This window comes from Pseudorca crassidens, chromosome 5 (assembly GCF_039906515.1).
Source record: "Pseudorca crassidens isolate mPseCra1 chromosome 5, mPseCra1.hap1, whole genome shotgun sequence".
Lineage (NCBI taxonomy): Eukaryota > Metazoa > Chordata > Mammalia > Artiodactyla > Delphinidae > Pseudorca > Pseudorca crassidens.
The window spans coordinates 127,444,919-127,517,007 of record NC_090300.1 but is presented as its reverse complement, the minus strand read 5'-3'; positions in this window follow the sequence as shown (position 1 = coordinate 127,517,007).

Sequence of the window (72,089 nt, the reverse complement as noted above, 5' to 3'; positions counted from 1 at the left end):
TAACTTGTTTTGACCCAAGGAACGTTAATAAAAGTTGTAAGTATCCCTGACAGTTTGAGGAACTGGTATGAAACTACTTTGTCTTTCCTTCAATTACAATTCAGTAGCACTCCAGAAAATGCCTACTTTGTTACCTTGGGTCCTTAGTGAGGATAAGGCATAATAAAATTCTCAGACTACTCCTGATGAACATGTGACATGACAGAGAAACTAACTGTTGTCTAAGCCACTGAAATTCAGGGTTTGTGTATTACCACAAAATAACTTAGTAGTAAAGCTTCTATTTCTAAAACATTATTTCCACAATTTGTTTTAGACTTAAATTTTTCCTTAAAGGTAAGTTTTTAATTTACATTTTTTTTGTAAAAAATTGTTTATTTTATCTAGCTTTCAAAATTATTTCAAATACTTAAGAAAGTATTTCTCTTTTATTTCCTTATAGTTTATGGTGTTTACCTAAATTTTAACTTTGGTCTAAGTCATGATTTATTTTTATCACTGCTTGTCTGAATGATAGATTTTTGTATTTATTTATTACTGAATCTATACATTTCCTAGTATCTAATCCAGTAATTTCTGTTTCCCTCCTTTATTTATTTTTTTAATAAATTTATTTATTTATTTTTGACTGCATTGGGTCTTCATTGCTGCACGTGGGCTTTCTCTAGTTGCTGCGACTGAGGGCTACTCTTCATTGTAGTGCAGGGGCTTCTCATTGTAGTGTCTTCTCTTGTTGTGGAGCATTGGCTGTAGGCATGCGGGCTTCAGTAGTTGTCGCACACAGTCTCAGTAGTTGTGGCTCACGGGCTCTAGAGAGCAAGCTCAGTAGTTGTGGCACACAGGCTTAGTTGCTCTGCAGCATGTGGGATTTTCCTGTACCAGGGCTCACACCCATGTCCCCTGCATTGGCAGGCAGATTCTTAAGCACCGCACCACCAGGGAATTTCCTCCCTCCTTTATTTTTAAGGACTTATTCTGTTTTTCTTATTATACAATTTCTTCTTATTAAATTAATTATTTAATTTATTGAAATAAATCCCTTTTTAAAGTTTTATTTCTTTCTAGCTTGTAAATACAATAAATTAATACTATGGACTCTTTCTCAAGAAGAGCTTGTCATTTAATAAGATCTGCTATAGGATTATTTTTATAAATAATATAAAGTAGCCTATAATTTTTATTTGATATGATTACATCAATAAACTAGATTTATCAGACTACAAATTAGGGTAGGTTTCTAGTATATATTACATTAGTATAATACATCTGAATGTAAAAAGAGGTTAAATATTATATTGTGTTTCAGTGTTTTGATGAAGTAGAATTTTAAATTGGCCATCTTAGTTCAATAGTACATATGCAATAATTCTCTTGTTGTTTATGTGCTTAATTTCAATTTGAATTATGGATTTCAGAAAGAGGTAACAGGCACAAATTGTAGATTTTTGTAGGATTTTGAAGGGAGTTTGATTTTGCTCTCGGATTGAGTTAAGAAAGGACAGGGTGATCTTGAGCACAAGAGTGACAGGAAATCTGGATTTTCCTATGATTAACAGGACAAATGGCTATTCTGTTGGAAGTGACTGAAGGAGAGAGGAAATGTTTTCAATAAGGCAAAAACAATTGGAAGTTTAAAGTAATAATCCAGACAAGAGACGCTGGTGGCAGTAGAGATGGTTACAAATATATTTTAGAGCTAATGATGACAGGAATTGCAATCAATGCATTATTTTATTGATTATATCTTTTGCTCCATTGTTTCTGTTCTTAATTTTTAAACTCCTGTAGGTGTTGTGTTGAATATGGTTTTGGCCTATGTCTTTCATTTTTCTTCATGTGTACCCTAAATATTTTATGTGATTCTGATGTCTCTCTTCTTGAATTTTATGACCCTCTGTCATCCATTTTTACTTTAAAGAATTTTAAGCTGCTTTTTTTCCTCCTTTTTAATTGCATAAATAGGACAGTTTCCTGCTAGGTCTCTTAGTTGAGTGTAAATTCTCACTGAAAGATCCATGTGAAACAGGATGGTTCAGGGCTTATAATTTAATAGACCTTGCTAAAACCCTTCAAGTTGAGATGCTTAAGGAGGTGGCCTTGCATACAGGAATTAAATTTCAACAAAACAAATCAATCCTTTCCTCTGCCTTAGCAAATCACAATGAACACAGAGCTTCTTCGTATTTTCTTCAGGTTTCTGCTTCAACCTCCTCTACTGCCTCTTCTAGTTAACACTAAATTGTGTTCTTCTCACTTAACAGTAAATCTTTCCCAGCTGAAGAGAGGTCAGATAAATTAGTTTGCTTAATTTGCTTTCCTGTACATGAAATTGCCCTTCCCCCATCACCTAAATCTCTTTGTGTTAGGAAGATTTAATTCTCTCCAAGATGATCGGCCTGAAAAAAATTGAAGTAGGCCCTGTATAAATTAACTACATTAGTTGAAACATGTTTTGTAATTATTGTCTTTATATATGAACTTATAATATTATATATATATATATATATATATATATATATATATGTTCTGATCCAGTGAAATTAACAGTTTAGTAATTTGGAGCGATTAAATTGAGTTTGTATTGTTTCGATGGATATGACAATATGTTCTATAACTAATTAGTTCTAATAATTACTTATTTGTTATTTCATGTGTGTTCAGATGGTCCTAAAAAACAACAACAACAAAAAAACCTCAGTAGCTTCCAGAATATATACTGATTACTAACATTTTCACTGATCTGGGTGGGACCAACTAATTGAAGAATTCTTTATTCCCAGTGTATTACATAATAAACAAGCAAACAAAAATTCTATTCTTCAGCGTGGTATGACAAAGTTAAGACATGACATAGCCTTCCTTTTTACTATCCTCATTTCTAAAAATAGACTATTTCTTATGAGCAACACTCCTCCATGAGTGTGGAACTCTATGTGCAGATAGTGTGGATATTTTTAGGCATATTCTTCCTGACTGATTTCAGGTGCCTTGTCCCCGAGGCATGTCAGAGTTACTTTACTTGGGAGACGCATGGTAGAATAAAGATAGAACTGATCCTACAAAATTGTGGTAGTCAAAGGACACCTTGTTCCTGCCCAAATTGGCCCTGAGTATTATGGCTTCATGTTTTTAATTCTTTACACTGAAGTGGGAACCAGCCCCAAATTATTCCCTTTCATAGTTCATACTGTGGTAGGAATAGTAATTGCCAGTTTATTTGTTTTCAGTCATTGAATCTACATGAATCTCTTAATATTTTCCCCCAAGTTGTTTCAAATACATAAAAGCCTTTATCAGAATATGACATTTATAATTACATAATGTTCCTTAATAGTTCTCTAATTACTTCTTGTCTATGTGTTTCATTGTATTTACATGCAGATGTCAGAAATAGAGACCCAAAGCCAGATAAAATATAAACATAGTTCTTTTTCCTGTAAATTCCCTGAAGTAAACAGCCCAGGGTATATATGTCAATGCTGTTCTACATCATATTACCTACAGGGTGACACTTAAGCCAAACTGGCAGCTAGAGCTCCAGCCATCAGATATCAATTTTAGGCAGCAGGCTGGAAGAAATCTTGATGAATGAAAGGATGAAAGTTATGCACTTCTGAAGAAAATTTTCCAAACTTTCGCAAGATGCTTCTGCTTATATTGGCCATTACTTAATTATAGGGCCATTGCTATCTGTAAAGGAGACTGAAAAATATTACCTTTGTATTAAGTATTCATGTTGCTAGCTTCTAATCCTGTCTTTGATGGCTGTTCAGCTCATCTCTCAGTTATGCAATTGCCCAGTGAGAAGGAAGCATGAGCTTTCTTGAAGCATGAGCAGATTCAAAGGTAATAAGTTACTTAATTTGATACTCTGTTCATATACCTATACGTACTAAAACTAGTAGTTGTATATATCTAATCTAGTTGGATAAACACACACATACATATTCACACATATGTACACATATATATATTCAGTGTTTTTACCTATCACTTTATTTATTCATTGTTATTTATTTTTTCTATCTGTTATGTGGGAAATTTTAACTTCTGTGTTAAATGTTATCAGAAAGAATTTTCCCACAAATTCAGCAATTTCCTGTGGGTGTTCATATTTCACTGCTTATGTATCAATACCTATCTTTGCAGTAATATGGCTAAAGATAATATCAGTTTAAATTACTAGGAATTTATGTTGATATTATTCTCATTTTTACATACTTTACACATATATACAAATGATGATATGAAGATAGTGATGAATATATTCTTATATTTTCACATCTCTGTTTAGTTTTCAAAGTGTATCCACATATATTTCATTTCCTCTCACAGCTCCCTTGTGGGTCTGCTGCTATTCTTACCCCAGCTGTGCAATAAATACAGGTCAAAAGTAAATATTTTACAGGTTCATATTTAGGTAGTGGTAGAATTTAAGAATTTACCTAGATCTGTCTTCTAATTTTCTTTCTGTAATTTTCATCATACTGCCTCTTCATTAATGCACTTGTATATATTTGTGGTTATGTATACAAGTAATCTGTAATGATTTGGAGAGAAGGTGAGAAAAGAGATGAGGATTGTAATATGATGTACCTAACACTTATATGGTACAAAGTTAACATTCAACAAACCATAAGTTTCACACAGACACAGTTTGCTCTTTCTTGCACAACCAAACAATAGTAGCCACCCAGAAATACTCTACTTTAGTTTTCAAAGTAGTGCTTATTATCTATTTATTGCTTTTGAAATCTATATTTTTATTTTTATTTTTTAACCATCTTTTTAAATTGAAGTCTAGTTAATTTACAGTGTTGTGTTAGTTTCAGATATACAGCAAAGTGATTCAGTTATATGTATATATACATATAAATATATATACATTTATATACATATAAATATAATTATTTTTCAGATTCTTTTTCATTATAGGTTATTGCAATATATTGAATATAGTTCCCTATGTTATACAGTAGGTCCTTGTTGTTTCTCTATTTTATATATAGTAGTATGTGTATGTTAATCCCAAACTCCTAATTTATCTCTCTCCCCCACCACTCCTGCTATCCCCTTTGGTAACCATAAGTTTGTTTTCTATGTCTGTGAGCCTACTTCTGTTTTGTAAATATGTTCATTTATATCAATTTTTTTGGATTTTTAAATTTAGTATTCTCCCATCCTCTATTCCCACCCCCACCAGATAAGAACAGACACTTTTATCTCTTGTAGTGATAGAACACAGTTTGGTACAAGTAGATTTTTAATATATATTTAGTCTATATAAAAAATGTACATAGTCAAACCTAATAGCTTGCCATTCTAGATTTATGCCTTGCAGATCTCATTGATCTGAATTTGGCCTTGATCTTACTTCCTGGGGTATGCTTACATACTTCTTAGTCTATCAGTAACCTAGCTATAACTTCACTGCCTACCTCAAATTCTCTCTTTTGCATGGATTGTGATGATTCCCATGAAAGCTGCTTCTTTACTGAATTTTTCTATATAATTAATCTTCCCTGACTGTTATATTTGTACATCTGTTTAGTCCTTTTTATTTTTATAGTCATTTTTTTTTTTTTACTGACCTTACCTTGCTTTGATCCTGGTTTGCTGAAAAATTGGGGCCATACACATTTAAATCTGAATATCCACCCAGCTTATCATACTGCAAAGAAAGTTTAACTTAATTATAGATTTTCATTAAATATAATATTTCTATAAAACAAAAAATACATTTTCAATTAAGCACATCTTGTTTTAGCAGGAACCATTTTACTTTAGTGAGCAGCTCTAATAATCTTCACTTACATTATATTATTCAGGGTTCTCCAGAGAAACAGAACTAATAGAATGTATTTATATACAGTACATATTATACATATTATATATATATATATATATATATATATATATATATATATATATATATATATATATATATGGAATTGGGTCACATGACTGTGAAAGCTGAGAAGTTCCAGTCTGCCATCTGCAAGCTGAAGACCCAGGAAGACTGGTAGTGTAGTTCTACTCTGAGTCCAACACCTTGAGAACCAAAAGAACCAGTGGTGTAAGTTGTAGTTCACATTCAAAGACATGAGAACTATAGAGCTAATGGTGTAAATTCCAGGCTGAGTTTGACAGCCTCAGAACCAAGAACACCAATCATGTCTCAGTCCAAGGATAGGAGATCAGTGTCCCAGCTCATGCAAATCAGGCAGAGAGAAAGCAAATTCTCCTTTCTTCTGCCTTTTCTCTTCTATTCAGGCTATCAGTGGATTGGATGATGCTCACCCACACTGGGGAGGGCAATCTGCTTTACCCAGTCTACTGATTCAAATGCTATTCTTACCTAGGAACACCCTCACAAACACACCCAGAAAACACTGTTTAGCCAAATGTCTGGGTACCCTGTGATACAGTCAATTTGACACATAAAATTAACCATAACATGCATTTTCAAACATTCGCTTTAATACTCTGTAAGTTTCTCCTTCTCAAACTTCTCCTCCTTGCCCCCACCTTCAGCAGAATACCCCAAACTACTGTGTAATATGTTTTTTATTAACAATGTCATTTTTTGTTCAATTTTTCAACAACCCTTCCCCTACTACCTAATTTTAACAAGTTAATAATATCCAGTATGTTGTTCTTATTATAATATTATTATTAATTATTATATTATTGCTACTTACCTCTGAGAGAAACACTAAGACACAAAGATTTTTCTAAAATAGTTTCAATAAATTATTCATCAATTGTTAGTTTTAACTTTTTGAATCCCAAAGGCATGAATTTCAGGAAATAGAGAAGTAGGCATCATGATTTTATTTATATGATCAGAAATAATTATCCAATTTGAAGTTAACACATAAAGCCTGAGACACTGACATTGCTGATGTATTTGTCATGTGTCATGATACAATAAAAGTACTTATATTGCAATTTAAATGGCTCACAGTACCTATTCAGTTTCATATTCTAAAAGAAACATGATGAAGGGAAACTGGTGGAGGTAATTTCATCATTCTGAAATGTGTCTTCCCAATCTTTTCTGGAAAATTTATTTTTAGCCAAATTTTTCAGTTGTCTTTTATTATGTGATTCAAAATTTAATTAAGCCATGGATATATTCTTCTGTTAAAGTAGTCCTGGTTGTCAGTATACTTAATAAATTCTCAATTTGAAATTCTTCTATATTTCAAGTTTGGCATCACTATAAATTGCAGTCATTTAGGTTTTCTGATATTTTACTTCTAACAATTATTAAAAGAGGTAATGAGGAAAAAGATATACTCTTAAGAAGTTATCCTTTTAAAAAAAATCACAACATGAAGAATTCACATTTTTTAAGTTACTTCAGGCACTGTACAGTTTTAGTAGCCACATTTAAAACAAAAGCTGCTGTGAAATAGTCATACAAATAATAAAAAGGACTAATCTGATAAAAGAAACTCAAAAGGTCAAAAAAGTGATAAAGTCATCACAATTCTGAAACTATATTTATATTCATCCATTCATTTAACCCATATTTACTCAGTGCTTTCCATGTGCTAAGTTCTATGTCAGGAGAGAAACGATTTGGAATATTAAACAATTATGCAAATAAAAATCAGAAATAAATTTTGATAGCTGTTATGGGATGTACACGGGGATATAATCTAGACTTTAAGGACAGTGATGGATACCCTGAAGAAGGGATACTTAAACCAGGGCTAGAATAATGAAGAGAAAAGAGAAGGAAACAGGAAGAGTGAAGAATATGTGGAAGTTCAAGGAGAAGTGAAAAAGTGTGGTGTCACTGAACAGTTGAACCATGAGAAGAATGTTTGGACTGTATTTGATGAGGGAAAGAGTAGGTTGAGCTTCAGCCTGGCTGTCAGGGCTTTAACTTTATCCTAAAAGCAGTAGGCATTTTTAAGATAATTCTGGGTGCTCGACTGAGAATACTTTTTTAAAAGGTCAAGAACAAATATACAGATAAGTGTTTAAAAATATTGAAATATTTTCAGATGGTCTGAGCTAATTTGATAACAGAGATAATGAAAAGTGACATAAGGATTGACTTAGAATGTATAATAAAACGTTTTTGGAGTGGAAGTGGGAGGTGAGGATGAGAGAAGTAAGAGAAAGTGTTGGGGTAAATTTTCCAGCTTGCTGGGCAGACTTAACTAAGTAGATAGTTATGAGAAAGTGATTATTTTGGGAGGAGAAGTCCTGGGGTTGTGGAAAATCCAGAATTCTCTTGGTTGTATTTCTCCATCCACATTCAGTTTTAGAAGTATTTAGATCATTCACTTAGTGGTTTAAAATAGGAAGATGACTATATTTGTCTTGATCCTAGGAGAGAGATATAATTTGAACATACACATTTAGAACAATTATTAGTATACAGTAGCATTTGATTTCATGGGAATTAATCAAACCACCTAGGTAAAGAAAGTACAATGAGAACTGAAAGGCAAATTCAAAATCTTAATGATCTCCAACAAGTGAAATCAGATGCATGAAGAAGAATTGATATAATAGGAAAAAAGTGGTCAGGAATATACACTAAGGTATGTAGAAACAGTCTGTTCCCAAACCTGTTTAATAAAATACAGGTTCAATTGTTGTAGTATGTGGCTCTCCAGTTACCACAAAAATTGTACCAGATGCTTTGGACTTGTGCCTAATATGATTCCCTATGTCCATTCTCCAGTAACAGTTTTCTTCCTATCTTCTGCCTGGTCCTGAAACCAATGTCACTTGTGTTAGGTTGTAATGGTGGTAACAACCCCATTGCTCATACAATTTTCATACTTTTAAACTCTTACCAGGTTATGCTATAGTAAGAACCTGAAAATCTCAGTGGCTTACAACAAATCATTTATTTGTCATCCATGCTACATTTCACCTGAGGATTGGCTTTGGCTCTGTTCTTCCTTGCTCAGTTCTGTTCAATGTATTTTCTTTATTCAAGAATCCAAACTGAAAGAAGAGCCAAAAGTACTCCATGATATTACTCTAGCAGGCAATGGTAGAACCATAGAAAGGATTTTAAAGTGTCTTTCAGAGTAATACACATTCATTGTTCTTATATTTAATTGACCAAAGCAAGTCACAAGGTCAAACTTGAAGTCAAATAGGTAGGGGGATAAGTTCCTGCCATAGAATTCCATGCATGTCACATGAAATGGAGTGAAGAGATGTAACTGTCTTACAGGGAGGGAAGTCAGTAACTGGGAAAAATAACACAGTCAGCTACAGCTGGTGTTCATTTAATGTGTTATTGACAAAAATACTTTGAGTCTTATGTGAACTCTCAGTAAAATAATAAATACTGAATATTTTCATTTAGGAAGCCACACTTTCTGTCAAACAACAGAATAACACTGTTTATCCTTCCTTCCCTCACTCCCACCCACTCTTCCTCTCCCTATCCATTTTTTCCCTTCTTTCTGCTGTCTTTCCTTGTTAATTGTTTGTCAACACTTGAGACAAGTACATAGAAAAATGATTCAAAGAGAGAGGAATCCATAGTTTGGAGAGAAAGAAAGCCACATAACCATAGAATTTTATAGACTTTCCAGAGAAGATCATTGAGAAGAAGTCTGTTGAGAATCTTGTGTAGAGAAACTTTGTAGAAAATACCTCCCAAGACACACTACTGATATTTAATTGATAGACTTGAGAAATTGAATTCAAATTCAAGGAAATGCTCAAGTATTTTCAAAAAATACTATAACAACAAATACATCCCAGTGAGAACTCCATATGATCATTAAAATAAGGATGAAAAAACAAATTCACAACAAATGAATAATTCAGAACAGAGCAGAAAAACTCCTTGCTTTCAACTCAGGATTTTCACCAGTTTAATAATGTGTAAAAAAAAAAAAAAAAAAATCAGAAACTCACCGAGTAATCAAATGTCTTTTTCTATAGAAATATGTTAGATTAAGGGTCGGCCACCTGTAGCCCATAGGCCAACTCAAGCTAATCTGCCTTTTATTAGAAGACAACTATTCTCATTTGTTTATGTATTGTTTTTGGAAATTTTCATGCTAAAATGGAAAACAGATGCCACAGAGACTGTATGGACACAAAACCTAACATATTGAATTGGCCAAAAGTTTGTTCAGTTATTGAATATGTTGTCCAATAAAGGTCTTTGTGAAAATGAAAAATGTGTCTTTTATTTTTACTTAAGACCAAATGAACGTTTTGGTCAATCCGGTATTTATTACCTAATTTTTTTTTACAGAAAATATTTGCTATCCTCAGGTTTATATAATAATTTATTCACATATTCTAAAAATAAATGATCAACTTAGACTTTTTATATTGTTAATAAGTGTTTATATCCATGATGTCTGAGTATAAAAAATAATCAAAAATTTGATTATTCTTTTTTTAATTGAACTACTTTTGATTTACAATATTGTGTCAGTTTCCGGTGTATAGAATAGTGATTCAGTTATTTTTTTTCTGATTATATCCCATTATAGGTTATTATAAGATATTGCATATAATCCCTTATGCTATAAAGTAAATTCTTGTTGCTTATCTATTTTACATATAGTAGTTGTATCTGTTAATGCCATATTCTTAATTTGTCCATCCCCCTGACCCTCAGTAACCTAAGAAGTTTGTTTCTGTTTTATATATAGATTTATTTGTATTAATTTTTAGATTCAAAATATAAATGATATTATTGGTATTTAGCTTTGATTTACTTCACTAAGTATAATGTTCTCTAGGTCTATCCATGTTGCTGCAAATGGCAGTATTTCATTATTTTTTATGGCTGAGTAATATTACATTGTGTGTGTAAACACATACACAATGTGTATATATCACACCATCTTAAGTCAATCATCTGTTGATGGGCAGTTGGGTTGTTTCCATGACTTGGCTATTACAAATAGTGCTGCTATGAACATTGGGGTGCATGTACCTTTTCAAATCAGAGTTTTTGTTTTTTCTGGGTATATACCCAGAAGTGGGATTGCAGGATCATATGTTAGCTCTATTTATAGTTTTTTAAGGAACTTGCATACTGTTTCCCATAGTGTCTGCTCCAAATTACATTCCCACCAACAGTGTAGGAGGGGACCCTTTTCTCCACATCCTCTCCAGCATTCATTATTTATAGACTTTCTGATGATAGCCATTCTGACTGGTGTGAGGTGAACCAACCTCACTGTGGTTTTGATTTGCATTTCTCTAATAATTAGCAATATTGAGCATCTTTTCACGTGTCTGTTAGCCATCTGTATGTCATCTCTTTGGAAAAATGTCTGTTTAGGTCTTCTACCCATTTTTTGATTGGGTTGTTTGTTTTTTTGATATTGAGTTGTATGAGCTGTTTGTATAATTTGTATATTAATTCCTTGTCAGTCTCATTGGTTGCAAATATTTCCTCCCATTCTGTATGTTGTCTTTGTTTTTCTCTATGGTGTCCTTTGCTGTGCAAAATCTTTTAAGTTTAATTAGATCTCATTTGTTATATTTTATTTTTTTTTACTTTGCCTTAGGAGACTAATCCAGGAAAATATTGCTACATTTATGTCAAAAAGTGTTTTGCCTGTGTTTTCTTATAGAAGTTTTATGGTTTCATGTCCTACATTTAGATCTTTAAACCATTTTGAGCTTATTTTTGAATATGGTATGGAGGAGTGTTCTAATTTCATTTATTTACATGCATACGTCCAGCATTTCAAACATAACTTGTTGAAAGGCTGTTTTTTCTCCATTGTATATTCTTGCTTCCTTTGTCATAGTTTGATTGACTCTAGGTGTGTGGAATTATTTCTGGGATTTCTATTCTGTTCCATTGGTCTATATGTCTGTTTTCGTGTGACCACCATGCTGTTTTGATTAGTATCTTTATATTCCTTTTTGATCTCTATTTTAATATAATCGGAAATCTGGAAAGGTTATACCTCCAGCTTTGTTCTTTTTCTTTAGGATCACTTTGGCAATTTGGGGTCTTCTGTGAATGTGTATAAATTTTAGGGTTATTTGTTCGAGTTTTGTGAAAAGTGTCATGCATATTTTGATACAGATTGCATTCATTCTGTATTGCTTTGGGGAGTATGGCCATTTTAACAATATTAATTCTTCCAATCCAAGAACATGGGGTATCTTTCCATTTATTTGAAACACCTTAAATTTCCTTTAACAAGGTTTTACAGTTTTCAGTGTGTAGGTCTTTCACCTCCTTGGTTAAGTTTATCCCTAGGTATTTTATTTTATTTTATTATTTTACTGACATGATTTTAAATGGGATTGTCTTTTACTTTCTCTTTCTGATATTTCATTGTTAGTGTAAAGATATGCAACAGATTTCTGTATATTAACCTTGTATCCTGCTACTTTGCTGAATTTATTAGTTGTAATAGTTTTTTGTATGGAGACTTTAGGGTTCTCTACTTAGAGTATCATGTCATCTTCAAATAGTGGCAGTTTTACCATTTTCTTTTCAATTCAGACACCTTTTATTTCTTATTTTTTTCCTTCTATTTGAATTTTTTTATTTTAAAATTTTTATTGGAGTATAGTTGATTTATAATGTTGTTTTACTGTCTGCTGTACAGCAAAGTGAATCAGTTATACATATACATATATCCACTCTTTTTTAGATACTTTTCCCATATAGGTCATTACAGAGTATTGAGTAGAGCTCCCTGTGCTATACAGTACATCATTATTAGTTATCTATCTTCTATGTATAGTAGTATGTATATGTCAATCCCAATATCCCAATTTATCCCTCCCCCTTTTATATATAATTTAAAATATTTAATGTGGGACTCATAATTAAGAAGTATAGTTTCTAAAGATGGCTTTTCCACAGACTTTTATTGAATACCTAGTATGGAAAGGCACTGTGCCCAAAGCTAGGTGTATGAAGATGAATAACAGCTATACCTGCTCTCAGGACTTCATGGACAGGAGAAGGAGGTAGACATGTAAATAACTGCATTAACACATTATAATAGGTATTAATGAGAAATTCAGTGAAACATATAAATGCATTTTTTGTATCAAATATACCTGGATCATGACAACACCCATAGCTTTTTACTACTAAAATGAATTTTACAGATAGTTTTATATCAATGACTAGGAAGTGGAGGTCCAGGAAATTCTGCAAACATTTACTAGGAACATACTGTATACCAAGAAGGCTTTTTGTCCTTCCACCTAAGAAAGTTCTACAGATAAAACAGCAAGTAGCACCAACACCAAAAACCACTTAAGCCTCCAGTTAAGTATTGAACCAGGAATCCCACCACTGCAGAATGGCAACTCAGATGGGCACTGGCAGCAACAAAATCTGTTTGCTGTGTCAACCTGAGAAAGTTATAAAGAAACCAGTGGCAATTCACATGTAGAAATCAAAGCGAGTTTGGGAAAGTGAGAGGGTTTGGCAGAGGGAATGGCTGGGGTATTGGCTCATGGATGCATTAGTTACATGACAGCTACTTGGGCAGGCTCTGTTCTTAGTGTTTGTTTGTTTTTAACATCTTTATTGGAGTATAATTGTTTACAATGGTGTGCAGTTTCTGCTTTATAACAAACTGAATCAGCTATACATATACATATATCCCCATATACCTTATATTTATTTTTCTTGTCTGATTGCTGTAACTAGGACTTCCAATTCTATGTTGAATAGAAATGGTGAAAGTAGGCATCCTTGTCATGTTCTGGAATTTTGTAGGAAGGCTTTCAGCTTTTCACCATTGAGTACTATATTGGCTGTGGGCTTGTCATAAATGGCTTTTATTATGTTGAGACATGTCTTCTGTTTACCCACTTCGGTGAGAAGTTTTATCATGAATGGACGTTGAAGTTTTTCAAATGATTTTTCTGCATCTATTTAGATGATCATGTGGTTTCTGTCTTTCCTTTTGTTAATGTCACATGTCACATTGTTTGATTTGCATTTGTTGAACCATCGTTGTGACCCTAAGGTGAATCCAACTTGATCATGGTATGTGGTTCTTTTCAGGTATTGTTGGATTTAGTTTGCTAATATTTTGTTGAGGATTTTTGCATCTGTATTCATCAAAGGTATTGACCTGTAATTTTTTTTTTTTGTATAGTCTCTTTATCTGCTTTTGATATCAGGGTGATGGTGGCCTCATAGAATAAATTTGGAAGTGTTCTCTTCTTTTCAGTTGTTTGGAATAGTTTGAGAAGGATAGATATAAGTTCTTCTTTGTATATTTGGTAGACTTCCCCAATGAAGCTGACAGCAGGGAGTATTTTTATAACAGATTCTATTTCACTTCTAGTAATTGGTCTGTTCAAATTATCTGTTTCAATTGTGGTGATTGGTTTCTTCAAATTATCTGTTTCTTCTTGACTCAGTTTTGGTAGGCTGTATGTTTCTAGAAACTTGTCCATTTCTTCTAGGTTGTCCAGTTTGTTGGCATATAACCATTCATAGTATTCTTTTATGAGTTTTTTTTTTTTTTTTTTTTTTGTATTTCTGTGGTATTGGTATTTCTTGTCTCTTATTTCTTATTTTGTTTATTTGGGTCCTCTTTCTTTTATTCTTGATTAACCTGGATCAAGGTTTGTTGATTTTGTTTATCTTTTCCAAAAAACAGCTCTTGGCTTTATTGATCTTCTCTATTCCTTTTTGATCTCTATTTTATTTATTTCCTCTCTGATCTTTTAATTTCCTTTCTCTGCTGATTTTGAGATTTGTTTGTTCTTCTTTTTCTAATTCTTTTAGGTGGCACATTAGGTTGCTTGTTTGAGTCTTTTCTTTTTTCTTGAGGAAGACCTGTATCACTGTGCATTTCACTCTTAAAACATTTACTATATCCCATAGATATTTTAAGGTTCTGTTGTTATTGTCATTTGTCTCAAGGTATTTTCTGATTTACTCTTTGATTTCATCATTTCCCCATGGTTTTAGTAGCTGCTTGTTTAGTCACCATGTGTACATTCTTTTCCTTTTTTTTTTTTTTTTTTTTGCTATGATTGATTTCTATTTTCATACTATTGTGGTCAGAAAAGATGCTTGAAATAATTTCTATCCTCTTAAATTTGTAGAGGCTTGTTTTGTGACCTAGTATGTGGTCTATCCTAGAAAACATTCCATGTGTGCTTGAAAAGAATGTGTATTCTGTGCTTTTTTGGATGTGCTGCCCTGTAGATATCAATTAAGTCAAACTGGTCTATTATGTCATTTAGAACCTCTGTCAACTTACTGATTTTCTGGCTGGATGACCTGTCCATTGATGTCAATGAGGTGTTAAGGTCTCCTATTATTATTGATTCCTGTCAATTCCTCCCTTTATTTCTGTTAGTTTTATGTATTTAGGTGCTCCTAAATTGGGTGCATACATGTTACTGTGCCTATACTCTTCTTGTATTGATCCTTTATCATTGTATAATGCCCTTCTTTTTCTTTCTTTATGGATTTTTAAAAGTCTATTTTGTCTGATATGAGTATTGCTTCCACTGCTTTCTTATTATTTCCATTACCATGAAATATCTTTTTCCATCTGCTCATTTTCAGTCTGTTTGTGGCTTTGACACTGAAATGAGTCTCTTACAGGCATCATGTTGTAGTTTGTTTTTCTATGCAATCTGCCACTCTGTGTCTTTGATTGGAGCAGTCTACTGCCATTTAAAGTAATTATTAATAGGTATGTATTTATTACCATTTTAATTCTTGTTTTCCAGTTGTTTTTGTAGTTGTTCTTTATTTTTTTCCTTTTCTGGTTTGATGATTTTCTTTTGTAGTATTCTTTTTATTTTATTTTTTTAATATCTTTATTGGAATATAATTGCTCTACAATGGTGTATTCGTTTCTGCTTTATAACAAAGTAAACCACACATACCTATACATATTCCCCATATCTCCTCCCTCTTACGTTTCCCTCCCAGCCATGCTATGCCACCCACCTCGGTGGTCACAAAGCACCGAGATGATCTCCTTGCGTTATGTGGCTGCTTCCTTCTTGCTATCAATTTTACATTTAGTAGAGTATATTTGTCCATACCACTCTCTCACTTTGCCCCAGCTTACACTTCCCCCTCTCAGTATCCTCAAGTCCATTCTCTGCATCTGCGTCTTTATTCCTGTCCAGCCCCTAGGTTCTTCAGAACCTTTTTTTTTTTTTTTCAGATTCCATATATATGTGTTAGCATATGGTATTTGTTTTTGTCTGTCTGACATACTTAACTCTGTATGACAGACTCCAGGTCCATCCACCTCACTAAAAATAACTCAATTTCATTTCTTCTTATGGCTGAGTAATATCCCATTTATATATGTGCCACATCTTCTTTAAACATGCATCTGTCATTGGACACTTAGGTTGCTTCCATGTCCTGGCTATTGTATATAGAGCTGCAATGAATATTCTGGTACATGACTCCTTTTGAATTATGGTTTTCTCAGGGTATATGCACAGTAGGGATTGCTGGGTCATATGGTAGTTCTATTTTTAGTCTTTTAAGGAACCTTCATACTTTTCTCCATGGTGGCTGTATCAATTTACATTCCCACCAACAGTGCAAAGGGGTTTCCTTTTCTCCACACCCTCTCCAGTATTTATTATTAGTAGATTTTTTGATGATGGCCATTCTGACCGGTGTGAGATGATACCTCATTGTAGATTTGATTTGCATTTCTAATGATTATTGATGATTTCATGTGTTTGTTGGCAATCTGTATATCTTCTTTGGAGAAATGTCTATTTAGGAGTTCTTCCCATTCTTGGATTGGGTTGTCTGTTTTCTTGATATTGAGCTTCATGAGCTTCTTGTCAATTTTGGAGATTAATCCTTTGTCAGTTGCTTTGTTGCAAATATTTTCTCCCATTCTGAGGGTTGACTTTTTGTCTTGTTTATGGTTTCCCTTGCTGTGCAAAAGCTTTTAAGTTTCATTAGCTCCCATTTTTTTGTGTTTTTTTTTTTTTAATTTCCATTTCTCAAGGAGGTGGTTCAAAATTAAATTGCTGTGATTTACGTCATAGAGCATTCTGCCTATGTTTTTCCCCTAAGAGTTTTATAGTGTCTAGCCTTACATTTAGGTCTTTAATCCATTTTGAGTTTATTTTTGTACATGGTGTTAGGGAGTGTTGTAATTTCATTCTTTTACATGTAGCTGTCCAGTTTTCTCATAATCACTTATTGAAGAGGCTGTCTTTTCTCCATTATAAATTCTTGCCTCCTTTATCAAAAAAAAAAAAAGGTAACCATATAAGTGTGTGATTATTTCTGGGTTTTATATTCCTGTTCCATTGATCTATATTTCTGTTTTTGTGCCAGTACCATACTATCTTGATTACTATAGCTTTGTAGTATAGTCTGAAGTGTGGGAACCTGATTCCTCCAGCTCCATTTTTCTTTCTTAAGATTGTTTTTGCACTTTGGGGTCTTTTGTGTTTCCATATCGTGTGAATTTAGTTCTGTGAAAAATGCCATTAGTAGTTTGATAGGGATTGCTATGAATCTGTAGATTGTTTTGGGTAGTATATTTATAGTTATTTTCACAGTGTTGATTCTTCCAATCCCAGAACATGGAATAGCTCTCCATATGTTTGTTTCATCCTTAATTTCCTTCATCAGAATCTTATAGTTTTCTGGACACAGGTCTTTTGTCTCCTTAGGTAGGTTCATTCCCAGGTGTTTTATTCTTTTTGTTGCAATGGTAAATGGGAGTGTTTCCTTAATTTCTCTTTAAGATTTTTCACCTTTAATGTATAGGAATGCAACAGATTTCTGTGCATTAATTTTGTATCCTGCTACTTTACCAAATTCATTGATTAGCTCTAGTAGTTTTCTGGTAGCATCTTTAGGATTCTCTCTGTATAGTATCATGTCATCTGCAAACAGTGACAGCTTTACTTCATCTTTTCCATTTGGGTTCCTCTTATTTCTTTTTCTTCTCTGATTGCTGAGGCTAAAACTTCCAAAACTATGTTGAATAATAGTGGTGAAAATGGAGAGCCTTCTCTTCTTTCTCATCTTAGAGGAAATGTTTTCAGTTTTTCACTGTTGAGAATAAAGTTGGCTGTGGGCTTGTCATATACGGCCTTTATTATGTTGAGGTAACTTCGCTCTGTGTCTACTTTCTGGAGGGTTTCTATCATAAATGGGTGTTGACTTTTTTCGAAAGCTTTTTCTGCATCTATTGAGATATCATATGTTTTTTTCTCCTTCAATTGTTAATATGGTTTATCACATTGATTGATTTGCATATATTGAAGAATCCTTGCCTTCTTGGAATAAACCCCACCTTATCATGGTGTATGATCCTTTTAATTTGCTGTTGGATTCTGTTTCATAGAATGTTGTAGAGGATTTTTGCACCTATGTTCATCAATGATATTGGCCTGTAGTTTTCTTTCTTTGTGACATCTTTGTCTGGTTTTGGTATCAGGGTGGTTATCACCTTGTATAATGAGTTTGGGAGTATTCCTCTCTCTGGTATATTTTGGAAGAGTTTGAGAAGGATAGGTGTTAGCTCTTCTCTAAATGTTTGATAGAATTTGCCTGTGAAGCCATCTGGTCCTGAGCTTTTGCTTGTTGGAAGACTTTTAATCACAGTCACAATTTCAGTGCTTGTGATTGGCCTGTTTATATTTTCTCTTTCTTCCTGATTTAGTCTTGGAAGGTTGTGCTTTTCTAAGAATTTGTCCATTTCTTCCAGGTTGTCCATTTTATTGGCATATAATTGCTTGTAGTAATCTCTCAGGATCATTGTATTTCTGCAGTGTCAGGTGTTACTTCTGCTTTTAATTTCTAATTCTACTGATTTGAGTCTTCTCTTTATTTTTCTTGATGCGTCTGGCTAATGGTTTATCAATTTTGTGGATCTTCTCAAAGAACCAGCTTTTAGTTTTACTGATCTTTGTTATTGTTGCCTTCATTCCTTTCTCATTTATTTCTGATCTGTTTTTTTTTTTTATTTCTTTCCTTCTGTTAACTTTGGTTTTTTTTTGTTGTTGTTCTTTCTCTAATTGCTTTAGCTGTAAGATTAAGTTGTTTATTTTAGTTGTTGCTTGTTTCTTGAGATAGGATTTTATTGCTATAAACTTCCCTCTTAGAACTGCTTTTGCTGAAGCCCATAAGTTTTGGGTCATCGTGTTTTCATTGTCATTTGTTTCTTGGTATTTTTTGATTTCCTCTTTGATTTCTTCAGTGATCCCTTGGTTATTTAGTAGTACATTGTTTAGTCGCCATGTGTTTGTATTTTTTACAGGTTTTTTCCTGTAATTGATATCTAGTCTCATAGCATTGTGGTCGGAAAAGATACTTGATACAATTTCAATTTTCTTAAATTTACCAAGGCTTGATTTGTGATCCAAGATATGATCTGTTCCTGAGAATGTTCCATGAACACTTGAGAAGAAAGTGTATTCTCTTGTTTTTGGATGAAGTGTCCTATAAATATCAATTAAGTCTATCATGTTTAATATGTCATTTAAAGCTTGTTTTTCCTTATTTATTTTCATATTTGATGATCTGTCCATGGTGAAAGTGAGGTGTTAATGTCCTCAATTATTATTGTGTTACCATCGATTTCCTCTTTTATGGCTGTTAGAATTTGCCTTATGTATTTAGGTGCTGCTATGTTGGGTGCATAAATATTTACAATTGTTATATCTTCCTGTTGGATTGATCCCTTGATCATTATGTAGTGTCCTTCTTTGTCTCTTGTAATAATCTTTGTTTTAAAGTCTATTTTGTCTGATATGAGAATTGCTACTCCAACTTTTCTATTTTCATGGAATATGTTTTTCCATCCCCACACTTTCAGTCTGTATGTGCCCCTAGGTCTGAAGTGGGTCTTTTATAGACATCATTTATACGGGTCTTGTTTTTGTATCCATTCAACCAGTCTGTGTCTTTTTGTGGGAGCATTTAATCCATTTACATTTAAGGTAATTATCGATATGTATGTTCCTATTCTCATTTTCTTAATTGTTTTGGATTTGTTATTGTAGGTCTTTTTCTTCTCTTGTGTTTCCTGCCTAGGGAAGTTCCTTTAGTGTTTGTTGTAAAGCTGGTTTTGTGGTGCTGAATTCTCTTAGTTTTTGCTTGTCTGTAAAGTTTTTAATTTCTCCATTGAATCTGAATGAGATCCTTGCTAGGTATCCTGTCAGTCCCTTCTGGCTTGCAGATTTTCTGATGAAAGATCAGCAGTTAAACTTATGGGGCTTCCCTTGTATATTATTTGTTGTTTTTCCCTTGATGCTTTCAATATTTTTTCTTTGCATTTATTTTTTGATAGTTTGATTAATATATGTCTTGGCATGTTTCTCCTTCAGTTTATCCTGCTTGGGACTCTCTGCACTTCCTGGACTTGATTGACTATTTTCTTTCCCATATTAGGGAAGTTTTCAACTATAATCTCTTCAAATATTTTCTCAGTCCCTTTCTTTTTCTCTTCTTCTTCTGGGACCCCTATAATTCGAATGTTGGTGTGTTTAATATTGTGCCAGAGGTATCTGAGACTTTCCTCAATTATTTTCATTCTTTTTTCTTTATTGTGCTCTGTGGTAGTTATTTCAACTATTTTATCTTCCAGGTCACTTATCTGTTCTTCTGCCTCAGTTGTTTTGCTATTGATTCCTTCCAGAGAATTTCTAATTTCATTTATTGTGTTGTTCATCATTTTTTGTTTGCTCTTTAGTTCTTCTAGGTCCTTGTTTAATGTTTCTTGTATTTTCTCTATTCTGTTTCCAAGATTTTAGATCATCTTTACTATCATTACTCTGAATTCTTTTTCAGGTAGACTGCCTATTTCCTCTTCATTTGTTTGGTCTGGGGGGGGGGTTGCCTTTCTCCTTCATCTGCTGTGTGTTCCTCTGTGTTCTCATTTTGCTTAACTGACTGTGTTTGAGGTCTCCTTTTCTCAGGCTGCAGGTTCATACTTCCCATTTTTTTGTTGTCTGTCCCCAGTGGCTAAGGTTGGTTCAGTGGGTTATGTAGACTTCCTGGTGGAGGGTACTGGTGCCTGTCTTCTGGTGGATGAGGCTATATCTTGTCTTTCTGGTGGGTAGGACTGTGTCTGGTTTTGTGTTTTGGGGTGTCTTTTAACTTATTATGATTTTAGGCAGCCTCTCTGCTAATGTGTGGGGTTGTGTTTCTGTCTTACTAGTTGTTTGACAAAGGATTTCCAACACTGTAGCTTGCTAGTTGTTGAGTGGAGCTGGGTCTTAACATTGAGATGGAGATCTCTAAGTGAGCTTTCGCTCTTTGTTACTACATGGGGCTGGGAGGTCTCTGGACAAATGGTAAAAGCAAAGCTATACAGACAAACCAACACAGAGAAGCATACACATACATACTCACAAAAAGAGAAAAAGAAAAAATATATATATTTAAAAAAAGGAAGAGAACAAGTAAATCAATAAACAAATCTACCAATAATAGCAACCTCTAAATACTAAACTAAGATAAACATAAAACCAGAAACAAATTAGATACAGAAAGCAAACCCCAAGTCTACAGTTGCTCCCAAAGTACACCACCTCAATTATGGGATGATTTGTTGTCTATTCAGTTATTGTAGAGATGTAGGGTACATCAAGTTGATTGTGGAGATTTAATCTGCTGCTTCCAAGGTTGCTGGGTGAAATTTTCCTTTCTCTTCTTTGTTTGCACAGCTCCTGGGGTTCAGTTTTGGATTTGGACCTGTCTCTGCCTGTAGGTCACCTGAGAGTGGTGTCTGTTCTTTGCTCAGACAGGACGGGATTAAAGGAGCAGTGGATTAGGGGTCTCTGGCTCACTCAGGCTGAGGGGAGGGAGGGATACAGAATGCAGGGTGATCCTGTGGGTGCAGAGGCCAGTGTGACGTTGCAACAGCCTGAGGCACACCCTGTGTTCTCCTGGGTAAGTTGTTCCTGGATCATGGGACCCTGGCAGTGGTGGGCTGCACAGGCTTCTGGGAGGGGAGGTGTGGATAGTGACCTGTGCTTGCACACAGGCTTCTTGGTGGCTGCAGCAGCAGCCTTAGCATTTCATTCCCATCTCTGGTGTCTGCACTGATAGCCACAGCTTGTGCCCATCTCTGGAGCTCATTTAGGTGGTGCTCTGAATCCCCTCTCCTCACACACCCTGAAACAATTTTCTCTTGCCTCTTAGGCAGGTCCAGACTTTTCCCTGGACTCTCTCCTGGCTAGTTGTGGTGCACTAGCCCCCTTCAGGGTGTGTTCACGCAACCAGTCCCAGTCCTTTTCCTGGGATCTGACCTCTGAAGCCCGAGCCTCAACTCTCAGCCCCCACCTGCCCTGGCGGGTGAGCAGACAAGCCTCTCAGGCTGGTGAGTGCTGGTCAGCACTGGTCCTCTGTGTGAGAATCTCTCCACTTTGTCCTCTGTACCCCTGTTGTGGTGCTTCCTCCGTGTCTCCAAAGCTTCGCCCCCCCCCACCCCCTGTCTCCACCAGTGAAGGGGCTTCCTAGTGTGTGGAAACTTTTCCTCCTTCACAGCTCCCTCTCTAAGGTACAGGTCCTGTCTCTATTCTTTTGTCTCTGTTATTTTATTTTCCCCTACGCAGGTATGTGACGAGTTTCTTGCCTTCTGGGAAGTCTGAGGTCTTCTGCCAGCATTCAGTATGCATTCTGTAGGAGCTATTCCACCTGTAGATGTATTTCACATGTACTTGTGGGGAGGAAGATGATCTCCACGTGTTACTCCTCTGCCATTTTGAAAGGCTCTCCTCATTTGTAGCATTCTTGAGTTCCTTCCTGGTTTTTGTGAATCTATTATGTTTTTGGTTTGTGGTTACCATGGAATTAAGTATGTTGACCCATAACTCTATCAACTTGCTTTAGACTGAGTCATTTAAATTCAAACACATTATAAAAGATCTACATTTTTATACTCCCCTACCCCACATTTTGTGATTTTGATGACTTATTTTACATCTTCATGCTTTTCTGTTACTCTTTATTGTAGTTATAATCGGTTTTACATGTTTTTATTGTTTTTAAACTATGTACTGACTTATTTTTATTTAAGTGATCTTCAGGCTGACCCTTTACATGTTTGCCTTTTCTATTGTTATTGTCCCTCTCCTTTAAATTCTTGCTTCTTTTTCTATTTAGATAAGACCCTTCAATGTTTCTTTTAGTGTTGGCTTAGTATTGCTAAATTCTTTTAATCTTTGCTTGTCTGAGAAATTCTTTATCTCACTTTCTGTTCTAAATGATAATCCTGCTGGGTAGATATCTTAGGTTGCAGGGTTTTACCTTTCAGGACTTTGAATATGTCATACCACTCCTTTGTGGCCTGCAAAGTTTCTGCAGAGAAATTAGCTGATAGTCTAATGGAAGTTCCCTTGTAACTGACTGTTTTTCTCTTGCTGCATTTAGAATCCTCTCTTTAATTTTTCCATTTTAATTATGATATGTCTTGGTGTGCGTCTGTTTGAGTTCTTCTTGTTTGGGAACCTCTGTGCTTCCTGTACTTGGACATCTGTTTCCTTCTTTAGATTTGAGGTGTTTTCAGCTGTCATTTCTTCAAATACATTTTTGATCCCCCTCTTTCTTCTCCTTCTGGAAACCCTATTATGTGTAAGTTGGCATGTTTTAAATTATCCCATAGATCTTGTATGTTGTTTTCACTTTTTTATTTTTCATTTGCCATGTGTCTGCTCTTCTGATTGGGTGATTTCCATTATTCTACCTTCCTGATCACTTATTCATTCTTCTGTGTCATTTAGTCTGCTCTTCATTGCCTTTAGATTGTTTTTTTTCTCAGCAGTTGAATTTTCTATTTTTGATTGGGTCATCTTTATAGTTTCTAGTTCCTTGTTACAGTGATCTGCATTTTTACCCCAGTCCCTCCAGCCTGTCTCTGGGGAGCCAGATGCGTCCTTTCCCAGGGCCTCTCCACCCAAGACTCAGAGCTTAGCCACTCAACCTCTTGTGGCACTGATCTGTATGCATGCTGACAGTGGCCTCCAAGACTCTACCTGGATTAACCCCCAGATGCCCTGGTCTGTCTCTGCACAGCTAGACTGAGTCTCTGCCCAGAAGTCAGATCACAGTGTGGTGTAGAATGAGTGAGGCTAAGGTTTGCCCTTTCAGATTGGGAAGTGGAGTGAGGTGGCAGCCACTAGTGCAAGTCTGTCTCTGCCCTGATTATTGGCAAGCAAGCATGTATGCACTCTTTGCGAGTAGAATCCAGCTTCTCCAGCCCTTCTATCTGTCCCAGCAGATTTCCCAGGAGGCAGGGAGTCTTGCCTCTTCCAAGCAGGACTCTAGGACTGTGATGCCCAGACAGTGGCTCAATCTGCTTGCTCCCCAGGGCAAGGGTCCACCCATGTAGATCCCTTCCTTACATATCCCTCCCAGAGGTACATGTCATAACCCAATGCCTTTTTTTCAATCCTGCCCAGTTACTTGGAGATCTTTGTTGTGCCTTTGATTATGTAGTTCTTCTGCCAGTTTCCAGTTAGTTTTCCATGAGAACTGCTTCACATGTAGATGTATTTTTTTTTTTTTTTTTTTTTTTTGCTGTACGCGGGCCTCTCACTGCCATGGCCTCTCCCATTGCGGAGCACAGGCTCCGGACGTGCAGGCTTAGCGGCCATGGCTCACGGGCCCAGCCGCTCCACGGCATGTGGGATCTTCCCGGACCGGGGCACGAACCCGTGTCCCCTGCATCGGCAGGCAGACTCTCAACCACTGTTCCACCAGGGAAGCCCGTAGATGTATTTTTTTATGTATTTGTGGGGAGAGGTGAGCTCCATGTCCTCCTACTCAGCCAGATTGATCCCCACTCCCTCAAAATTCAATTATTCTTAAGGGTAAATTTTTAGGCCTAGTCTAAATATTGTTTTTAAGATCCTGATTTTCAATGTGGACAACCAAAGAAATCAAAGCTGCATGTGCAATGTCAGTTTATAGAGATCATCCCTAATCCTGCCACAAACTACTCTGCGGATAATCAATTAGTTTACATAAAATTCAACACCACAAGTGAAATTTTGAAGAAAAATAATATTGAATACAAAATAGCGTGGGAAATCTGAGTGTGATACAGATATGAATATCAGCACAAAGATAGTCAAAGATTAGAGCAATACACAAATAAGTAGTAAATATTTGTGTGTATATATATATATTAATGTATAGATTTAAGAAGGAAATAGAACTGATGGGATTAGTGACACTTTAAAAATATCAATAATGTAGATGTCATTTGGAATGAGTTCAGAAGTCTGGTTAGAGACTCAGTAGAGATACATGATTTTATTTTGAGAGGGAAGATGATAAAATAAGAAAATTATAGCATTTTTTTTCTTGTTTTTAATCTGCAAAGGTCAAGCCAATGTCATAAGTTTACAATCTGTTCTCATACTGATTGCTCAATGTTGCATCAACTAAATTATACTGAATTTCCACTGCTTTTTCAACAGGAGATTTTCTGATGAGAAATTAGCAGATGCTTAATTATTAAATATTTCAAGGTATTTTCAATCACAAACATTACTAAAATAATGGTAACATTTCATTTTTAAAAGAATATCTTTAAAGTTGTTTGCCTATAATATTTTAAATATGTATGTATATTACAGAAAAATAAATAGAAGTCTTCCACTTCCTTGTCACGGTAAATAAATCTTAATAGATATGTGCTGCCTTGAAGGGATACTGTGTTTTGTGAGATATCTAAGCTTACTAATTGGTCATAAACAAATCTACCCTGTGTATGGGTTTTCTTAAACTGTGAAAGATCATTTATACTGTGAAGATTTGATGGCATTTTAAAATGCCAACCTTAGCCAATGTAGTTAGTTAGGCATATTTAGACTTTCAGAGAGTAAAATGAGGTTAAAAAGGAAAAAAAAAATTGCTATCTCCTGAAGGCATTAAAACTTTAGTAACAGGACCAAAGAGAACAGAGTGTGACACCAAAATATGCATTTCTGACTTTAGATTCGGGTCAACATACTTCAAAAGAGACTTAATATTGTAACAATTTCTTGTATGAAAAATGCATGCATCCCAGTCTCTGGTTGGCAATATTTGTGAGAATTGAGGTGATAACCCAACAGAAAATGGAAGAAGCAAAGACAGAGGCCCTAAAACTGTTCATTCAGAATATTTCTTTCACTTTCATGTTTCTTTTCTATTTAAAAAGTCTATTTTGCTTCTTGTTTCTTAGTATAGTATGTGATTACCATAAATTATTTGGAACATACATATAAATTCTTTCTATTTTTCTATAATGCAGCAGTTCACATTTATTGCTTTTTTCTTTCTTTCAGTAGTCTGTTTTCTTCTGTTAAATATAATGGCAATGAATACAGAAAAACTTTTCACTTCTTTTTTAAGTAAATTACACTAAGATTCTTTTCTCTCCATCCCCTTCTCCCTGTACCCCTACCTCCCCAGAGTATAACTTTGAAATCTTTGTCATGGCTTGTTAATTTGTGAATTTCCTGTGAATGTCTGAGATCTCATAGGTATAAGATTCCAAAGTGAGTTGGGATACTGGCCAAAATGCAAATTTCCAAGGAAACAGCTGAGTATTTTATTTTACAACATTTAAAAAACCCTCATTTAGGTCAAGAATATAAAAAGGATCAAGAAGGTTTTTTTTTTTTTTTGTAAGTCTGTATTTCTGAAAATATTTCCTTGAAAAAAATATTTTCATGCTCTGAAAGTTCATCCAAACCCCAAATCAATTGTCATCCCCAAGAAATAAAGGATGAAAGTGACTTCTGAGCTTTAGCTTGCTGAGAGAGCCTTCAGGGAAATCACTCAGAGAATTAAAACTAGGTGCCCTGGAGTTACAGGCTTACACATGAATGACTTTTGGTGTTTGCCTGAGGAATCTAAAGATATCATAGTGTCTTTGGCAGTATGTTGGGTAGAGAAATGAAGAGAGAAAGAATGAAGGCATTGGGGGAGGGGGGCATGGTCATTATTGCTGACTTGGTAAATAAATGTACGTCCTTCTAACAACTGTAAATAATAACTAAAACATGAAACTCAGGGATTAATTATAAAACAAAATCTAACAATGTATGACCAGGGTCATTTAAAAGGGATCTTGCCTCAGCGCATCTGCTAGGCTAGGATTGCAGTACCATAAGGCAGGTCTATGTGAGGTAGACTGTAGGAGACTCAGTCATTGAGAGGGAGTTGCATGAGCTGGAGGAAGGACAGGCACCGCTTCAGAGTCAGGAGCCTCTGCAGTGCACATGGGAATACAAACTAGAAAGAGCAGAGGTGAAGTGAGAACTTGGCTATGTGCCTTTCTCCTCCTACCCATCACCACCATCTTTATTTATTTTATTTTATTTTTTTAGAGTATTATTATTATTTTTTTACATCTTTATTGGAGTATAATTGCTTTACAATGGTGTTAGTTTCTGCTTTATAACAAAGTGAATCAGTTATACATATACATATGTTCCCATACCTCTACCTTCTTGTGTCTCCCTCCCTCCCACCCTCCCTATCCCACCCCTCTAGGTGGTCACAAAGCAGCGAGCTGATCTCCCTGTGCTATGCGGCTGATTCCCACTAGCTATCTATCTGTTTTACGTTTGGTAGTGTAAATATGTCCATGACACTCTCTCACTTTGTCACAGCCTACCCTTCCCCTACCCCATTATTCTCAAGTCCATTCTCTAGTAGGTCTGTGTCTTTATTTCCTTCTTACCCATAGGTTCTTCATGACCTTTTTTTTTTTTCTTTTCTTAGATTCCATATATATGTGTTAGCATACGGTATTTGTCTTTCTCTGTCTGACTTACTTCACTCTGTATGACAGACTCTATGTCCATCCACCTCACTACAAATAACTCAATTTTGTTTCCTTTTATGGCTGAGTAATATTCCATAGTATATATGTGCCACATCTTCTTTATCCATTCATCCAATCATGGATAATTAGGTTGCTTCCATCTCCTGGCTATTGTAAATAGAACTGCAATGAACATTTTGGTACATGACTCTTTTTGAATTATGGTTTTCTCAGGGTATATGCCCAGTAGTGGGATTGATGGGTCATATGGTAATTCTATTTTTACTTTTTTAAGGAACCTCCATACTATTCTCCATAGTGGCTGTATCAATTCACATTCCCACCAATGGTGCAAGAGGGTTCCCTTTTCTCCACACCCTCTCCAACATTTATTGTTTCTTGATTTTTTGATGATGGCCATTCTGACTGGTGTGAGATGATATCTCATTGTAGTTTTGATTTGCATTTCTCTAATGCTTAATGATGTTGAACATCCTTTCACGTGTTTGTTGGCAATCTGTATATCTTCTTTGGAGAAATGTCTATTTAGGTCTTCTGCCCATTTTTGGATTGGGTTGTTTGTTTTTTTGTTATTGAGCTGCATGAGCTTCTTGTAAATTTTGGAGATTAATCCTTTGTCCGTTGCTTCATTTGTAAATATTTTCTCCCATTCTGAGGGTTGTCATTTGGTCTTGTTTATGGTTTCCTTTGCTGTGCAAAAGCTTTGAAGTTTCATTAGGTCCCATTTGTGTATTTTGGTTTTTATTTCCATTCCTCTAGGAAGTGGGTCAAAAATGATCTTGCTGTGATTTATGTCATAGAGTGTTCTGTCTAGGTTTTCCTCTAAGAGTTTGATAGTTTCTGGCCTTACATTTAGGTCTTTAATCCATTTGGAGCTTATTTTTGTGTATGGTGTTAGGGAGTGTTCTAATCTCATACTTTTACATGTAGCTGTCCAGTTTTCCCAGCACCACTTATTGAAGAGGTTGTCCTTTCTCCACTGTACATTCCTGCCTCCTTTATCAAAGATAAGGTAGCCATATGTGCATGGGTTTATCTCTGGGCTTTCTATCCTGTTTCATTGATCTATCTTTCTGTTTTTGTGCCAGTACCATACTGTCTTGATTACTGTAGCTTTGTAGAATAGTCTGAAGAAAGAGAGCCTGATTCCTCCAGCTCCGTTTTTCATTCTAAAGATTGCTTTGGCTATTCGGAGTCTTTTGTGTTTCCATACATATTGTGAAATTTTTTGTTCTAGTTCTGTGAAAAATTCCAGTGGTAGTTTGATAGGGATTGCATTGAATCTGTAGATTGTTTTGGGTAGTAGAGTCATTTTCACAGTGTTGATTCTTCCAATCCAAGAACATGGTATATCTCTCCATCTATTTGTATCATCTTTAATTTCTTTCATCAGAGTCTTATAATTTTCTGCATACAGGTCTTTTGTCTCCTTAGGTAGGTTTATTCCTAGATATTTTATTCTTTTTGTTGCAATGGTAAATGGGAGTGTTTTCTTAATTTCACTTTCAGATTTTTCATCATTAGTGTATAGGACTGTCAGAGATTTCCGTGCATTAATTTTGTATCCTGCTACTTTACCAAATTCATTGATTAGCTCTAGTAGTTTTCTGGTAGCATTGTTAAGATTCTCTGTGTATAGTATCATGTCATCTGCAAACAATGACATCTTTACTTCTTCTTTTCCGATTTGAATTCCTTTTATTTCCTTTTCTTCTCTGATTGCTGAGGCTAAAACTTCCAAAACTATGTTGTATAAGAGTGGTGAAAGTGGGCAACCTTGTCTTCTTCCTGATCTCAGTGGAAATGGTTTCAATGTTTCACCATTGAGGACGATGTTGGCTGTGGGTTTGTCATATATGGCCTTTATTATGTTGAGGAAAGTTCCCTCTGTGCCTACTTTCTGCAGGGTTTTTATCATAAATGAGTGTTGTCTTTTGTCAAAAGCTTTCTTTGCATCTGTTGAGATAATCATATTTTTTTCACCTTCAATTTATTAATATGGTGTATCGCTTTGATTGATTTGCATATATTGAGGAATCTTTGCATTCCTGGAATAAACCCCACTTGATCATGGTGTATGATCCTTTTAATGTGCTGTTAGATTTGTGTGCTAGTTTTTTGTTGAGGATTTTTGCATGTATGTTCATCAGTGATATTGGCGTGTAGTTTTCTTTCTTTGTGACATCCTTGTATGGCTTTGGTATCAGGGTGATGGTGGCCTTGTAGAAAGTGTTTGGGAGTGTTCCTCTCTCTGCTATATTTTGGAAGAGTTTGAGAAGGATAGGTGTTAGCTCTTCTCTAAATGTTTGATAGAATTTGCCTGTGAAGCCATCTGGTCCTCAGCTTTTGTTTGTTGGAAGTTTTTTAACCACAGTTTCAATTTCAGTGCTTGTGATTGGTCTGTTCATAGTTTCTTTTTCTTCCTGATTCAGACTTGGCAGTTTGTGCATTTTTAAGAATTTTTCTATTTCTTCTAGGTTGTCCATTTTATTGGCATAGAGTTGCTTGTAGTAATCTCTCATGATCTTTTGTATTTCTGCAGTGTCAGGTGTTACTTCTGCTTTTAATTTCTAATTCTACTGATTTGAGTCTTCTCTTTATTTTTCTTGATGCGTCTGGCTAATGGTTTATCAATTTTGTTTATCTTCTCAAAGAACCAGTTTTTAATTTTATTGATCTTTGCTAACGTTTCCTTCATTTCTTTTTCATTTATTTCTGAGCTGATCTTTATGATTTATTTCCTTCTGCTAACTTTGGGTTTTTTTTTTTGTTGTTCTTCTTTCTCTAATTGCTTTAGGGGTAAGGTTAGGTTTTTTATTCGAGATGTTTCCTTTTTCTTAAGGTAGGATTGTATTGCTATAAAATTCCCTCTTAGAACTGCTTTTGCTGCATCCCATAGGTTTTGGGTCATTGTGTCTCCATTGTCATTAGTTTTTGATTTCTTCAGTGATCCCTTGGTTATTAACTAGTGTATTGTTTAGCCTCCATGTGTTTGCATTTTTTACATATATTTTCCTGTAATTGATATCTAGTCTCATAGCGTTGTGGTCAGAAAAGATACTTGATATGATTTCAGTTTTCTTAAAATTACCAAGGCTTGATTTGTGACCCAAGATATGATCTATCCTGAAGAATATTCCATGAGCACTTGAGAAAAATAAGTATTCTGTTGTTTTTGGATGGAATGTCCTATAAATATCAATTAAGTCCATCTTGTTTAATGTATCATTTAAAGCTTGTGCTCCCTTATTTATTTTCATTTTGGATGATCTGTCCATTGGTGAAAGTGGGGTGTTAAAGTCCCCTACTATGAATGTGTTACTGTTGATTTCCCCTTTTATGGCTGTTAGTATTTGCCTTATGTATTGAGGTGCTCCTATGTTGGGTGTGTAAATATTTACAATTGTTATATCTTCTTCTTCAATTGATCCCTTGATCATTATTTAGTGTGTTCTTTGTCTCTTGTAATAGTCTTTATTTTAAAGTCTATTTTGTCTGATATGAGAATTGCTACTCCAGCTTTCTTTTGGTTTCCATTTGCATGGAATATCTTTTTCCATCCCCTCACTTTCAGTCTGTATGTGTCCCTTGGTCTGAAGTGGGTCGCTTATAGACAGCATATATATGGGTCTTGTTTTTGTCTCCATTCAGCCAGTCTGTTTCTTTTGGTGGGAGCATTTAGTCCATTTACATTTAAGGTAATTATCGATATGTATGTTCCTATTCCCATTTTCTTAATTGTTTTAGGTTTGTTATTGTAGGTCTTTTCCTTCTCTTGTGTTTCTTCCCTAGAGAAGTTCCTTTGGCATTTGTTGTAAAGCTGGTCTGGTCTTGCTGAATTCGCTCAACTTTTGCTTGTCTGTAAAGGTTTTAATTTCTCCATCAAATCTGAATGAGATCCTTGCTGTGTAGAGTACTCTTGCATGTAGGTTTTTCTCCTTCATCACTTTAAGTATGTCCTGCCACTCCCTTCTGGCTTGCAGAGTTTCTACTGAAAGATCAGCTGTTAACCTTATGGGGATTCCCTTGTGTGTTATTTGTTGTTTTTCCCTTGTTGCTTTTAATATATTTTCTTTGTATTTAATTTTTGACAGTTTGATTAATATGTGTCTTGGTTTCTCCTTGGATTTATCCTCTATGGAACTCATTGTGCTTCCTGGACTTGATTAACTACTTCCTTTCCCATAATAGGGAAGTTTTCAACTATAATCTCTTCAAATATTTTCTCAGTCCCTTTCTTTCTCTCTTCTTCTGAGACCCCTATAATTCAAATGTTGGTGTGTTTAATATTGTCCCAGAGGTCTTTGAGACTGTCCTCAGTTATTTTCATTATTTTTTCTTTATTCTGCTCTGCAGTATTTATTTTCACTATTTTATCTTCCAGATCACTTATCTGTTCTTCTGCCTCAGTTATTCTGCTATTGATCCCTTCTAGAGTATTTTTAATGTCATTTATTGTTTTTTTCATCATTGCTTGTTTCCTCTTTAGTTCTTCTAGTTCATAGTTAAGTGTTTCTTGCATTTTCTCTATTCTATTTCCAAGATTTTGGATCATCTTTACTTTTATTATTCGGAATTATTTTTTAGGTAAACTGCCTATTTCCTCTTCATGTGTTAGGTCTCATGGGTTTTATCTTGCTCCTTTATCTGCTGTGTTTTTCTGTCTTCTCATTTTGCTTATCTTACTGCATTTGGGGTCTCCTTTTTGCAGACTGCAGGTTTGTAGTTCCCGTTGTTTTCGGTGTCTGTCCCCAGTGGCTAAAGTTGGTTCAGTGGGTTGTGTAGTCTTCCTGGTGGAGGGACTAGTGCCTGTGTTCTGGTGGATGAGGCTGGATCTTGTCTTTCTGGTGGCAGATCCACATCTGGTGGTTTGTTTTGGGGTGTTTGTGGCCTTATTATGATCTTAGGCAGCCTCTCTGCTAATGGGTGGTGTTGTGTTCCTGTCTTGCTAGTTGTTTGGCATAGTCACCACCATCTTTAAACTCTGGCAGAATATGAAACAGCTTTAGTGAGTGGAGGAGGAAGTAGGCAAGAAATAAGGAAGAAGGCCCATATTCCCTACACTGAATGTATCTGGAAACCACAAGCTTCTGATGGTGAAATGAGTGAGAAATCTCATCTTTGATCAAGGGCTGAAGTAAAATGAATGTATTGGAGGAACATTCACATTTCTTGGAGACTCTTTTTGAAAACTTAAATTAACTGTAAATATATTCAAAATTCTGTAACAATATGTGATAAAATTTTGTTTTGATTAAGTACAAATTTAAGTATATAATATAAAATGGATTAAAATGTACAAAACACACTAAAATTAGCAAAATACTTGCATAAAACACAACAAAAAGTATGCTACCAACATAAAAGAATGTATTAAAAAATTAAAAATGAGTGAAGATTTTAAGCATTTGTTAAAAAGAAATTTGTATAGTTGATAAATTCATTGTAAGTTATTCAAATTCATTAGTAATCAAAAACATGCCTTACAAAATTAATACACAGTTTACATGTTAGAAACTGGTAAGTAATGCAAGTACTTAAGAGATCAAAGAAGCTAGGTTTGAAAAGAGAGTGCAGAAATATTCTATTCACTCTTGCTGGGAGTGCAAATGAATTCAAGTGTTTTCGTGGTCACTGCAGGTGAATAATCACCATAAGTATAAGTAGTTATTTTTGATGAAGCAACTGCTACAAACTTTTCATAATAATATATGCAATATACTATATGTATATGCAAAGTTTAATTATCACAATTATAGTTTATTCATATTATAGAAAATTTGAGAAAAATCTATGCATAGTAGATATCTGGTTAAATCATTCATGATGGATATAAGGACTTAATAAACACCTGCTAAATTATTATGATACCCTATATTTATGATTTGGAAAGATGCCCATTACATATTTTGAATGAAAGTACCTCATGCATAGAGTTTCTCATTTTGTAAATACACATACCCAGTGAGAATCATGTTACTACATTGTAATGTGATTTGGGATGTTATCTACTTTCTTACATTTCTCTGTATTGCTGGATTTTCTTTTTATATTATGATAGGTCACTTGTACAATCAAGAAGAATAATTACTTTCAGTAACAAAAAATGTTGAGAAATTCAAATTCCTGCATTTGCAATGGGGAAAAAAAAAAAAAAGCTTTTGGCATGCTGGAGTTTTCATCCAGTGGCACTGAAGAGTTGAGAAAGTTAATAGATGTTAATGACATTCTTTGGCCAACTCATATAGCCTAGCATATGTGTGTGATTCATATATATATAAATTTGGGGAATATACTTATCTTTTATAAATATTATATTTAACAAATTAGAAGTTTAACACAGATTGAAGCCCCACATTTGATGAGCAAATAATTTGCCTCACATGTTAGCTTTTTCTCCAGATAAGCAAACTGTTGCCCTGATAAGGTAACAGATGACTAAAAGAGAAAATGATTTACCCAGAAAAATTCGTTGGTAAAAGTTTTCTGAAGCAAATTAGAATTTTTTTTTTCCCTTTCAGTCTTTCTAGACAAGAATATCCTGGTGCAAACAGCAGAGTTATGCAGACTCAGGTGGTCTCTCTTCTTACTCCCTTCCTGTGTACATTCTCAGCCTGAGTTGGAGGATAAACATGGCCATCTGGGGTTGCGAGTTGAGGTGTAGTGACTACGTATCAATGTCCCATTTGTGAGATTCCATTCTCTGTGATTGTCTGGTTTTCTCATTCTTTTTGTTGCATAATCCTCTTGGACAGAGATTGCAAAATAGCATTTAAGACTCTGGAAATCACACACTTGAACACTCTGATTCACACTAATACTTAGAGAATAATTGTGATCAGAATATCTAGTTCAGAGTGCCCAAATCAAACCAAGAGAAGAGTACCCTTTCCTAATCCAAAAAGACCACAAAGACCCAAATGAGGACATTTGCCAAATTACTTAAATTTTTGTGATTTCCTTGTTTGTTTCATGGATGATTTTTATAGTATTAAAAACCACAGATATATCTTTGATGATGCAAGTATAGGAATTTTCCATCCTGGATGAAATATATTCAATCTAGAGAGGACAGTTTTATACCAAGGGCTTTTCTGTTTTTAACCCTGTCTGTCAACTCCCATGAACCTCTCTATCAAGGACTTTTATGGCTTTGGGGCTATTGATAACTACCCTGATATTCTCTGAACCATATCTTGCAGGATTTTTCCACCCTTCTGAGCCTCTTTTTCATTGTGAAATAAAGAGGCTTGAGGACAAAGGAAAGAAGTTAAGTTGAGAATCCCCCTTCAGTCGGGAAGCACTATACTTTAACTCAGGGCAGAGCTTTTTTGTTTTGTTTTCCTTTTTTTGAACTAATTTATCTTGTGATCACTTTTTCTAAGAAGAGGAATTAATGGACCGTATTAATTGTCCATTAACTGTATGCTATGAGGGGCTATACAGAATTTAGGCATCAGTTTATGAAGATAATAAATTAATTTCATTTTTCTGGTAGGGGACAATGGTTTGTTAAACTTTATTGAGGAATAATTGAGTTACGATAAATGGAATATATTTAAACTGAAAAAATTATCAGTTTTCATACATATGTCTACCCCTGAAAATATAACCACAATCAAGATAACAAATGTTTCCTTTACCACCAATGCTGTCCTCATGTGCCTTTTAATCTGAGTTTCCCTCTATCCCCATCCTCAGGCAGCACAGTCATTCAACAGCTTTCTTCTAAAATAGTTTGCATTCTTTATAACTTTACATAAATGAAATACAGTAAGTATGCATTTTTACCTGGATTTTTTTGACTCAGCATAATGCTGTTGACATCCACCCTTGTTATTCATATATCAAATTTTTCTTGTATTTTATTGCTTAGTAGTTATCCATTATACGAATATGCCACAACTTATGCCTGTAAGTGTTGATGAATATTTCATTTGATTCTGTTTGGGGGATATTATATATAAAGCCATTGTAAACTTTTGTGTATGAGGCTTTGTGTGGATATGTTTTTATTTTTGGGGGGGTTGGTATGGATTGGCAAGTCATATAGCAGGTGAATAATAATTTTAAAAACTGTCAAACTTTTTTCAGAAGAAAATGGACTATCTCATATTTCTACCCTGAGTGCAGGAGAATCTAAATTGCTCCACAAACTCATTAATACTTAGGATGATCAATTTGTTTTAATATTAGCCATTCTAATGGATATGTAGTGCTATCACCTTGTGGTTTTAATTTACATCTTTCCAAAGGTTAATGATGTCAAACATATTTTCATGGGATGATTCGCTATTCGTATATCTGATGAAATGCATGTACAAATCATTTGTTTGTTTAGCAATTGTGTTTTTTTTGTTTCTTGTTGTTGTTATCCTTCTATTATTGAGTCGTGTTTTTAAAATATTTTTCTGAATGCAAAACCTTTATTGGATGCACAGTTTTCCAACGTTTTCTCAGCCTGCATCTTGCCATTTTCTTTTCTTTAAGGTGTCTTTCAAAGAACAAAATGAATTCTCATGAAATCCATGTCTCATTTTGTTTTGTGGATCATGAATTTTGTGCTCTAAGAAACCTTTTTCTACCTCAAAATAGGAAAGATTTTTTCCTACTTTCTTCTAAAACTTGCATAGGTTTAGGTTTTTCATTTATGTCAATGATCCATTTTGTGTCAAGTTTTTTCTATTGTATGAGGTAAAATTTGACATTTGCATCCTTCCCTGTGGATATCTAGTAGATCCAGCATACTTTGTTGTCTTTATTTTCTCCATTAAATTGCCTTGAAATCTGTTTTAAGTGAATTGACCCTATATATAACAATTTTACATCCAGAGATCTGAAATTCTTGTTTTTTTCCATTGATGTACAAGTCTACTTGTTTTTGTCAATACTAAATCATCTTGATTAATATAGGTTTGTAGTAAGTCTGGAAAAAAGATAAAGTGATTAAGTCCTCTAATCTTTCCTTAAAAATTTCTTTGGTTGGGCTTCCCTGATGATAGAGTGGTTGAGAGTCCACCTGCCGATGCAGGTGGACTGCTCCCCGGTCCGGGAAGATCCCACATGCTGCGGAGCGGCTGGACCCATAAGCCATGGCCGCTGAGCCTGCGCGTCCAGAGCCTGTGCTCTGCAACGCGAGAGGCCACAACAGTGAGAGGCCCGTATACCGCAAAAAAACAAACACACAAACAAACAAACAAAAAACTGTCTTTGGTTGTTCATATACACTTCAATTAAACTATAATCAGAGTGCCAACACTCACCAAAAAGGCTGTTTGAATTTTGTTAGGTATAGGATTGAATCTATAGTTGAATTTGGGAAGATTTGCCATTAAACAAAAATAGAGCCTTCTAATTCATAAGCATTGCATATTTTTTCATTTATTCACATTATATTTCATTTATTTATTTATTTATTTTATTTTCAGATCACAGGTTTTAGACATCTTTTGGTTAAATTTATCTCCACATAGTTATGCAATCAGTCCTATTTAAATGAATTAATTTAAAAAAATTCTAATAGCTTGCAACCAGAGTATAAGGGCAATATTGATTTTTGAATGTTAATGTTAATCTTATGACGTTACTAAATTCATTTCTTAGTTCTGCTGGTTCTTATAGGTGTTTTAGATACAAAAATTTTTAATGTAAACCATTATATTATAAACAATTAAGGAAATATTTATTTATTTTCTCTCTTTGGGCCTTTTATTTTTATTACCTTTGTACAATAGTGGGAACTCCAGTAAAACACTGAATAGAAGGGATGAAAGCTGATATACTTGCCTCATCCTTAATCTTAAAAAGACAAAATTCAACTCTTTTACCATTAAGTATAGTGTTGAGTGTGTCATTCTTTGTCCTCAGGTGTAAGGTTTTTATAGATGCCATTTAACATTTTGAGGAAGTTCCCTATTGTTCCTAGTTTATTGAGCATTTTTGTTATGAATGAGTGTTGTATTTTTTTTCAAACTTTTTCCTATATATATTGAAAGGATCATATGTTTTTTTTTTCCCTGTTAATATTTAAATTACACTGCTTGTTTTCAAAATGTAAGACCTACTTTTCATTCCTGGAATAAACACTACTTGGTACTGAGGTACTATCCATTTTCCTTGTGTTGTTAAGGCCAATGATTCAATTTGTTGATTTTTTTTAAAGGATTGTCCCATCTATGAGATACAATGACCTTTAATCTCTCCTTTATCTCTCTGTCTCTCTCACTCTTCACCCTCTCTCTTCTCTTTTCTTATCCTCCTCCTTCTCATTTTGAATATATTTATCAGTTCTTGGTATTAGAGTAATATTAGCCTCCAAAGGGGGGAAAAAGTTGGGCTATAATCCCTCATCTTCAGTTTTCTGAAACAGCATATATAAGAAGAGATTTTGTTTTCTTTTGTTTTCTATAACACTTCAATACAATTTACCATTGAAATCATCTGGACTTGAAATTTTTTTGAAAAATTTTTGATAATGTAATCCATTTTCTCTTCTTAAGATGTAATGTCAATTATGATGAATAGTATATTTAAAGACACTTGTCCATTTAATCCAAATTGTTGAATTTGTTGGCATACATTTGTTCATAGTGTTTTCTTGCTAATCTTTTAATGTCTCTAGAATCTGTGATAACCTCTTTTTCATTCCCGAGAATGGCAATTTGTGTTACCTCTTTTTTTCTTTTTTTTTTCTTTTGCGGTACGCAGGCCTCTCACTGTTGTGTCCTCCTCTTTTGCGGAGCACAGGCTCCGGATGTGCAGGCTCAGTGGCCATGGCTCATGGACCTAGCCGCTCCGCAGCATGTGGGATCCTCCCGGACTGGGGCATGAACCCGTGTCCCCTGCATCAGCAGGTGGACTCTCAACCACTGTGCCACCAGGGAAGCCTTCCCTCTCTTTTTTTCTTCATCATTTCAGTTAGATGTTTGTCAAATATCAAAGCACCATTTTTAACTTTAATTTTCTCTGTTGTGTCTGTTTTTAATTTCATAGATTTATGCTTTTATCTTTTTATTTCTTGCCTTATACTTGTTTATACTTTGCTTCTTTTCTTCTGATTTGTTAATGTGGAAAGTGAGATCACAAAAGTTAACTCATTCTGTTCTTATATAAGCACATTTTATGATATGTTGTAATTTTTTTGTCATTTATCACTAAATATTTTCTTATGTCCTTTGTGATTTCATCTTTGACCCATAAATTTATTTTATCTGATATTAAATTTTGCACACTAAACTTCCTAAATGGATTGTTTACAGGACACATTATTTTACAACTATTTACTTTCTACTTATCTGTGTATTAACCAAATCATATTCAGAAACACTCTGGGCTGCAGTTGTATGAAATCCATTTGGAAGTCTTCTAAAGGACCATGATGCTTGCTTGGGTTCTTGTTCAAATTTTGTGTTGATAGTTTTACCAGCATTATGCTGGTGACATATGAGGAGTGTTCTAGAGACACCCTCACCAACTTGTAAGATTTTATCACGAGGGTTGATTGAGTACAGTGGTCAATTTAACCTTGCTCTGATGGATAAAGTCCTGTACAATTTTAAAGATTTTATTTCAGATGCTCTGGTTCCATCACATGGGCACATTGGTATTGTTAGAGATTATTCTTGTATAATTTGCATCCAGGTATTGTTCCATTTTTTTTTCACATTCTGGAACTGATTGATGGCTTTCCATGGCCTCTTTGAAATTCTCAAAATATGTAGTTTGGGCAGTAGTACAGGGGCCAGGATTTTAGTGAGAGTTGCTTCTTTGACATAATGATCAGCTAGGGTATTTTCCACATTTTCTGTTACCTCTCCCTCCGCCACCCTCACACACTGCATCATTGTTTTTTGTTTTTGTTTTCATAATAACCACCTCCTTTAGAGGTACTAATATGCCTAATAGATCTTTTATCTGTTTAATATTTTTTAATTGGAGTTCCTGCTGAAGTGAAGATACTACCTTGTTTTCAAAGCATTCCAAAATCTTTATTTATCCACAGAATATATATTTATCTCCAGATTTTGGGCAAACTCCTGTGAGTGAAATGAGTGAAATAAGTCTAATAAAGGATTTTCGGCAAACTCCTGTGAGTGAAACAAGTGAAATAAGTCTAATAAAGGATCTTATTCTAGGGATGAGTTGAGACATATTATGGTGTAACCAACCTAGAGTCTAAACAGTTATGACTTTCATAACAGTATTTAAAACACTAAAATAATGGATAGAAATGTGTCAAGGAGACTTATAATTTAATTTCATTGGAGATAATTTTACTTAGGAAGAATGCTGTGTCTTATGAGTGTGCACAATGAAAGGGACCATCAAATTTAAGGGACATATTAAACCCAAGTTGGCAGAGAATGACATTATTTAGCTGCAGCTGCTTTTGTTCTGAGACAAGGTTAATGAACTTTTGCCACAAGATCAAGAGAAAGAGTATAAAATTTTATTGATTTCTGATGACTTCCATGAAGGTAGAGTACCAAAAGCTTATCTGGGAAATTCATAAACAACAACAAATAAAGATTCATGATGATTATGCAGGCCCAGGATGAAAGATTATTTAGAGCTAATTTTAAATCACAAAACATCTCATTGATGCTCAGACAGCAAATAATCATCTCAGAGTCCAATTTAATGTCTTTAATTTTTTATAAAAATTTTAAAGGTCACACTCCATTTACAGTTATTACAAAATATTGGAATAGTCACTGTGTTGTACAATATATCCTTGTAACTTACCTTACACCAAATAGTTTGTACCTCTCACTCCCTCACCCCAATATTGTCCCTCTCCCATACTCTGACTGACAACCAATAGTTTGTTCTGTGAATCTGCTTTTTTTTTCTTATTTTCACTAGTTTTATGTATTTTTTAGATTCCATATATAAGTGATATTGTATACTATTTGTCTTTCTCTGTTTGACTTATTTAACTTAGCATAATGCCCTCCAAGTCCATCTATGTTGCTGCAAATGGTAAAATTTCATTTTTTTAAATGACTATTATTCCCTTTTGTATATATACCACATAGATGGTATATTTCTCCATTCAGCTGTTGATGGTCACTTAAGTTGCTTCCATATCTTGGCAATTGTTAATACTGCTAGGAACACTGGGGTGCATGTGTCTTTTCGAATTAATGTTTTTGTTTTTGGATATGTATGTATGTGTGTATATATATATATATATATATATATATATATATATATATATCCAGAAGTGATTCCTGGGTCATATAGTGGTTCTATTTTTAATATTTTGAGAAACTTCCATACTGATTTCCACAATGGCTGCAGCAATTTCCATTTCCACCAACAATGTACAAGGGTTCCCTTTTCTGCACATCCTCGCCAACATTTGTTATTTGTATGCACTTTCATGATAGCCATTCTAACAAGTGTGAAGTGATCTCTTATTGTGGTTTTGATTTGCATTTTGCTAATGATTAATGATGTTGAGCATTTTTTCATGTGCCCATTGGCCATCTGCATTTCCTCTTTGGAAAAATGTCTATTCAGTTCTTCTGCTCATTTTTTAATAGTTTTCTTTTAAATTTTTTAATGTTGAGCTTTATAAGCTGTTTATGTATGTTGAGTATTAACCCCTTATTGGTCATATTATTTTCAAATATTTTCTCCCCTTCAGTAGGTTCTCTATTCATTTTGTCAATTGCTCTCCTTTGTTATGGAAAAGCTTTTGGTTTAATTGGGTCTCATTTGTTTAATTTTATTTTATTTCCTTTACTGTAGGAGACAGATCAAAAAAAATATATAGCTGTGATTTATGTCAAAGAGTATTCTGCCTATGTTTTCCTCTAGGCATTTTACAGTATCTGGTCTTACATTTAGGTCTTTAATCAATCTTGAGTTTATTTTTGTGTTTGATGTTAGAGAGTGTTCTAATTTCATTCTTTTACATGTAGCTGTCGTTCTCCCAACACCACTTATTGAAGAGACTATCTTTTCTCCATTGTATATTCTTGCCTCTTTTGTCATAAATTAATTGACCATAAGTGTGTGGGTTTATTTCTGGGCTCTCTATTCGGTTCCATTAATCTATGTATGTGTGTTTGTACCACTATCATACTGTTTTGATGATTGTAGCTTTATAATATAGTCTGAAGCCAAGAAGCATGATTCCTCCATTTTTGTTCTTTCTCAAGAGTATTTTGGTTATTCAGGGTCTTTTGTGCTTTCATACAAATAAAAAAAAATGTTCTGGTTCTGTGAGAAATGACATTAGTATTTTGATAGGGATTGCATTGAATCTGAAGATTGCCTTGGGTAGTATGGTCATTTTAACAATATTGATTCTTTGAATCCAAGATCACAGTATATCTTTCCATTTGACTGTGTCATCTTCAATTTCTTTCATCACTGTCTTATGCTTCTTGGAGTACAGTAAGTCCCCTACATACGAACCTTCAAGCTGCAGACTTTCAAAGAAGTGAACATGCATTTGCATGTCCAGTCACGTAAGTTAGTTCACGTGTCTCACATACATTGTCACAAGTGTGCATCCTCTACAAGTGGTTGTGCTTTTGTGTACTCTACTGTATAGTACTGTATAGAGTACAGTAGTACAGTATCTTTATTTCAAGCCCAGGAGGTCCAGAAGCAAGTGTAAAAGCAGTGTTGATGTAACTGGTACTTCTAAGAAGTGCCAAGTGATAACAATGGAACTTGCTGTGCAACACAAGCAGCTTATTAATGAAGACCAGATGAAATTGGAAACCCAGAGAAAGGATGAAGAGAGACAAGAGGAAGAAGTAACTGAAGAACCAAAGAGATTCACAAGGCGGGATATCGCAAAGGGATTTTCTTTATGTGAGGAAGTATTGTCAGTTTTTGAGGCACAGGACCCAAACGTAGAACGGTACATGAAGGTTGCAGCAACCATTCAGAATTCAATCCAATGCTACCATGACATCTATGACAAGGAAAAAAGAGCTACTACCCAGACATCACTGGATCATTTTTTCAAGAGGGTAGATAGAATTTACTCTAGCAAGGAACCAGAACCTGTGCCATCAATATCAGGCATGAGTGAAATTTCAGCTTGCCCTCCCTCTCCAATTGCTGATGATCCTTCAGCTCTACCATTTCCCACCTCTTCTCCCTCCTCCAGTCAGTAAGTCTTCTTGCCTGTTCACTCAATACCAGCCCCTGTGTGCCAGCTGTTATACTGTACTACTGTACTTTTCAAGGTATGGTACTGTAAGATTAAAAATGTTTTCTTTATTTTTTGTGTTTGTTTGTTTTTTATGTATTCTTTTTGTGAAAAGTATTATAAACCTGTTACAGTACAGTACTATATAGCCAATTGTGTTAGTTGGGTACCTTGGCTAACTTTGTTGGACTTACAGACCAATTGAATTTACAGATGTGCTTTCAGAATGGAAGTCATTCATATGTAGGGGACTCACTATACAGGTCTTCTGCCTCCTTAGGTAGATTTATTTCTAGGTATTTTATTCTTTTTGATGGGATGGTAAATGGGATTGTTTCCTTAATTTCTCTTTCTAATATTTCATTGCTGTGTATAGAAATACAACAGATTTCTGTATATTAATTTTGTATCCTGCAACTCTACCAGAATTATTGATGAGCTCTAGTAGTTTACTGGTGGTGTCTTTAGGATTTTCAACTATAGGATGTTCAATAATATAATAAAAGAGTGACAGTTTTACTTCTTCCTTTCCAATCTGGAGTCTTTTTCTTTCTTTTTCTTCTCTGATTGCTGTGGCTAGGACTTCCAAAACTATGTTGAATAAAAGTGGCAAGAGTAAGCATCCTTTTCTTTCTATTAATCTTAGAGGGAATGTTTTCAACTTTTCACTGTTGGGTGTGATGTTAGCTGTGGGTTTGTTATATATGACCTTGATTATGTTGAGGTGAGTTCCCTCTGTGCCCACCATCTGGAGAGTTTTTATTGTAAATGGATGTTGAACCTTACTAAAAACTTTTTCTGCATATATTGAGGTCATCATATGTTTTTTATTGTTCAATTTGTTAATGTGGTATATAACATTGACTGATTTGTGGATATTGAAAAACACTTGTATCCCTGAGATAAATACCTCTTGATCATGTTGAATGATCCAACATTTTATGTCTTAATGAATAAATTTTAGCTCTTCTTGAATGTTAATAAAAACACATTATCAGATTTACTGATTGATTCCCTGAATATCTATCTACATTATGTAACAATAACACATTTTAAATAATTGAAATTAACTCAAGGTTTGGGACTGATTGGTTTACTCTTGCCACAGTTGGTTCAGGAGGGTGGGCTATTTCTGGCTTGCATTTTATTCATTATTGTTACATGTCATTAAGTACATTTTATTAATTCTTGTATTCCATTAAATGCAAGAAATACTTGCTTAAGTATTTTGTGCATTTTCTTTAGTTGGAAATATTTTCATTGGAAGATTACAGAAGATAATCCAATATCTTCCAATCCAAGATATTGCTACCAGGATAACAACATTATCCAGTACTTATTTCTATCTATCCAATAAGACTATGTAGTAGAACGCTTTCCCACAGCCATAAAAATAGGGTTTTGTGACAAATATCCATAACATTTAAGAGTACTTGAAGACAGACTTTGTCAATTGCAAGTTTATATATTCTGGGGAAAATACAAGTGTATATTCAGGAGCAAAGCACTTGCTATTCTACTTGACACTTTCATTCTAATATATATTTGTGTTTACTTAGCTTTTGTACTTCAGAGAAGCAGAGACACATTATTTCCTGATGAAGATAAGCATTAGCACCATTATTTTTTCACCCAAAGAAAAAGACTGGGAAAACGTTTAACACTGCTGTTAAGGCTGTAGTCTTTTTCTCTTTTCAAGATGTGAAGACTTGAATTCACCTTTGATAATCTTTCTCTGTGAAAAGCCACTAAATGTGCCTTTTATCTGTGAAAATATGAAACAAATGTTCTCTTTTGAAATGGTGTTAGTATTGTATAAAGCTGAGCCCTGTTGAAGTAAAAAGTGCTTTCATGAGTTTGAAGATGATTTTTCATGCTGAGATGTGAGATAATTCTCTTGAGATCATGAATCATTTTTGGGAATATATACATATTTATATATAAATATATAGATAGATACATCTCTATATGCATATAGATGTATATACATATACAAATTCTGATGATGCCATGTTACAGCTTATTATTTCTGCTTGCCAGGTATCATTATGTATATTTGCAATTCCTCATGTAATATGGAAGAGTTACTGGCATGAACCTAAGGGCAAAAGTTATACAAGTTGAAGTTCAGGGTAAGAAGAGATTCAGTAAAGTCTTCATAGAATTGAGAAATGTGTTGATATTTAAAGAACAAAGCCATTGGGAGATTACACTTCTAGTGTAGACATTGGCTCTACTGGTTTTGAATATGTGATTTCTCAGGCATTGAAACTTCAAGGAATTTGAAGCAGAAAGGCAATATATGGTGATGTAACATGAGAGAAAGCATATATACGAATAAGGGAGCACTTTTATAGCATTTTCTAGAAATAGTTGGCTTTATGAATAGAGGAGATTTTAATAGGGATGTAAGAAGAATCGACTCTATGGTGTGAATACTGAAGTATTTATATCCAACGAGTGAGAAGGTCTTGAAATATTTAGGAGAGGGGAAATATAGACTAACTTGCATAAGAAAGATTTTGAAATTCTAGACCTGTTTCTTAGGGTTATCACAATATGTCTTTGTTGATGTTGTCATTAATTTCACATAAAAGTAAGGATGATGAAAATTATATGTCACCTGTGTTATGTTTTCTTGAATCCCATAATCTCTTGGCTCACTACTCACTAAGATATATCTATAGTGAAAATATCTGAGACTAGTCAGTCTCAGTTTCTGAGCCTGTGAAACGGGGCTAATGTAACTACCTTATATATAATATTTGTCATAAAGGATAATATGACAGTATCCATAAAGGACTTAGCAAAGTGTCTTTTTTGTTCATTTTGTTATTTTCCTTTCTGCTGTTGTCTTAAAATGATTTATCTATGCCTGTGAGAATAGCTAGAAGATAAAAAACAAACAGCCATTTATATATAGTGGTTCTAAAGTATGGTACAAAGATAAAATAGTATGTTTCTCCTGAACATTGATGGACCATAAGAAGACAGAATTGGGCAGGAGTAAGGCACAGTGAGATTGTTGGAATGGTACTTACCACCATTTCAGGGACCTCACACAATGGAAAGCCACATTCTAAGTTGATTCTGGGAACTTTGCCCAAAACACATAAACTCACACACATAAACTTTCTTGCAACTCTCTTTCCATTAAACAAAAGCTGTAAGGGGATTTTCTACTGCACAGAGTTCCATGTAGTTTTTACCTATAACAGCATATTATGTCAGTTGCTTTGCAGATCCATTGAAGAGTCCTTGGAAACTCTTCTATTTGTATAACATTTGCCAAACGACATGTCAGTTGCTTTGCAGATCCATTGAAGAGTCCTTGGAAACACTTCTATTTGTATAACATTTGCCAAATGACATACAGGCCTAAATATTGAGGATCGATAGTGTGAATAAATAGCTCTTCTATGGATTTCAGGGATATCCATGCTTGAAAGATTTTGGATGTTTCTGTCCATGGTTTAAAGACAGATCAGCTAATACATTAGACTATAGGATTCAAGAAAGGCTAAACTGTGGACTCAGAACTCATATAGTCATTAAGTCATTAACTCATAGTCATTAAGGCTCTTTTTGGTCACAGCTGCTATCTCACATCTGTGTAACACCATATATAGTAAGATTATATATAGTAAGATTATATTATTATTATTATAGTAAGATTAATAAAATGATTTGATTAAAAAGTACAGTAGTCAAAAAAAAATGACAAGCTGTTAAATTCACAGCATGTTGTGACAGCTAAGTAAGGGCATGTTTGTCTATACCATTTTAAACCAGGATTTATCTCAGTAAGTTCTATTAATGCTGAGGGCCATATTAACACTTTTTCCAAAATGGAAATTTTATAAACATTATATGACCTTCACTTATACAAGATTATCAGTATCTAAATAGTCAGTATATTGTCTGTGCATTTAAAGAATTTCTAAGAATAAAAGATAAATAGCTAATTATTTTATATTCATTTTATTTAAACATAACAAAATAGTTTGCTGCTTCATAAACATGTTGTTGATACATAGACTATCATGGTCAAGTTCTGCAAAGAAGAGGCCATATTTATTTGATGGGCAAACCTTATGTATCTCCCCATATATTTAAATAAAAAATGATATAACCAGTGAAAAGGCATTTATTTCACTGGAAAATGGCTGTGCATTTGTTATGAGGATGTTTTAGTGGATATTTAAAATAATGTCAAATGAGGCTCTTAGGCTCATTCAAATCTTATCTTTTGAAATGTGAATTAACCAGAATCTGGCATTTCCTAACGTGGAACCCAAAGCAAGATACTTAAATCATTTTGAGAAATATGTTCCGGATAATTAAATAGGTGCAATGATATGAATGTCTTCCTTATTGGGTTGCTTTTAGGTTTAAATGTTATAAAGTTCATATGAGTACCTATTAAAGTGTCTTATACATTGTAGATGCTCAATATGTATTTTCTGTCTTTGCAAATACCAAGCTGTTTGACCCTGGTAAACCTCTCGAGTTCTCTGGCTCTCCGTTTTGTCACATGAGAAATGAGAAAGTTGGTCTACATGATCTCTGAGGTCTCTGTCATTTTAACTAAAAAGTTCCAATTCATATTACTTATCTACAGTGAAATATTCCATCAGTAGTCCTCACTTGATTTACCAGTAAAACGTGTGTGTCAGTGTGTGTGTTTATATGAATGTATTTTAAGATAGTAATTTCAGGTAAAATTAGAACTAGTATTCCTGATATAGAGTTTCTTTTCTTTCATGTTATAAAACCTCAAGATAGGTTTGTAAGGGAAAATAAATTCATTACAAACAAAAACCGTTATCTTGGTCTAATAGTCTAGATCCTCAGAGAAGCAGATACCAGGAAGGGATTAAATGTTCAAGAAATTTATTGGGAGAAATACATGTTTGAAGGAGACTAGGGACAGGGTCTTCAGATTGCATGATGAACTTCTGACCCCATTAAAGGGAGAGAAGCAAAAAAAAACAAAAACAAGAGTTGTAGACTACCTTTCTTTCTAAGAAAGATTCTTCAAAGTTAGGAATTCCTCCAGCCAAATTCTGCTTACAAAGTAGTCTTTAGTCTCTTAGAATGGGTCTGCTTTGGGATCTCCACTGCACTCCATTATGGAAGTTGTGGCCTTAGCACTGACATAGCAATGGATCCCCAAGGGATAAACCAGGGCCCTTGATCAACTGTGCTTCTTATAAGAATATGTCTGCGAGTATGCTCACATGGCTGCTGTGTCTGTTGTTACTGATTTCCAGGACTCTCTTACCGGTGGCAAAATGCTCCTAGGGTCTTAGAGTAGTGATGAGGTCAGAGACTGGGCTGTGTCACTCGAGATCATGAAAATGTATTAGAATTTTGTGAAAATTTCCATTGTCCACTGACATCATGGGAGTAAGCTACATGCCACCTCAAACCTAATTCAAGGGGCAGGAACTTTCTCTGAAAGTTTCTGTAGATATTATTCATATTAAGATATCTTCCCATGAAACATCCCCAGTAACTTAGCTTATCCTCTCATTATGTCAACCCAAATTTAAAAAAACAAAACAAAACAAAACTAGCTTCCCTGCCTTTTGAATATCTCCCTGTTTTTTTTGGTTGTTGTTGTTTCTTTTTGTTTTTGTTTTTCTGAATAACTCCCTATGGTTTAAAATATTTTATATGACTCTGGATATTCTGTTTGTGAGTTTTAGTGTTATGCCATTTCCCTTATACATGTAACCTTCAGCCAATATCCAGGAAGTTCTACACTGACTAAATTTAGCAACAATTGTCAGATACTACAGTAGGAACAGTTCCAAAAATATACATAAGATACAGTGTCAGCACTCCCGATGTTTCCATCTGTGTTGACTATACAGATCTACCAAACACCTTCAATTTGTCTTTTTGTTTTCTTCCTAAATCTTAATAGTTTAGAAATAACATGTTTTGCCAGTAATGTCCCCTGCCTTTTGTAACATTGTCTTCAAAGATGACAAATATTTGATATAATTGGACTAGAAACATTTAGAAAATTTAAACAGTTGGTTAGACTTAGATTCAACTATGATTTATCAATTTAATTGTGTGATACAAGGTATTTATAAGAAGAGTAGAGTGATTTTTTCAAATGGAACTTTTTCTATTGTCAGTTTATTTTAATTACAGAATATATTCTAGACAGTATTTGTAAGAGATATTATGAACTGTAGTTTACTCTAGGTACTGAAGAGAAGGCATAAATAGTAAAATACAATGGAATAAGCCCATACATCTTTTTTTTTTTTTTTTTCAGTAAGCGGGCCTTTCACTGTTGTGGCCTCTCCTATTGCGGAGCACAGGCTCTGGGCACACAGGCTCAGCGGCCATGGCTCACGGGCCCAGCCGCTCCCGGACCGGGGTACGAACCTGTGTCCCCTGCATCGGCAGGCGGACTCTCAACCACTGTGCCACCAGGGAAGCCCCATCTTTTTTATGACAGAAGATTTTATTTACTCTGATCCTTAATTTCTTCTTGCTCTGGTCCTTAGACTTTGGGAATGTTACCACTATTAAATGATTAGATCTGAAATCCATGCAAATGTCTTGTAAACCTTACTTATTAAATATTTGTAAAACAATATATATGCACAGTGAATTGGCAAGATTACCATATCAGAACTATAACTGTAAGAGAATAGCTAATTCATTATAGCAATCTCAAAAAGTCACAATCTTTCAGGTCTTACTTTCTTAGTAACCTGACATCAGAGAAAATTCCACAATGTAATGAAAATAATTACGTACCACACATTTTAAAACCAATAGCTTTTAGGTAATATGACATATATAATATAAATTCCAGAAAAACACAATATAAGATTAATTAGAATAATTAGATTAATGGCATAAAGCATTCATGCTCTTCTAAAAACCAAGTCAAAAACAGAACACACAAATAAATAACAATGAACTCCTTAAATATACTTCCATGAAAAATTAAATATAAACTATATTAAATATGAATGCACAGCTGATTCAATTTATTTCAACCTAGCACATTGGTTTCTATTAACTTCGCTTTCCTTCCTCCCCTTTATTCCTGCTTCCTTAGTGGTGCTTCTTTTCCTAGGTGGTTTATAATTCATCATTATATTCAGTGAAGCATATGACTCCTTTAACATGCACAAAATGAAATGCATGTTTGGGGACTACATAACAAAATATGAGCCTCTCCTTATATCAGAGTATTATTTTCAGAAATCTTTGTGAGGCTGCAGCTACAACCACATCTCTCACAGATCATCAACACGGTCAAATGCATTTAGGAAGACAGTCAAAGGGGCATAGGCAATTTCAGCAGCCTAGAAGAGTTTTGACTATATTTTTAAGTGCTAGAAAAAACTTTCAGGATATTTTAGTAGTGAAGAAATCCCCAAAGTGTTATATTCATTATTTTCTCACTTCTCTGGGTTAAATATGCCACAAAGAAGAAATATGATTCTACATTCTTCATCTTGCAACAATCAGTGTAAGAAACATATTAACGCTACCTATGAAAAGAGTAAGAATTGCACATCAAGTATGTTAATATTCCTAACTCAATGATGAATACAAGAAATATACATAAAAGGAAATAATTCTGTGAAATTATATATGAAGTCATGGACAAAGTGATATAAGGCAAGTCTAAGCAAAACTAGAACATGAATCATAATTTTGTTATCAGATAAGGTGAAAGCATAACATAAAACAAATCATTAAACATGAAAATAAAGGCATTTTCTAAAGTTAACAGATACAACTTAAAATACAGTAAATTATGAGTCATAGAACATAGGAGCAATGTCAGTTTCAGAAATTATAAGAAAAAATAGAAATATTCAAGTAATTAATTCATTTTTAATTTGAGGTGTATTTTACATGCTGTGAAATTGTCTTTTTGTGTTCATAGTTCGATGAGTTTTCACAAATGCAAACAAGCCATGTAACCACCAGCTCAATCAAGATGTAGAACAGGTCCAACCACCCCTGCTTCCTGCAAATCCCCACCCACCAAACCCTCATGCTCCTTTGTAGTCACCCCCTCCTCCCTGGCAATCATTGATCTGTTTTATGTCTCTATAATTTTGCCTTTTCCTGAATGTCATATAAATGGAATCATAGAGTACGTTGCCTTAAAAGTTGAGGCTCTTTTCACTTAGGATAGAAAATGCTTTGAGATTCACCCATGCTGTTTCTTGTATGTAGTTACACTAAATCTCATATAAATGGATCCCATAAATTTTCCCAGAGATTCTTATTCTATAGGTTGGATATAGGGCATGATTAATAAATGATCTCAGATTATTTGATGCAAAAGGGCTTTGGAATATACAGTGAGAAGCCCTGAAACAGGCAAAAGTAAACTTCCCCAAATTAATGCAGAAGACTGTTTGCAGGTATAGTTAAAGTAGTAAAGACTTAAGCCTCCTGGCACTCTGTCTATTCCCAAGGCTAACAGAACCTTGAGGAAGCATGGATCCTAGTTTTATTGATAAAGGTCACATGTACTAATTAGACATTCCACTCTAAAAGGGAGGGTTGGTCATTAAACCACAGATCTCACATTTGGCAAAATATGATTGTCTTTTCAGAAAGCCAGTGTTCATTTGTTACAAGCAATAGGAATGTCTGTAATTAGAGAAATAAAGGAGGTGTATTAGAATTATTTTATTTGTAATAAACTAGCTAAACAATATAATTTATCAGCTCTTGTATCTGGAATGTTCAGGATTATAATTGTCAACAGGGACAACTGGACCTAGAGATTCAAGTGTTTCTCCCTTTATCTCTGCCTCTTGCTCTCCTTGCCCTCTGTTATGGATTGAACATTGTCCCCACCCCCTAAAGAAAATGGATATATTGAAGTCCTAACCCATAGTACCTCAGAAGGTGACCTTATTTGGAAACACGGTTATTTCAGATGTAATAAGTTAAGAAAAGGTCATGCTGAAGTAGGATGAGTCCCTATTCCAATTTTTCCGGTATCTTTATAACAAGATGGCCATGTGAAGACGTGAACACTGAGAGTACCGTGTGATAAAGGCAGAGATTGGAGTCATGCAGCTGCAAGGGAGGGAATGCCAGAAATTGCTAGAAAGCTAGAAGCTAGGAAGAGGAAAGGAAGGATTCCCCTATAGGTTTCATAGAAAGCATAGCCTTGAAAACACCTTGATTTCAGACTTCTAGCTTGCAGAACTGTGAGGAAATAAATTTATCTTGTTTTAAGCTCCCACTTTGTGGTATGTTGTTACAGCAGTCCTAAGAAAGTTATATATCCCAGTACAAAGAAACTGAGTTTTTTTCTACCTATGTCAACTTTATTCTCATGTACTGAAAATTGGTTTTCTTCTGAACCAGAGGGAAGGGGGATTCAGGAATCATGATCACAGAATGTTCCAGGTTTACATCACCTCCATTTTTTTCTTTTGTTTTGTTGTGGTCCCCAGAGAGACATGAGAATTTCCTGCATATTGTCTCTGTATATAAAACTCAGGGGAAGAACTGTGATTGGCCAATCAATGTGATTGTTATCAGCATGACTGGGATACTTGCTGTCCTCTATGACAAGAAGGGGAGGAAGCACCGTGATTTACAGGTCCTCCAGAACTACAGGGAGTAGAGGTGTATAATGATGAGGGTGAATTTTGAGAGAGGGACTTCTGAAAAATTGCATTTTTGGTTATGGGTTAAGGGTTATGGAGCATTCAAAGTAGAGATATACAACTAGATAGATAGATGGATGGATGTGTTTATCTATGGCATAGATATATATATGCACACATAAACAGTGAAACAAATGCATTTTTACACAAATTCTAAGATGCTATACACATCGTTCTACTGTTATCATATATCAAGAAAGTTGATAATCAAATGTATCATTATCTATATTTATAGATAAGCCCAGTTGAAGCATAAAGCGAGGATCTCCTTTTACCCTGAGAGCAGAGTCTGAGGATGGTAAGCTTTGAAGTCAGAGAGACTTGGATTCTAACCTGAGCTCTGCTGCTTGTCATCTGTGTGATCTTCATGATTAATTCGCCCTCTTAGAACTACAGTTTCTTCTCCATGGCAGTGGCTTTTGGAAGATCAAATAAGAAGCATAAATCCTTTAGCAGAGTGCATGGAAGTTTTAGGAAGTGGCTAGCAGTTGTCAGCTAAATTTTTTTATCACTTTAATTTCTCATTTACAGATTAGGCCATTGCTGCCAAGAGGACTATGGTCTTGTTTTCCTGGTCATGTGTTTATGTCTGAAGTCAGGAGCAGAAATGAGGAGATAAACCTGAGGGGGAGGGATTTGTCATAGGTTTGGGATAATGGGAAAATACTACCATGAACACTGAGGTTGATGATGTAGAGCAGCTCTCCTAACTGTAGAGGTCTGGTCAATTACAGCCCATATTGTTCTTGGTAGACCCACAGAGCTAAATTTGGTAATGGACAATTTCACATCAGAGCAAGTTCCCTTATCCAAGCTTAATGTCAGAAGCCACTGTAGAAATGGATTAAGTAGCTTGTATGCTCTACTGTCTCCCATGAGCTCCCAATGTCTAAGATGTGACAACGTTCACTTAAACTACTTAAACTATCTATTCTTGCTAACCATGGGTGATGCTCTGATGTCATGGGAACCCAGAGGTGAAAAGATAATTAAAGCAAAATCTGTTTAAATCTCCAGAGAAGAACTTGGGCTTAAAGGCACCAACACTTTTGGATGAAAAAATTTAGCCAACTTTCTTAACTTTGCTATGACTCAGTTTGTTTTGATAATTGAGTTAATATGTGTTCACTTAGAAAAGTGTCTGAGATATAGTAAGTGCTACATAAGTGATAACTCTAATTTAACAGGAATAAAGATTATCGTCAAGAAATATAAGAAGATAGACTTAACTTTGAAAATTACCATAATTAAAATGAAACATTAATTCACTCACACAGTAATACATTTGCATAAATGATCAAGGTAGCATCAATTGATTGGTAGCAAATAAAAATTAATTTAGAAATTTTTTTGCATAAATATATAAGAACAGTTTCCTAAATGTTACTAAAATAAGGGAGTCGATGAGATATCACTAACCACCCATTTTAAATGGCTGTAGTTATTACAGTTGGCAATATCAATTATCTGTTTTTGAAAACACCAGAAAAATGGCACACTGCTGCTGGTAGGGTTGTAAAATGGGGCAACCACTTTGGCAAACTGCTTGTCAGTTTCTAGAAAGTTAAATCTACCCTAATTACATGATACTGCAATTCCACTCCTAGGCATTTACCAAAGAGAAATGAAGATATATGTCCACAAAACAATGTGTACATGAAAGTTCATAAAAACTTGATTCATAATAATCAAAAACTGGAAATAACATAATGCCCATCAGTGTTAGAATAGATAAATTGTAGTGAATTTCTATAAAGGAAATACTTCTCAGCAATAATATGACATAAACTACTGAGGTACTCAGTATGAATGAACATCAAAAACATTTTGCTGATGACAAAAATTTCATACAATTTTATGTCATTTACATGAAATTACAAAACAGGCAAAACCAATCAAAAAGAAGCTCACTGGTTGCCAGGCTCCAGAGTGCAGAAATATTGACTGGAAATAGGAATGAAGGTGTATTGGGGATAATGGAAAAATTCTATATTCTGATCAAAGTGGTAGTTATATATGGGTGTATGCATTTGACAAAATTCATTGACCTATACACTTAAAATGGGTGCACTGTATTATATATAATTTAAACCTCAATAAATGACAAAAAGGTAGGACTATACCCAACATTAAAGATGAACTAAGACAAATAAATATGACTTTTTACATTTATTTGCTCTATGATAGGCAAGAAAAAAAACTGGGCTTGATGATAGTGGTTCTAACTCAGTAGAGAAATTGTTGTATGAGGCAAATTAGGAATACACAAACTTTCATTCATTTTATTAGTAAAAATCACCTGGCTCCATAGCATTTTCCAGGTAATTCTGAACATGCTTTCAAAAATTGTTTTAAATATTTTAGGAATTGGCCCACATTATTTTCTGTCCCTTGGTTTCCTAAGGCCACTGGACTACTCTCTCTATTGATGATGGTTGCAAAATAACCACCCCGTATGGAGCACAGTAATCATCTCAAGAGTTGATGTTGCAGGATGGATCCTTTCTGCCTGTGAGGGAAGAATGCTGATTGCATATCCCTGTCACTACTCCATTCCAAGTATATAGCAAAACATTTTCTATTCCTCCTAACAAAGTAGAAAATAGATTATATCTTCTATTGAGAAAGCTAAGAAATATGGCAGTGAATTACCAATAGAGAGTAACTTCTGAGCACTAGGGATTTTTAGGGGTCCCCCTCAATACAGAACAGTTCTGCTCTCTCCCCAGATCCTGAACAAGCTGAGATACAAAATAAGGAGTAAATATCAAGGCCAAAATATTACCTTTATTATGGGTAGACCCAGGTAAGAGGATAGATTAGCATAGAAACAAAATGGACCCTCTAAGGCAAAACTAGGGAGACTAAAGCCAAGCTGTCAGAGATGGTACTGATGTAGGTCAGTGAGGTTTAGAGACCAGCGTAGCACACAGAGAACACATATTCTCCTAGGGCAAGGTGTTTCCCAAAGTAAAAAGCATCAGCTATTTTTTCCAAATTTCCAAATCATATATTTCTTTCCACCATACAAGAGACAAATAAGAGAAGGAAAGTAAAAGGAAACACTAAGAGTGGTAAAATAGTATTCCTCTCACGGAGAATATTTTAATTTGCCCGACAAGATCCAGTCTCTACCCTTCTCCATCCTGATGCATATTCCAACAGGCTGAATTTATGGAATAAATCAACAAGACTCATGACTCTGAACCTATTGGGTTTGGCTAATGGGAGGCACTGTCAGAAGATAGGAAGTATAGGGTGAAGGTGGCCAGAGGCTTCATTTCTCTGCAGAAGTCTAAAGCTCAGCTCCACTTCTTTCTCTGGTTTAAATAATATTTTGTCCCTGACCCTTCTTTCCGATGCATAGTAACATCTCCCATGGTTTGCTCTAACCCCGGCCACTCAGGTAAATAATCCCTCTGTAAACAACTCATGATTGCCTATTAGAGCAATCTGCTTTTTTGCCAGTTGCTATATTAAAATGGCAGTTTGTTCCCAGTTCTCCTCATTAAAACACAATCAGGGCTTCCCTGGTGGCACAGTGGTTGAGAGTCCACCTGCCGATGCAGGGGACACGGGTTCGTGCCCCGGTCCGGGAAGATCCCACATGCCGCGGAGCAGCTGGGCCCGTGAGCCATGGCCGCCGAGCCTGCGCATCCGGAGCATGTGCCCCGCAACGGGAGAGGCCACAACAGTGAGAGGCCCGCGTACCGCAAAACAACAACAACAAAAAAACACAATCAAAGCCTAATGTCCAGACACTCTCAGGATCCTCTTATTAATATGACAGAGAAAATTTTAGACATGACCACAATTAACAGACACAATAGAAATTTGGATATTTGACAGAACATAATGATATGCCAATGGAGAATTGGTTATTAATATGACTAGTTTATTAAGTATTTGGTGTCAAATAAGGAAAATAGAACGTTCTTTTTAAAGTCAGTCTGGTCTGATCTTCTTACAGTTGGCCTGCAGTCATGATATCTTGATAATTTACAATTATGGTAGACTGCACCAGTGTTTTCTAGATGCTTTAATTTAGCCAATGCTGTAAAAAGAATGCAACTATGTAAGATATTCTACATTCTTTGTTTTCGGTTCCAAGAAATGTGAACATCAGTCACTCAAAACCATAAGTTCCTCACGATATATTTTTCTTTGAACCAGTTTATAAAGAATTGCATAGAAAAGTTCACTTCATGTGATACTTTGTAGTTCCTCAGATAAGCTATCTTATTTAAAAATGTACATTCTCCTTATCAGATATTGCTACTATGAATTTTTTTAATGATATATACAGACAGAAGGCCAACAAAACAATATATCTTGTCTTTGCCACACCAATTACAATACAGTTGGAATGATTAAAACTTCAAATGCAGACAAAAGTAAAGAACATTTTTTATTCACAAAAAGACATTTTAAGTACTTTGTAAATTTTAAACAACTTTAGATGGTGGCAATTTCATCCCCTTAAGGCAGTTTCAATTTGAACATTATCAAGTCATGCAGGTTGTGTCTCCCTTCTAGACTGAAGTTAAATAAAATTGTTTAATTACCATATCCACCGTTAAATTGCATGAAACATTAGCATCTGTTCAGAAGTGAAGCTCTCCCTGGGGTCATGTACTGGAGAATTCTGTGTGTCCTAGTGAATCTGAGAGAAGACTTCAGATCCCCAAAATGTCTCCAAAGTAATTTACTTTTTAGCAGTGGGAAGCCTTGGTCTGAGGAAGAGAACTCTTTGAAAAAATTTCAGTTTAATCACAAAAATTAGTTATCTTTATCCAACTCACCAGTTAGAGCAGCATTTTGTTTCTGTTCTATAATTGCAGCCCCAAATGATTCACTTAATAGGTGAGATAGACTGAATGTGTATGTTTATTGAACAAGTTATCCGAAGAGATCAAAGAAACAGTATTATAGCGACTAAGTTAAATAGTTTTTGCTTAATTTTTAATAGTAAAAAAGACCATAACCTGGAGAAGTGTGTAAAAAAGCTAAATATGGACTAACAGGAAGTAAAAGAAGATGCAGCAGATAGACAGCTAGCTAAAATATATATATTAAAAAAACACTGAAATTGAAGTCAGAAAAGCAGTTTCTTATAAGTCTGAATATTAATGATGTAACCTTTGGCAAGTTGATTTTTGTATTCTCTGAGTCTGTTTTCTCATCTGCTTGAAGAGGAACTGTTCTAGATGATTTTTCAGTTTCTGCTCAAAACTTACATCCTGTAATTCTACTGGTAATTAAGTTATTAAAAGGTAACACAATTAAATAGAAAAATAATATATTCTCTATCCCATTCTCTTTCTCTTTCTGCTTTGATTTTCATGGAAATTGATAGTGATGAAAATACATAAAGTAAGTGATAATAGCAGGTATAGAAAATTTTAGAACTTGAGGGCATATGATTAAGTATTTAGTCCATCATTCATCGACTATAATCAATTAGTTTAGCCATAGTGGTTTCTTTCTAGTTTTTAGAAAGTATATTGTTCACCTAATTACCTAAGGGCCCTCCAACTGTTACTGGAGTGCATTCTCTACAACCCTTCTTCACCTATTGAAAAGGTAATCCACATTTAAATTATGAGTCTAAATGTCACTTATTCAGGACAAATGCAATGATACTACCATCTTCCTCCCACTGTTTATATTAGTTAATTCATTCATATATTTACATGTATTTATAAGGAAAATTTAATCATATCTGTGCATTTCCTATTGACGCTTTAGCAAATTACCACAAACTTAGTGGCTTCAAATAGCACTAATTTATTATTTCACATTTCTGTAGGTCAGAAGTGTGATACAGGTATCATCTCAGGGCTAAAATCAGGGTGTCTGTAGCACTGTGTTCCTTTCTGGAGGCTCTAGAATGAGAACTGTTTTCTTGCCCTTTCAAGTCATTGACAGAATTCGGTTCCTTGTGGTTGTAGAACTGAAATCCCAGTGTCCCTGCTGGCTGTCAGGTGAGAAAAGCTTCTAGAGACCACCTACACGCCCTGGTTCTTGTCTTCCTTCCTCTGTCCCCCATCATGAAAGCCAGCAACTGTGGGGCCGGTTTCTCTTACACTTTAAATCTCTCCATCCTTTTCTTCTAATTTACCTTTCTCATGCACAAAACATTCACAGTTTTAGGAACACAAATGATTAGCTTAGCCCAGCCTAGATAATCCAGGATCATCTCCCCATTAAGGTTCTTAACCTTAATCACATCTGTAAGTCCTTTCTGCATTATAAGGAAACATTCTCACAGGTTCTTAGGACCTGTGATGTCTCATAGAACATATCAGGACATGTACTAATCTGGTCACTACAGTTTTGAAGTAAGCAAAAAAAGATTAATATCTTTTTAATAGAATGCTGTACCCTTTGAAGACTTTCTAAACCTATAGGGATATGTTATTTCCATAAACATTATAATTTATAACAATCTAGTTTAGATTAATAGCAATGTAATTTCAATAACATTTAAAATTTGCCTCTATAGAGCTATGTTCCACCATTCCTTTATGCTATTTTTAATCACAAATCATATTTTTATACATTATGTGCCCAAAAACGTAGATTTGTAATTAGTATTTTATGCAATTTTCTTTATAAAATTAAGAACACTCCTTAAAAAAATGAAAACAGTGAAGCCTAGGGAGGTGTAACCTGTCATAGTTGAGTGCAAAGTGCTTTGGAACTTACATTTTTATATTGAAAATGTAGTGAGTTTCTAAATTGAAAAGAATCCACTAACTGCTAAGGAAAATGGATGAAAAGAGATCAATATGTAGAAAGCTATCATGATATTTCACAACACATAAAACCATGGCCTTATATGGGGGGCAGTGGGGAGAAGTGCAGAAGAGAAGGAGAGAGAAAGAAAGAGTAAGAAAAAGAGAAAGGAAGGTAAAGAGAAAAAAAAAAAGACAGTGAAAAACACATACAAAGGATAATAAAACAAAATGACTCCAGACTTTGATGGGAAATTCTGGAAGCCAGAAAACATGAAGGAATGCCTTTGAAATTAAGAGGAAAAATAAATAAATAAAAGGAAACAACATTTGGGTTAAAATTCAATACCTAAGCAGTCAATCAAATATGAGATGTTAAAAGAACACAACCTAAAAATTATTACTACTCATGTAGTCTTTCTCGAGATGCTAAAATGGAAGTACCAAATTAAGGAGGCATGGGATAAAGGAAAAAGGGGACAGAACATTCTCTCCTGGAGGGAGGTTACCAAAATGAGTGGAGTTACCAAAATGAGAGTAATTAATAAAACCCAGCTAGCCACCTTCCCAGATTAGAGCTGATAAAATTGCTTGTTCTTGTACTTGAAATTGATAGAGGGAATTCCCTAGTGGTCCGGTGGTTAAGACTCCATGCTTCCACTGCAGGGGGCACGGGTTCAATCCCTGGTCAGGGAACTAAGATCCTGTATGCAGTGTGGCACAGCAGAAAAAAAAAAAAAACTGATAGATTATTTGATGGAAAACAGCTTTACAAAAGTTGATAATATTGGTGAATAAGCTGAAAGTCCTTCTCTCTGGGAAGGGAGACATGGATGAAGTGAGGAAAGGAAGCTGTTGTCTTTATAACAAACTTATTGAAGCATTTGACTCAAAATAATATGCATATATATTTATGAAAAAAAAGAAAAAAGAACAGCATAAGATCTTAAAATAAGAAAGTGTCCTTTATTCAGTCCCTTATTCAGTTGAATAAATCAAATTTATAATTGCAAAGTAAGTATATTAATATTGCAAAATGAAATGCTGAAGTACTTAAGCAAACTGTTCTTATGGTTACATAAAGTGTTGGAATGGTAATCCATCTAAAAATTAAATACAGCATTACAGATAGACTGATTTTACCCTCAATTCTATGTATTGAATGAAACCTTCTTAACTGCATGTACAGTATTTAATATTTTTGAGGCAAAATATTAATACATGATTCTTATGTCAACTTGACACAGAAAGCTGAACTGAATGGTGTCAGGTTTATTATACTATAATTTCATGAAAGTTACAAAAAATATGTTTAGGACAAGATATGAGTAATAATTGTTAGGCATTTCAGTAAAATAGGCAGACTCATTTTTCTTTGATTTTGGAAAAGTAAAATATTATAATCAGAAATAACAGTGTGTTTCGTTTAGGTGTCCAAATTTCTATTTATGCGTAGCACTGTTGACTTAAAAAACATGCACAACCTAAAGGTTGAGAGTTATGTTTTGTTTGGTGGAAATTTTTAGGACTTCAAGCCTGGGAGACAACATCTCAAGTAACCCTGAGAGATCTGCTTCGAGTAGGTGAGGGGTGGAGCCAGGTTATATAGAAGTTTTGCAACAAAAGGCAGGTAGCCCAAGCATCAAAATATTACTGTTAATTAAGGAAATCCAGATATCTCAAGTTAAGGAATTTAGCACTTTTCTATGTATGGGAAGATGCGAGAGTCTGTGCTCAGTGAAATCATTCCTTTGATATGCACCTCAGTCGCCTGGGGCCAGTATCCTGTGATTTCACATCCTGAGTTTCCTCAGGGCTCACCCTAGGGAATGGCTGCAGTCTGATGGCTGCTAGGTGGCAGGTATGCTTCTCCTTCCTGAGTTCCGTCACTGGTGGTGGCTGTCCAATCGCTGATGACTGTGACATCCTTTGTTTACTCACATGGCAGGCAATATTCCATTTATCAATACTTATTCTATTTACTCTCTAAAAAAATTTTTCTTCCAGAAAGATTACTTTAACTAGCTTATGGAATCTTAAATCATATTAATTATATAGTAAATATTCAAAATAGTTTTCTTATACCAAGATGTTATGTTTTTCAGTATAGAGGTGTATCTCTCCTTGAGCTTAAAGACATACTCAGAAAAAATATTTCTAGAAACCATTGTGAATTCTCTATTTTCTATTAAATTTTCTTTGAAACCATGATACAGAGTTAAACAAGAAAATGCTGGCTTTCTTTGCAGGTAAACTTCTCCTGTTGCCCAATGCTGCTTCCAACTTTTCCCTTTCACAGGTGTTGAACCACGATGAACATTTCATACCCTAAAATCTGTTTTAAGCATCTGCTTCTGAGACTCTGATCTATGAGACTATCCTATCAAAAGTAGTATCTTCTGGCACTTTCTGTCTGTGCAAATATTTATTTCCATTTTTAGAGTTTATCACAAGCACAAATGCCATCTGCTAAAATACCAGTGTGGTTAGTTGCTGTTTGTAATTCTATTTGCCCATATTATTTATGCTATGAATGTTTAAATTTAACTGAAAAGAATCCATTAGCTCTATGAAACTTTTATTACCTTCAATAAATTAGTACTTGCTTAAGATATTTTCTCATGTGAAATAAACCAATATACAATATTACCCTTTGGAAATGACCCAATTTTGTTCCTTTTTATGGCTGAGTAATATTCCATTTTATATATGTGCCACATCTTCTTTATCCATTCGTCTGTCTATTGGGTCATTTGTACAGATGTGGATGGACCTAGAGACTGTCATACAGAGTGGAGTAAGTCAGAAAGAGAAAAACAAATATGGTATATTAATGCATATGTGTGGAATCTAGAAAAATGGTACAGACGAACCCGTTTGCAAGGCAGAAATAGAGACACAGATGTAGAGAACAAACGTATGGACACCAAGAGGGGAAAGCAGGGGGCAGGGTGGTGGTGGTGGGATGAATTGGGAGATTGGGATTGACATATATACACGAATATGTATAAAATAAATAAGTAATAAGAAAAAAAATACCCTTTGGATGTTTTTGATGCTAAAACATGCTCAAAAAGAAGTTTTTAAGGACCCCTTTGAATTTTTCGGTTCACAGCAAATTTCTAGTGAAACCATGGAACAAATTAATGTAGACATTGACAAACTTTATGGGGATTTTGTGGAATTGGGTTATGCCGAACTATTATATGCTGTGTTTTCCATTCCAAGAAAGTAATCACCAACCTCCCAGTTTTTCAGTATTTTGGATACATTAAGTTCAACTACTAGTATGCATTTAGTTTTGAAATTACAGTGAATTTCCTGAATGTTTCTCAATTTGTGGGTTTGTTTGTTACTGTCACAACTGTAATCCATCCCTATAATGGGGGACATGTTCCCCAGCTGACAAAATTTCCAATTTTGATAGGTAGATTACTCTGGTATCATCCACACCTGACCTCTGTAGAAAATTTATTTTCTTGATTTCTCTAGATGAGAAGTTGGCAAATGTTTTTTAAAGAGCCATATAGTAAATATTTTAGGCTTGCTAGACAAGAGAAAAAATTTAAAGTATTATGTAGGTACTTATGTAGGTACTTTTTCTTATTCTTCAGTATTTTCTGTTGAACTTGATAGATTCCCAAGAGTATTTTCTTCTAATTTTTTGTCTATAGAATATATAGAACTGGCTGTTAACAGCTATGGAAACTAAGTATGGGAAGAGAGCTGGATGACTCACCATTAAGTATGTAAATATTCACTAAATTCAATCTTTTCAGTACTTTTACTCAAAATATGCAAGACTTCCTCAGTTGAGAGAATTCTTTTTTTTTTTTTTTTTTGGCATGGTATTGCCAGAGGTTTTCCATTTTATTGGTTTTTATAAAGCTTTAATTTTAGCTTTGCTTTGTTAATTCTCACTATTTTACTTTTATTCTCTATTTTTAGGACCAAAAAGTATAGAATGATCTCTGCTCTGTGATGCAGCTATATTATCTCTATTTTGATTTGACCATACATAGAAAGTGACAGAAAAGTGAAGGATTACTTTTCAGTTTTTAGCAGTTACCATCAGAGAGAAGCCTGGATACCAAACCAAGATATATGTTCAAGTTTCCGTGTAAACTATGATTGCACTACTGGTTGGGCCCAGGGTTCCATATTGTTTCTTTTTTATAAGACAAAGATAAATAAAGCATGTATTTTGAGTGCCTAATACATTAAAATTAATGAATATTCAGCACATTCTTTAAAAAGTTATGTCATGCATGGCAGGTGGTAATTAATAATTAAAAAACTAGATATAGTAGTACTTATAATTATATGGTTTGGATCTCTTTATATAAATCACATCTTCTAAAAATAAATAATTCTCTATTAAGCTTAAAATCTAAACTTTTAGATATATCTTGAAAATAATTAAGTTTATTATTAGACACTCCCTAAAAGATAAAAATGTAAAGTGGCATGTTGATCTTTATACTCATCAGTAATTTAAAATTTTATTTAACACATTTATAAAACCCTAGTGGATTTTAAAAGCAATTCATAGTGAATAAGTTGAATCCATAGGAATGCAATCCAAAAGGGTATCATTGTTATTACTAAGAAAATAACTTATTTATATATTAGACATTAACTGGCATGGCATATTATTAGATTGAATACATATCAGAAAAAAATGTGTCTTTCTTAATTCATTAGCTAAAATATCAACAATACAATTTTCAGATTTTTGCAATATATTAAAAACTTTTAAGATATATTGAAGAATATAACCATGTGGCAAGTTAGTGTTTTGAGCTTTAAAGATAAAAGGTTATTAAAAAATGAAACATTTGATGACATAAAGAACAGTAACTACTTTTACAATCACAGGTTTTGTCAAAAAGTAGCTCCCTAGGGCTTCCCTGATGGCGCAGGTTGAGAGTCTGCCTGCCGATGCAGGGGACGTGGGTTCATGCCCCGGTCCGGGAAGATCTCACATGCCGCGGAGCGGCTAGGCCCGTGAGCCATGGCCGCTGAGCCTGCGCATCTGGAGCCTGTGCTCCACAACGGGAGAGGCCACAACAGTGAGAGGCCCACGTACCGCAAAAAAAAAAAAAAAAAAAAGTAGCTCCCTAGTGTTAAATGCAATTTTGTTGGTTTAAATATTTTCTTCTCTCAAATCCAGAAGTCACTCAATATGTTCAGAAATATACAGGCTTTGTCTGAGAATATTAATTTGTTTCTTAGAGCATTTTATTGCAACTTGCTGACTATAATCAAACTGTCTAGAGACTGAATAATAAAACACAATAGCATGAAATTGTTAATTTAAGCAATTAGCTCATCCCTTTTTATGTGTTTATGAGGCAGTGTTTTTCATACAACACGATTTTAGTTTTGCTCTTTGGATAAGCTTTTAAAAATATGCTGGCTGTTGAATTTTAAGTTATTGGAAAACACATATAAGTCACTTGTAAGTCTTAAAAGCATGTGTTATACAAATAATCACATGTCCATATTTTATCACATTTAGTTAAACCTTAAAAAGTTGATGGGCTTCCCTGGTGGCACAATGGTTGAGAATCTGCCTGCCAATTCAGGGGACACAGGTTCGAGCCCTGGTCTGGGAAGATCCCACATGCCACAGAGCAACTAGGCCCGTGAGCCACAACTACTGAGCCTGCGCGTCTGGAGCCTGTGCTCCGCAACAAGAGAGGTTGCGACAGTGAGAGGCCTGCGCACTGCGATGAAGAGTGGCACTAATCATTAGAGAAATGCAAATCAAAACTACAATGAGATATCATCTCACACCAGTCAGAATGGCCATCATCAAAAAATCTAGAAACAATAAATGCTGGAGAGGGTGTGGAGAAAAGGGAACCCTCTTACACTGTTGGTGGGAATGTAAATTGATACAGCCACTGTGGAGAACAGTATGGAGGTTCCTTAAAAAGCTACAAATAGAACTACCATATGACCCAGCAATCCCACTACTGGGCATATACCCTGAGAAAACCATAATTCAAAAAGAGTCATGTACCAAAATGTTCATTGCAGCTCTATTTACAATAGCCCAGAGATGGAAACAACCTAAGTGTCCATCATCGGATGAATGGATAAAGAAGATGTGGCACATATATACAATGGAGTATTACTCAGCCATAAAAAGAGACGAAATTGAGCTATTTGTAATGAGGTGGATAGACCTAGAGTCTGTCATACAGAGTGAAGTAAGTCAGAAAGAGAGAGACAAATACCGTATGCTAACACATATATATGGAATTTAAGAAAAAAAAAAATGTCATGAAAAACCTAGGGGTGAAACAGGAATAAAGACACAGACTTACTAGAGAATGGACTTGAGGCTATGGGGAGGGGGAAGGGTAAACGGTGACAAAGCAATAAAGAGGCATGGACATGTATACACTACCAAACGTAAGGTAGATAGCTAGTGGGAAGCAGCCGCATAGCACAGGGAGATCAGCTCGGTGCTGTGTGACCGCCTGGAGGGGTGGGATAGGGAGGGTGGGAGGGAGGGTGACGCAAGCGGGAAGAGATATGGGAACATATGTATATATATAACTGATTCATTTTGTTGTGAAGCTGAAACTAACATACCATTGTAAAGCAATTATGCTCCAATAAAGATGTTTAAAAAAGAAAAAAAAAAGAGTGGCCCCCACTTGCCGCAATTAGAGAAAGCCCTCACACAGAAATGAAGACCCAACATAGCCAAAAATAAATAAATAGATATATTTTTTAAAAAAGTTGATTTAGAAAATGTTAATTTTTTTTTTAGTTTTATTTTTTTAAATCCAGGACAGCTTGTATTTACATATAAATTATGTAAGCATAACAAGTTATAAAATATACTTGCCAGTATTTGATAATATGTGGAATAGAAACCATTTCTGGTGTAATCTTATATTTCCACTGCTTTTATTCCCACCTATCTTTAAGAAACAGGGTGGCAGAGATCTTGAAACCTTTACTAATGTCTGCATAAGCTCAGCTTGTGGGGCTTACACAGCACCTGAAAATAACAGACACAAATAAACATTGTTTAAATGAACAAATAATCCCCAATACACACATGTTCTCTCTTCCTCAAATTAGAAGTCAAATATTCTAATGTAGAAGGTTAAAATTTTTCTCAAAAAAAAAATTCTCAAATGGGCAACTAAGCAATAGGACTTTTAATAAAAATACTATAGAAACAGAAATAAGAAATGAGACGTCCTCCATGATTTTGTTGCTTCAATAGCTACACAGTTTTAGTATTTGCTTATTTATCTATTTAATTAGAGAAAGCATACAATGGTTCTTGAGCAAATCACAAAATTCAATAACTTTATTCAATTTATCTACACTTCGTAAAGGCAAACTCGGTGTATATTATTGACATAATGTTCAATTGCATTGCTGAGATTAGATAGAAAAATGCTAGGGAAGGAGCTGTCAAAACATTGCACCTAGTAAGAAAGATAAATAAGCTTTGTCAGCAGAAGCTTCAGACATATGTCCATCCCCTCATATGACGTGTTGTTTTAAATTCTACTAGCTTAGCAATTTTTTCTTACATACATTTGGACTGAATTAATTACATTACATCAAAGAGAACCTACTTATAGTATTCTGATAAGAACTTAATGATTTATAAAATAATAGTCCTATTATTGCAGGTAATGTCATATAATGAGGGAGCATTTGTAATGGTCAAGAGCACTTTTTCAGCAATTTTTCTTTGCTTAAAACTCTATCTTTGTATCAGAAATCATAAACAAAAAGATATAAAATGCAAAGGGGATATGTATATTTGAAGCATAAATTTTGATATTGTTGGTGAGTTCACTGAGGCACTCAAGTACAAATTTCTTTGGGACATTAGGAAAAGACATGAAACATACAAAATTCAAATCCCAATTCCCAAATTTTAGTGTGTCTTGGAGTAAAAGTCAGGGTATTAATTAATCATTTCAGATAAGAACAAACATAATAATAACAGCATTATATGGTTGATATACTTAGTATAACTTGAATATCAGCTGAGCCCTTGTTCATCTCTAAACACTAATGAGGGTCAAGGATCTCCCTCACAAAGATTTTAATCACACATTACCTGCTGATGCTTCTTTTTGCCTCCTTGGTTCTCTCTCAGGACATATTGTTAATTTTGATTAACTTAAATTTTATATTCAACCCTTTCACTAATTTCTATAAGGAATTTACTTCCATAAAGTATAGTGTGATGTTTGTTAAAATTTTATCACAAGTAAGGACAGCTTCCGCTTTCACTACTTTTCTGGGATCTGATGAATCTCACATTATGTTTGTGGTTTAAAGAAAAATAAGAAAGAGCTATCACAAAATTGGAAAAGAAAAATAGCAGTAGAAATGGCTGACAAACTAAGTCGATTTAAGTAAAGTAAAAGCAGAAGCAGGAGGGGGAGGGAAAGGGAAAGAAAAAAGGAAAAGAAAAAAGAAACAGTAGCTTCACTGCCAGAAATCGATGATGTACTACATGTTTCTTCCAACCAATTAAACATGCATAGGTCTCTGAGATGAAAAGCCAAAGCAGCAGCATTTGGGTACTATGTATTTATAGACTATTTTCTGAACCAATCAATGAGTTCAAATACTGAATCAATTTAATAAATTAACCAATCTTTTACAAGACTCCATCAGTTACAAAAATCAAAATGATGGAACCAAATAGGCATAAAATTATAAAGGAGTAAGAAGATCATCATTATATAATGATTGACTAAATGTCTGCAGTTATTTATATTCAGCGTTACTTAATTGGCTTGAGTATTTTTATTCATTCCTATATCTATTTATCGAGTTAAATGATATTTTCCTGTTTAGCCTTTGTACTGCTTTTAATTGAAATTAGAAGGTCTCCAAAGTTCTTTGTAGTACAGACATGAGCTAGATAATTCTTTGGACTGAGGGTAATTCATTCTTCTTTTATTTTTGTGACATTTTTATTTTTGTAATCAAGGATCTCATTAGTATAAAAGATGAATGAGGTAACATCCTTTGTTTGGGGGGAGTAGTAGTAGTTTCTTCCTCTTTTATGTCTTCCTTCTCAATACATATAACTTAAAGAATGACAGCAATTTTTATATACAGTTTATTTTAATGAATTAGTGTTGAATCTGTAAGTGAATAATATTTCACATGCTACCATCAAAAATGCCCAAATCATTCTAATGAACTGTGGGTATTACTATGTTGCTGATGTAATTAACACCTCCTGGAAATGTGGTCCTTTGACATCTCTTTCAGCTGTCAGTGCATTTAGGCTTCCCTTGTGGTGCAGTGGTTGAGAGTCCGCCTGCCGATTCAGGGGACATGGGTTCGTACCCCGATCTGGGAGGATCCCACATGCTGTGGAGCGGCTGGGCCCGTGAGCCATGGCCGCTGAGCTTGTGCGTCCGGAGCCTGTGCTCTGCAGCAGGAGAGGCCACAGCAGTTAGAGGCCCGCGAACCACAAAAAAAAAAAAAAAAAAAAAGATACTCTCTCTCTCTTTTTTTTGTTACTTTGATTTTCTCTGGGAAATAGAGAGTACGTACATCAGTTGAGTGGAATTTTGATAGGATGTTGCAGTGGTGTGCCTCAAACTGTTAATACCCCTGTATCCACATTCTTAGTTGGTCATACCCACACTGACTAGGTTGGAATACACTTACTTGGTCCACTGGTACAATAGCAAACATGACACAATCAGAAACTGTAGAAAAGTGGAAGGACATTGGAGTTTGATCTTCCTCTTGCTGTTTTAAGGATCTCTAACACTATTTCTATCAGCAGAATTCTGAAAGATCATTACAGAAATGTAACCCCATTGCCTGAGCCACCCTAGCTGACAACTAATGATTACCAGAAGCATAGCTAGCCACCTATTTCTTAGCTGGCTCAAAACTAAAAACACGTAAACAAATTCACTCAAGAGAAGACCCAGCCAGCTGAGCCCAGCCCAATTTGCCAAACTGAGGGAATCATAATGAAAATCAATGGTGGTTCTTTTAAGTCATTAATTTTGGGGGTAGTTTGTTATGTAGCCTTAGACAACTGATATGAAAATGGGTACCTAGAAGTCAGGTGGTATTGTAACAAAACCTAAAATGAGTGACACTGGCTTTGCTACAAGGTAGCAGGCAGAGACTGGCAAAATATTGAAGAGACTGCCATAGAAAGCAGGTAAAATATCAATTGCTGATACATAGTTGTGAAACAATTGGAGAACGCTTGCCTCTGTTAAAAATGGACCATCTGAACTTTTGGATTTAGACAATAAAAATCTCCAGACAATATGTCCGAGAGGTAAGCTGGTTGCTTTTAAATATGTCTGATAAATGATGAAAAATAGATAAACTAAGGTAAGTAATGACCAGTTAGCAAGTAGGATTTTAAGGAAACACAGAGTGATAGGGTTTGATTGGTTTAAAAATAAAATCATTTCTTCTGTCCAGTTTATTCAGTCTGAAAATTATGAGCTGAATTTTGTTTCCTCCAAATTGACATGTTGAAGTACTAACCCCTAGTACCTCAGAATGTGACTGAGTTTGATGATAGACTCAGTAATAAGCATTAATTAAGCTCAAATGAGGCCATTATGGTGGACAGGGAATAATCCAGTATAACTGGTATCTTTATAAAAAGAAGAAATTTGGACACAGACAGTACAGAGGAAAAACCATGTGAGGACATAGGGAGAAGAAGGCTATCTACAAGCCAAGGAGAGAGGTCTCAGAAGAAACCAATCTTGCTGACACCTTAATCTCAGGTTTTCAGCCATCACTCAGTCTGTGATACATTGTTATAACAGCCCTAGCAAACTAATAAAAAGATAAATAAATGAATAAAAGATTCTTAAGCAAGATATAATCTACTGGAGTATATCTAATCAATGGCTTAGCTGTGAGATTCTTTTGTTAAGACTTCTGAAAGAATTAAATCAAGGTTCCTTAGTTACTTGCAATTAGACAATAATTTTCTAGACCTCTTGAGAGATTTGGTCCACTGTAGCCTAAATCTCCAACGTATCAGTGAGTAAATCTGGAAAAACAGGCAGTTCTCCAAAATGATTTTCAGTTTGGTTTTTGAGTTACAGATTCTTAGAAATCAAATTAATAGAAAATCCACCATGTTGTTAATGAAGTTATGCCAACAGACATGTTGACAGTCCCTATGAAAAGGTGTTGGGACTGTTCAAAGTTCAAAAATTATCTGGTCCTCCATCTCTATGAGAAGCAAGTAGGTTACAAATATTGCTCTAAGGGCTATGTTCCAGTGACTTATCCAGAAATTAGCTAAGAAGGGTGAAAAAGGAAGTCTTGGAGGTTAGAGACAAGAACCATGAAGAGAATAAGGAAACAACAGGGCTTGATCAAGGAGCATCTTTTTCTCTCAGATAAGCAACTATGACACATTAGCCCAATTTGATTTCAGAATTGCTATGGATCAGGGAATGCTTATGGTTGCCTTTCTTCTCCTCCTCAAATCGAGCATTTCCTGTGGTTATTCCATCTTTGTATCACCATCATAAGTGGGATTTGCATAGAGAAGATATCATGTCTTTTCAACATGGTGTCTTATTCACATCCAGTATGACAGTATATCACTATATTAAGGACTTCAAGCCTGATGCTTTCTTTGCTTAAGTGAGAATTTAAGTGTTCTTGTGAGAGAGTGAGTATACTTCACATGTGGGAGACAGGTGAATCCTTGGTACTAGAGACAGACTATACTAGATTGTCACAGTAATAGCTCCCGGTTATTTATGCCTTCTTGTATCTCCTATTTGGCTTGTGCCCTCACATGTTAAATATGGGCTTTTCCAACTGATCTAATTTGAACAGTGAGACAATAGTAAACATGGCATAAGCAGAGACTTGAGAATTGTCTTTGTGTTGTGGCTTGTCCTATCTCTTGATTTTCTTAAAACCTGTCGTATAAGCATCATGTGATGATAACCAGGATAATTTGCTAGATGAGGAGAGTCCATTGGTCCAGTAGCTCTTGTCATTTTAGTCCAAAGCTAGAAATTGAGCCTTTTCATTCACCAGCAACTTACCATCTTATGGGTGAGCCCAACTGAGACTATAGGCTAAATTGCCAAACCACAAAATTACAAATTAAAATAACATTATTTCAAGGCAATAAATTTTTGTAGGATTCAGCATGGGTAGGAGAGAGGAAGTAATCAAGTTTGAAGGAGGGAAGATATAAAACACTTTTCTTATTCATTATGTAATTTAAGTAATTGATTATTAAATTAAATATTGTATTATTTTTGATTGTAAAGAGCAAAATTATGAGTGGAAAAATAAATTTTATTCTTAAAAAAAATTGGGGAAAGTAAACATTTGTCTTCATAAATCATTCAAGGTTAAATTTAAGTAATATTGTCATAAAATCTATAAGATATACTGCTCTAAAATGTACTTATCTTAAAAACATTTCTTTTGATAGTCTGAACTTAAAAATGATGAAATAGTTCAAGGAAATTTAAAAGATTACATATTGTTGGAAAACATTTCACTAAGTCAAAATATATTGGAGAAGAGCCCAAAAGACATGTATTTTATTCTCAGCTTTGCCTTTAGATTTTCTGTATTCTTTGTTTGTAAAATTGAAGTTGAAGTAGATATTCAGTGTGTATTCTGACATCTAATATTTTATGACTTTAAATACCTTTAAGGTATTTGCATTCAGTCATATGATAAAATGTGCCAT